The sequence below is a fragment of the Poecilia formosa genome, unplaced genomic scaffold (genome assembly GCF_000485575.1).
Source record: "Poecilia formosa unplaced genomic scaffold, Poecilia_formosa-5.1.2 Scaffold26, whole genome shotgun sequence".
In the NCBI taxonomy this organism is placed as follows: Eukaryota; Metazoa; Chordata; class Actinopteri; order Cyprinodontiformes; family Poeciliidae; genus Poecilia; species Poecilia formosa.
In genome coordinates, this window is record NW_006799965.1 from 305192 (window position 1) to 367571 (window position 62380).

Below are 62380 nucleotides of genomic sequence, written 5' to 3' on the forward strand. Positions count from 1 at the left end.
CACCTACACCTTTAAGTCCATTTAAAGGGTACTTATTGGTCATGTTATAATAAACAGCACTTAATTGCAAAGGGATGTGATGAAGTTCACTAAATAACTTCATCCAAATAACTTCATATAACCAAGAAAAAAAAAATGCACTGCCACGAAACTTTGGGAAACTGTCAAGATTTAACAGTAGATTTTCACAGACGCTCTCTCCATCAAATCTGACTCCACTGGAAGAATTTTGAAAAGGTCAGTGAAAATTTTCAGATATACCACACCGGTAGAAACACTACCCAGAACGTGTGTGGCATTATTTGCTGCATATGACAGAATGTGAAAAGTAAAAGGGTTATTAATACTACAGCCACTGTAAAGGCTGGCACTACATTCAGGTAAGCAAAGCATAACGGCACTGTTCAGTAACTACTCATCCTTACGCTGAGTTCTCCCAAATTCAACTCCTTGTTTTTCAAGTATTGACTTTTTATTTTGTGAGAATTTTATGTTAGAAGCCAACACAAAGCAGTGCATAACTGTAAGTTATTTAACAATATGAATATTTTTTAACATATATCAAGTATTTGTAATCACTTTCCTTCAGTCTGAAGTTTTGAAATAAAATGAAGAGTAATTAATTTGCTTCACTCAAGTGTTGGTAGCTGCAGTTACTTTGTTAATCATTAAAATTAAGAAGTTGATACAGATCAATCATATTTGACTGAATGTGATGCAATTGACAAATGCAATAGATATTGGGCACAATTAGTCTCTAGATCACATGTGTCAAACTCAAGGCCCGTGGGCCACATGTGGCCCGCCATGTCATTTTATGTAGCCCCCCCCCCAGCATTTTATAGGCCAATGATTGAAAATAGGTTTTGAGCACGAATTGACTACATACAAACTACATCTCCCACAATGCATTCCNTTGAGCACGAATTGACTACATACAAACTACATCTCCCACAATGCATTCCAATTGTTACCAGCCAACATTACGGCTTCTCGCCACTGCAGAGCCGCGTCCGCAGTGGTTGAGCAGCGGACTGCGCATGTTACAGTCTAACTAACTTTTGCATTGTCATTTATTTCCTCAAGATAAACTGCTGGCTCCTCAAATGGATTAACACAAAGTTGCATTCTCTTTAGTTTTCTCCCGTCTGTAATGGAGACTTGAATTTAACGCGCCATTTCAACCAAAGGTTTGTAATGCGCTTCCTAACCATTTTTTATTTGTAAGTATTGATTTTATTTTTTAGCCATTTAGCCAAGTCTCTGTAGAACCATTTGTCTCTGCTAATGACATCTTCAATAAAAATTTTTTGATCCCAGGCTTAGTTTATGGACTGTAATGTGAAATTAGGCACAAGTATAAGTTTGACAGATTGTTCACCAAGTTACTGTGCTCTCTGAGAGGATCTGAGGTATAAGTATTTGACATTGTTCCATGCCAATCGTTGACATTAGTCTCTAACAAATTTTGGATCATCTACCAGGAACAGTGGAAAGAGCATGAGTTTGAGCAGGGATGCACTCCTGATTTGTACCGTCAATGTGGCCCCTTGAGGGTGGCCAATATGCTGAAGTGGCCCTGGGTGAAACTGAGTTTGACACCCCTGCTCTAGATGAATAAACACATGCTATGGATGAATCTGATGAACAGGGTGCAGCCTACAGTCAGGAGCTCAGCAGCAAAAACATGACATGAAACTTTAGCTGCAATAGGCTACCAGTGAATTTACAGCATTTATTTTAAAATATTTGCGTTTATACCTGCTTGTAACTGTGAAATTATTCTGCAACAATTCAGGAGGGAATACTAGGGACATTTGCATTTCCACCTGCAGCATCTTTCAAATATGTCAGAGAAAAAGTTGTGGCTCTCTACTATACTGTTTGTGAAGTTGCTTCTTTGATGAAAAAAAAGTAGGAGAGTTCAAAGTCAGGAGTGTGCTGATGAACTGGGAATGCATAAAAGCAAAACAAGATTTCAGAAGCAGCTTAGTGCTTCTTGAGTCCCTTTGCTGCTTTACATTTGTAAAAATGTCAAACACAACATGAAGTAGGAGCAAAAACAAACTGCTCAATTAGTCAGCTCTGGTGGGAGTCCCTTTTCAGCTCAGGCCGATGTTTTCCATATTGCTTTGACAAATATAGCCTCAGGCAGACCAGTAAACAGTTTCTGGCTGTGCAGAGACCCTGCTAACATTACATTCTACTGCAGGCGATTCGCCCGAGGAGGAAGTGAAAGACCTGATGATTGCGTCACCATGGCAACAGGGCAAGGAGTGAGTCACTCCAAGTTGGACCTGACATCACAAGTGCATATCTCATCCTTTGTGCCGTCCTGTTTTGTCCAGGCCCCTCTTGACTGGAAGACGCTGTGGTTCCAGTAAGATGTTGGAGACTGCGTCACGTTTTTAATCACCCGGATGGGCAAAGTAAAACAACTGGTGAGCCTCAATCCAGAAATGAATCAGAAGGTTTCTAATTATTCCCCACTTTATCGACCTTTTTTATCTGCAGAGAAAATCTTCAGAAATAAGCATCAATGCATCCTGAGGGTCTGTGAGTCAGCAGATCCAGAAGAAAAGTTTAAGACTTGCAAAGCCAATGGGGGTTTATTCCTAATCAGACTGTTAGAGATAGTGATGACTGGTCTTACTATTTTTACCAATAATGATGGAACATTATAAAAAAAGGGAGGGTGGGGAATCAAAATGCACATTCCCATACACATGTGAGTTTGGATTGGAGATTTGGGGCTGCAAATATCCATATACAACAAAAATAAATATTCTAACTAAATTCTTCAAAAGAATAAGATAGAAATTGAAGATTTTCTTAATATTTTGGCCAATTTTTTTGACTGAACTCAAATAGCGGTGGTTACATCACATATGCACATTTACATACCATAAAAAAGATCTCTCCAGACTAAGATGTCCTTAATTTCATCTCAAAAGACCTACTTTAGGACTGTTTTCTAATTTTGGTTAAAAATATTACAAAAAAATGTCCATTAAAAAAACATTATGACATGACTAATAACTTTTATGTAGTTATCACATATTTTTTTACAGCTACATAGGTTGTTAGGGTTGGAGTAAGGCTATAATTTAAAACATTGCTTGAGTTGTGTTTGTAAGTTGACAGTTTTCTGTATGAAAACTATGAATAAACATGCGACTTATTAACTTTTGTGGGTTTTGCAATGCAGTTTGCATTGCAATTTGTTTATTTATAGTCCAGCTTGAAGACAACATATTGAAAATGCTTACCAAAAATTAGATTCATTCTGCAAGTCATTTTTTATATTTGTCTGGTCCTCATAAGTAAAACAAATGAAGAAATAGGGAGAAATTTAAAACAGTTCTTCAATTCAGCAAAAAATATTACAAAAGAGGTGATTTCCAAAGAGGTTTAGCGTCACAGAGACTTTTTCAAATCGCAGATGAATCAACAGAATGAGGAATAATCTGAAGTGTTGTGTCAGGGCTTTTATTTTTTTTTTTTAATTTATTTATTTTTTTTTTCAATTTTAAGAAATATGTCTTTCAGATGTTGTTAATTTGCTGTACAACGGGATTTTCAGGGATATTGCGCCTTTCTTAGCATTTCTCTTGCCAAGGTTTCTTGTTTGCTTTTGATAACACGGTGTAACTAATTTTGCTCACTAAATTGCACCGTGTAAAGAAAGTCAGATTTTTTTTTTTTGCATTCTCATGCGCTTTCCTTCCCGCTGAAATTCCCCGATTTACCAATAGGTGGTGCAATGATTCTGCATTGCACCACTTTCTCAAACTTTCACGGTTGCGTCACCTGCCCTACTTCCGGTTTTCTTGACTTCCGACACATCTCGTGACAGCTTTTTATTATTGTTTTTTTTTTTTTTTATTTGCCACCAAACAAAGAGGGATAAACAGCGACTGCTGCCTGTTTATAGCGCTTCGGAAGCGATTCTTTATCATTAAACATGTATTTTCCGTAATAAGCCAGTAGTTAAAGCTGCACCAAAGGACGAACCGGGATGTGGAGAGTTCAAGGTTTAGTCGGAAGAGGTGAGAGAAATGTCATTGATCCTTTAGAAGTGAAAGTTTTTATTTTACACTTTTATCTTGTGCCGTTTTTATTGCTAGCTAGTTACAGGTAAACTCGTACTAATTATGCTTTCTGTGTAGCATTTTTAACGTTGACGTGCACTATTTTGCATTAAAGCAAGTCATAGCTTGCTTTCTATCCTCTTGAAGGTTTATTTTTGTTCAGTGAAGTTAACTTCCTGCCTTCCTGCCTAGCCTAATTTCATCCTAATTTCTATCCAGTACAATAGGCGGAGTGTGAGCAAGAACAAGACAGTGTTTTATATCAAAGAAAAACATAAAAAACTACTGAGCAGGGTAAGCACTAGAGAGTGAGGAACATCGGTTTGAAGGTCTGTTTAAGAAAATCAAAGAAACACCAGAAGTACATTCAGATTAAACAAACACATATTGTAGATTTTAAGGAAAATCCACAAATGGTTCAAAGAAGCATAACAACCAGCTATGGATAGCAAGTTTTGTCTAATAGCCGAAAAATCCTATTGAATTACAAAAAAAAAAAAAAAAAAAACATTTTCACAAAATTGGTCTTAAGCCTATATTTAGAGTAGAAAAAAAATCAAGGGTTAGGGGTTAGGGGTTAGGGTTAGGGTTATTACAATAACCCTAATTATATTGTAAAATATTACAATATTTTGTAATATTGTAACTACAATATTACAAAATATTGTAGTTCAGCCACTACAATATTTTGTAGTGGCTGAACAGGATTTAAAGTGATTCAGGTGCTGAAATGTGTTGTAAATGTTTCTGTTTTACTTTCACAGACATGATTAGGGTTTTACAAATCCTAATTTATGTTTTAAGGAATATTTTGCCAGTGTATGATGATCCTGTCAGGATTTTAGCAGTCTAAGTATTTTTCGCACTCCTCCTGGCTCTGCAACTTTTACCGTGAATGGTATATTTCTGCACATAGCAATGGCAGCTCAGGAAGGAGGAGGAGGAGGAGATCGATCTTTTCACAGAAATACATATTTTTGTAAAAGTTACATAATTGTAGCTTTAATGGCTTCCAGAGCCATGTTTGTAGTTTTATTATTTAGGACTACAAAGTGCATGTTGTAGCTCTGGGGATTTAATAAGCTGTTTATCTATAAAATGAAAACTTGGATATTTGAGTTTAACTGAGTAACTTGCTGTTTTTTTTGTTTTTTTTTTCACCACTCTGCCACCATGCAGCACTCCATCGTTGCCATGGCAGTGGTACCTTACGACTCCCCCAGAACCACCATGTGGAGGACGAGGTCATCAGTGGCTCAGCTGCTCTCTCTACTTCTCGACACTCCTTCGACAACAGGTGCCTTCCCCTTCATTGCTTCTGTTTCAGTTTTTCACTTCGTCCATGCTTTGACGACAAGATTATTGGTTTTAAAATAATAACTCTGCAGTTTAAACATTTCTATTTTTTTTTCCTCCAAAGCTGTTGGTACAGTTATTTAATTCATGAGGTTTGGATGAATTTAAACCTCAGATACAGACTTTTTCTCTCCTTTAGCCACTGTTTGAACCTGTTGCATCGATGCAGACTCATTTTCAGCTGCTTGCATCAGCCAGCATCATCGGCGTGTGTGTTTTAGTATAAGCAGCGTTAACGGGAAGCAGAAATAAACCGAGCCAGCTCCAACTGAAAATTCCCGACATTGTGTACTGTGAGATGGAAAAAAAAAGAGATGTATCTTTTTTTTTTTTCTTCTGTTAATATGCAGATCCCAGGAGGATGATGGGAAGAAGAGGAAGAAAGAAAAGACATTTCAGTTTCATGCTGAACTTCGAAATTACACAGCCCTGGATGCTGTGGGATGGGTAGGTCTTAATCAAAGATTCATATCTCTAGATATCAATAATTACCCAAGGATATGTTTGTGTTTAAAAAATATATGTTCCAATATCGAGTTTGTAGTAATTGGCTTGTGGTAGTTTATCAGAAAGACGTAAAAAGTGTACACACTGAAAGTCTGGCTTTCTGTTTGACAGAAATCAGCAACCAGAGGACTAATTTTAATCGCACTAACGTAAAACCAGGAAGTGAAAGCCCCTGAGCTTAGTGCCACAATGCTGACCACTTCTGGAATACTTTCAGGGTTTCCTAGCACAGAGACAGTGGAGATGTTCTCGTGACAGTGGGTTTCTCCACAGGGAGCGGTGGCAGTGCTGTTTATGCAGATCTGCAGAAGGATCCACTCCAGGTTTTCTTCAGGCAGCGAGCCCAGTCCCAGCGCTGGAACGCTGACAGCTCCCCCGTCCCTTCAGAAATGCGGATACCGCGTTCTGCTGGAAATTTGTGAGTCTTTCTGGCACCATTGTAGTAGTACACCCACACCAACTAAACTCTGATATTATTACATTAAAATCACTGCCAAAATTCATGAGATGTTTAACAGTCTCCATCCCATAACCCCTTTTTCCTATACCCTCGTGTGGTCAGTATTCCAACGCAGAAGTGTTGTTTGTTGTCAGCAGTATCAAGACGTGACGTCCTGCCCAGAGGAAGAAATGTCTTGTGTCTCCAGGCTGTGCCAGAGGGACAGAATCAAGATCAGTCCCCATCTCAAAGCAGCAACAGCAGTGGGACTTCTGACAGTTCCCTCTCCGACCACCAGGAGGAGCTCTTGGGCAAGGATCCACTGACGCCTGGTTTGTTCTGTGCTTTAATGTCAGATTCTGTAGAATGATGCCACTCTTGATGTTTTTGTACAAAATTTGATGAGGATGGAGTTTGATACATTTTATGCCTCTGACACACACAGAGGAACCACATTTGAGTTCTCCCCTGCAGACTGAGATCAACCAAAAACGCACAGATAACAAAGACAAGGTGAAACTTTGGAAAGATCGTCTTTTTCAAGTATTCATTACCAGACCCAATCGAGTTGAAATCTTATTTTTTATTGTTGTATCTTTATCTTTGTCTGTGTTTTTAGGAAGTGTCAGATAACGAGAGGCTGACAGAAGCAGCGCACAACCTCAGAAGTGTGGGAGACACCAGCGTACCCGTAATCCTGAACATCATTGGTAAAGATTTAATTGAGAAATTCAGCTCAGAATATCACCCAGACCTTCATGTGTAGAAACCTTTGTCCATTTGTTTCTCTTTCTCTGTGGATGCAACAGGTCTAGAAAGTGCCAAGAGAGAAAACTATGAGGAAGCTTTCTGCTGCTTTCTAGCTTCAGCTCAGCATGGCTACAACAAGGCGCAGTTTAACACGGGGGTGTGCTATGAGAAGGGAAGAGGAGTCAGAAAGGACAAGGAGAAGGTGAGACCATTGTTCATTTTTATGATACTTGCTAAGTATTGACACAATAAAATTAGCAAAAAAAAAACCCAAAACAACAATTCTTATAATATCAGTTAAATCAGGCCTATATCATAGATGACCATAAGAAAAACCAGAAATGCAGTTCTTAAAATATAAATATACCGGATGTTGTGTGTCAAATCCTAAACTTATTTATTGGAAAGTCAATGTACATGTTATCTATATTATAGAGTCCAGTCAGAGCTGAAGCACATTCTGAAACTGAGTAAAATATTAGTTTTTATCTCTGTTATACATCACATTAGTTGAATTTGTTTTATTAATGTGAAAGATGTTAATGCTCATTCATTCCTCTATTCCTTAAAAACTGTTTTGTTTAAAAAAACAAACAATAAGGTTACTTACACCTGTGCACCTGTTTTGGTTTTATTAACATCCCCCCCATTTTTCAAGCCCTTAGTTTCTCTTTTTAGTTACAGTTGACACTTATCCCAACGCAGGTCATATTTAATTTAATATTTTTAATTACATTTAATCTGAACCTATGTCTGTGTATTAATGTATTTATTTTCATATTAATTTATTCACTTTGAACCTGATTTTAATATTTTAAGTGTTTGTCTTTTCTCTGTAAGGCTCTTCACTACTACAAGCTTGCGGCCATCAGTGGCCATAAACAAGCTCAGTATCGTTATGCAAAGCTGCTGCTGGCCAACAGGGGGCATCAGAGTACAGAGGAGGTGGACACAGCCATTAAGTTACTGGAAGAAGCAGCTACAGCTGGGCTCACAAAGGTACAAATCAAGACAGGGATTCTGTAAAAGTTCAAACTCTCTATGTGATAATCTTTGCAGCTACAGTATTGAAATACTGTTACGTAATTAATGAATAACTTACTTTATTCTCTTGTCTTTTAGATTTACTGAACTTTTTCATTAAAATTATGCCATTTTCAGAGCAGCACAGCTGTAGATAATATAACTAAGACAACTGATTCATTTGATTTTATGTTGATTTAATGTGTGGTCAGTCACACCATTGTGGCAGGTTAGATGATTTTTCTTTTTCTGTTGTGAAAAACAAAAAATAATTAACTTCAAAGCATTCATAAAAGCCCAAATTTCAAGAATATTTTTATTGTTTAAAAATCTTTAGTTATCTAACTTTACTAAGAGAAATTATAAACACCACAATTAAGCATATTATGCTTATGAGGTTGAATAATTAAGAAAAATGTTGGGATCACAGAATATTTTTTTTTTAATTATTATTATGGCAGCTTGTCTGGACTTAATTATTCTATAAATATAATAAGACAAGAACTTCTTAACACAACTTTTTTTTTCCTTTTCTGTTGTTTAGGCCCAGATCTGCCTGGCCTCTTTTTACTCTCAGCATCCTGCCAAAAATGTGCACAAGTCCATTCAGTACCTGAAGATGGCAGCAGAGAGTGGAGTGAGTCCCCTTCTAGATAATTCCACTGTAGTTGTTTGTCAGTCGCTTTTACTGGGACATTGCCCTCCCCGTCCTGGTGCATTAGAAAAGTTTACTACAGACATATGTTACTTCATTAGGATTTTGTACAACTTTCTGTTTCAGCTTTGTTTGTATACTTTAACTGTCTTTTACTTATTATTACTCTTGCAGAATTTCACTGTGTTGGTTCATTTAAAATTGTACCTGCAATGCAAGTAACTCATGAAACCTGTTTGTTAATTTCTGGACCAAAATGAAGCTTATAAAACTTAAACTGATTGTTTTTGTGCTCAGGACAACTCGGCTCTGTTCTTGTTGGGTCAGTGCTACGAAAGCGGCATCGAGGTGCAGCAGAATTTAAAGATGGCAGTGGAGTTTTACAAGCGAGCCGCACAAGCAGGAAACAAGCAAGCAAAGAGACTACTGACGCCTCCTGATAATTCATACGGGGGTAGGTTCAACTGATCAATAGGAAACATGTATTTCTCATTGTTGATGTATAATGGCTGTTTTTATTTATTTTTTTCTCACACTTGATAATGTAGATGTAGCAATGCGCTCCATCCGATCAGCTCCCTGCTTCTCTGTGGCCGACAGCCTGCGCCAGCCGCTTTCTTCTCTGGCCCATCGTGCCCAGTCCAGTCTCCTCTCTCACTCGTGGAGCACCGGCAGCCTGTGTGAACCTCCGTCACTATCCTCCACACGTGTTCACCTCCATCCGCCCGGCACAGAAAGGGGAGTTTGCCAGTGGACAGTAGGGATAGGATAGGAAGAAAACAAAGCCAAGCTACATGCACAAGGAATGTACTTCAGTTTGAATGTGGCATCGTTGAAAGGAAAGGGTCAGTGTTTTGTGTCTATATACTGTGAGGTCTGAATATGTTTGTGTTTTTTTTTTGTTTATGTCTGAAAGATGGTTAGAAAACAATCTGACAGCTTTAGTTTTTTTTAAGGCTATGAATGTCTTTATTTGTCCTCTAATGTGCAAAACCCTTCAGATTACCTTTGGTTGGGTTTCTCTGCTTCCGCACAAGTAGGATTAATCTCTTCAAAAGAACTACAGTTACCAGGAATAATGCTAATCTCCGCTGTGTTGTATCAGTGTCATATTTCTAGCCACAACCTTTGTGTCTTTTATTGTAAAGCAACCATTTCAGAATTTTCCCCTCTGCCAACCATGTTAACCAGCTGTGCCAGTGTTGATTTTGAGGAGGATGTTTACTCTGTGAAACGCACAGTTTTAAGTAAAAAACTTTTTTAAAAATCCAACTGAGTTTCTGACTTTCTGTGAAAGTCTATGATATCTAATTTGATTAAACTTAAATAGCCTCTGTGCATGCATGGGTTCTCTTTGGGTACTTTGGCGCCCACACCAATGTACCCAAAGCATTCAAAAACATGACTTTATTTTTAATTAATGGAAACAATTAATTGGTCTTTCTAATTTTTATTTTGCTATGAGTGAGTACATATGCTTGTTTGTCCTGTGATGGACTAGTGACCTGTCCAGCCTCTCACCCAATGACCACAGGAGATGGGCACCAGAAGACAATGTATGAACAAACTAGGTCTCACAATTTGGCATTAATGTAAACAACCTTTTATTTTATAATACCGTTTCTATAGTGTCCAATCATCCACCTATTCATCTATAAATTAATTTTAAATCTTTTTATCTACGCTGTAAAATGTTTACTGACAATTTTGTAAATTAGGTCTGAAGAAGGGCGGAAATCTTAAAACGAAAATGTGTTGGAGCCTTGGAACAAGAATAGTTTGATTCTTGCCTGGCTCTTTAAGAGCAGCCGTGTGTGTTCAGTGTGCTGCGTGATGTAACAGCCCCGATGATGTGTGATTTCATTACCTGAGTTGCAAACTAACTCCAGTAGATTTATTATTACGGCTGCGTCCCTCCGCTTCGTGCTCCCAGCGTCTTCCGTTCGCGGCTCCTATTGGCCGGCTGCGCTGAGAGAGAGACGGAGAGGGCTCCACAGCGCCACGCCGCGCAGCTCCGGGGATCATCTGGCGCAGAGAGAGAGCGCAAAGCTCGGCCGCCAGCAGCGCAGCGAGCCGCGGGGCTGGTGAGGGCGGAGGGATGATGTGATGCGGGCGGCCCGGCTCAACGCTACGGGCAGGACTGGCACTTAAAAGCAGCGCTTGACACCGGCCCACTACTTTGTGTCTCGTCGTCGTGAGAAGGGAAGGGAGGCGCGGACAGCTGAGCGAAGCGGTGAGTGGATGTAAATAGATGCTCTAACTGGGATGCACTCCCCTCCCAGTGCGGCGGTGGTGATGGGGCTGAAGAGAGAGAAGAGATGCGAAAGATCTGCTGCGTCTGCCCTGAAAATTAGACCCTAGATTTCGCTACAGCACCACCTTTACTTTTAATTCCTGGCATTTTATGTACGCGAGATTAGATCAGGTTGTCCCTGGTTTCTCACGGAGGGAGTTTACGGAGGCTGTAAGAAAAGCAGGCGCAGGAATACTCCACCCATGACATCATCGACTTTTGCAAGTTCAATTTCTCCCCAGCTTGTGCTTTCATCTGTTGCATTTCTTCTTCTTCTTCTTTTTCCTAGAAGCAGAGCAGCTCAGAGTTGAGGGAGGAGACGCGTCATAACTAGCTGGTTTCCTCTAAAATGTGACATGATTAATCCAGGAAGCCTGTTTTTGAAATTAGCTAATAAAATCTTCAGGTAAAAACACTCTTATGAGTGCAAATTGATTAGGAATCAACAGAAGATTCTGATGTTTTTCTCCACAGTTATAGAGACGATGGTAGAATATGTATGTCAAAAATATTGCATTTCGTCTTTTCAAGTACATTTGTGAGAAAGGTCATGACAGGTGGGGGGGATTTCCTTATAAACTCAAATTCGAATATATGTTACAGTTTAAAAGCATTTAAACTCAGACTGAGATGATGTTCAGAGATTCTGCTGGTAACATCTTTCCATCTCCTGAATAACTTCCCCTGGCATGATGCACAGCAGATTTATTGAGGGCGACTTTGCAGGAAACATAACAGCCTCTTTGTGTTGACTGTGTCCCACTGTCCTGCAAACTGCTGTGTCATTCTGCTCCCTTTCTCCCTGTAATAACCCTCCTTTCTCCTCCTCTCCCTGCATCCTGTCTCTGCCCCACTTAGCCCGTAACTACCAGAGACCTGTCTGCATCGCGGAGGGGAGGGTTTCAGGCGGAAAGGTCTGCTGTTTGTGTGTTGACTGATGATGCAGTTTGTCCACATGATCAGTAACGACGTGAAGCTACAATAGTTTTTACTGACATTTTAACCATTTTATTTCATCGGTTTGTAGAATTTACTCTATACAATGTCACTTCACCAAAACTCTTGAGAACTTTTAGAAATTTGTCAAGTTGCCACCAAAAACCTACATATAATTTATTGGGCTTTTAAGTGACCAACCATCACACAATACTGTGTAATTGTGAAGTGGAAAGAAAATTTGATTTTCAAATTTACATTAAAAAATGTTGGCATGCATTTTGTTGTCAGTCCCCCTGAGATATTATGTTATAGAGCCTGCAGTCTCTAATTATAGTGAATACTAATTTTACAAACTTTACACAAATATATTTTTGTTTATTCTTTGTGAAATCACTCATTTTCTGTTGCATCCATTTTCATATCCTGCCACATATTCTGAATCAGATTTATGTCTCCACTTTGAGTAGGCCATTCTCACTGAACAATATGCTTTGATCCAAACCAATCCATACGTCTGGCTTTATGTTTAGGCTTGTTGTTCTGCTAAAATGTGAACCGTCATTCCCAGCTTCAAGTCTTTTGTGCCCTCTAACATGTTTTATTTCAGGATTGACCCATTTTCCCATTAACATTGATCAGTTTCCCTAACCCTGTTAAGGAAAGCTCCTCCACAGCATCATGTCTCTTACTGTGGAGACACTATGTTCAGGGAGAGGCTGGTGTCAGTTTTCCTGCACCCATGCAGGCAGTAACAGTTCAGTTGTATCCTTATCTGACCAGACCAACTGTTCCATGTTTGATGTATCCTGTAAACTGCTGGAAGTAAGCTCCTTCTTATTGCTATCTTTTTTCTTGTCACACTTCTATAAAAGTCAGGTTTGTGAAGAGAAAAACTAATAGTTGTCTTGACAGTAGATCTCTGCAGCTCCTCCACGTTGGCTGTTTTTTTTTTCTTTATTAATGCTCCTCTTATGTGGGTGTCAGATTAGATGGATTGCTATATCATTTTAGGTTTGAAATTTAGCCATACTCTTTCTATTTCAGGTGATGACTTAACGAGGGATCTCCAACCGTAGTCCTCGAGGATCTACTGTCCTGCGGCTTTTCAATGCGTCCCTGTTCTTACACACCTGAATCAAATGAATGGCTCATTAGCAGGCATTTGCCAAGTTTGATGGCATGCTGAAGGGGCAGTTCAATCAATTTATTCTCTGACCTGTGTTAGAGCAGGGATGGGTCTGAAACATGCAACACAGTAAATTTCGAAGACTAGGGGTGGAGACCCCTGACTCCATGGGATGTTGAAAGCTTGGGTGATTTTGTTGTGTCTGAACTTGCTTTAAATCTCTCCCTGACCTGTCCAGGTCCAGATACCAGGTCTGGTCTCTAATAATCTCTAAAAAAAAAAAACTCAGAGTCTTTCACAGAACAGCAGGATTTATAGTGAGCTTAGATTAAAAAGAGATTGGCTCTATTTGTTAATCAGGTGACTTCTGGGGGCAATTGGTGACACGAGGTTGTATTCAGAGGAATCGAAGTAAAGGTAACAGAATACAAGTACTTGACATAATTTACAGGCTTGTATTTTTAACACATTTTGAAAAAACTAAAACAATGAAGTTTGAAGTTGTAAAGTGACAAAATGTGGGAAAAGTTCAAGGGCTATAAATACATTTGCATGGCATTGGAAAGTATGTTTTTCATCTAAAGTCAAGAGCTGATCTGTTGGCTGAATTGGTATTTAATCCAGCATGACAATAAAGGTTTTGTTGTGACAGTGGAAACCTTGGTGCCGGTAGTTTGAACCTGTTGATTGTGTTTGAGACACAAACCCGCAGATGAACACAGATTCAGCACTGACAGGTTGTTGTGTGGCTCACGGGAACAACACGGCCGCCACCCAGGGGGGCGGGTGCAGATAGAGGACCCGCAGCAGCATAATGCACCGTCTACATATTCTGCTCTCGTTTCAATTCTGCCCCGGCTTTTTTCCCATGATAATGACATGCTTTAAAATCTGCTGTGCTCGAGTTTTCCATATCTTTAAGACAAAAGGGCTGTGATGACTGCAGCAATGTTTGAGCCGGGTTTGTTTGTGATTAGGTGGCAGGATGTTTATCCGTTTGGTTTGCGTGTCTAGACATGTTTACCCGACTGCTTTTCCAAAGGGGTTACAGGTGGGTTAGTTAGTGATGTAACCCATATTTTGTATGTGTCACGCCTTTGATTGGAATATTATTCTACCACTCTCTTTGTTGCTATCAAGCCATCTTTAGTCCGCAACGCAGAGCTGATCCACCCAGAGATAAAAGAGACAGCTAGTTAGCAGGACTGCCTGACACCTCTCTTCCCCACAGGCCAGCTTTACTCCTCAGCTTCCCCTTTGAAAGTGAGTCCTGATTTAATGGATCGAGAGTCTGAGTCATTCTGGGCATCATGCGAGTCTATTTCAGCGTTGTGACTTTGATGCTGTATTTCTCAGCTCTTCGTCTCTTTCTACAGGATCTTAGCAGTGTCTTAATGTGTTCTTTTTGAAGCCTGTTTAAGCTGCAGCCAATGAGATGTGATATCAGACACTGAATTAATAATCAGAGATGCTCCAGTAAGAGGTGTTGTGGCCGATTTTCAATCACAATTTGGGACAGCTGTGACCTGCTGTTATGAAATTTAGATTTTTTTTAAAATTTATTTATTAAAACAATCTTAATCTAGTATAAAAGTGTGTGCTTCAGTTTAGTTGACAGCTTTCTTTCTTTCTGTTGCTCTCCATCTCCCAACAGCTCCATCCTTGCGGTGTATTTCTAGTCAGACATGATGTCAGTACAAACTCCGCCCCTCTCCCGTTCTGGCTCCACCCCCTCCACTGGGGGTCTGGCAAATCGCAGTACACCCTCAGCCACCCCTCCCACCTCTCTGAGTCTTCGCTCATCTTACAACCAGCTGCTTGGTCGCGACGTCATCAAGGAGTCGATGGAAACCGGGAGCTCGGCCACTTTGCCCAAGAGCCGTCAGAGGTATGCCATGACCACTGTGCGGAGTGCCATGGGGATAAGTGACAACTTTGCTCTGTCCTCTAAGTACCAACCAGTAACCAGAGGAAGAGGACTCCCAACCAAGTCCTCATCCAGTTCTGCCCTCTACTCTTCCTCTTCTTCATCCTCCTCCTCCTTCAACACAACTAACCCCAAACTAGCCAAGAATGGAGCTAACATGCAGAGGCGAGCTGAGAGCCAGCAGCTACAGCTGAGCAGGGCAAATACTGTGGAGAAAATTCACAATGATCTCTTCAATAATCCGACTTCAGATTGGCTGGAGTTTGGGAAGGACAACTCTCAGCTTCCTCCGTTTCGTAGAAGAACCAAAAGCTTTTTGGAGTACCACGGCAAATGCTGGGATCTGGACCCCAGTTGGGAAAACAAAGAGGGGAAGGAAGAAGAGGAAGAGGAGAAGAAGCAGCTGCCTGCATCCGAAAAAGAACAGGACAGCCCTGCCAAAGAAAGAGACAGTCAGAAGGAGGAGAAGACCAACTGCAAGCAAAACGGTCACGAGGAAAAGGATAACGTGGAGTCTGTCGTGGAGGAAGACGAGGAGGAAGATGAGCCCACCCCAACGCCGAGACAGCCCCTACTGCCGGTAGTGGTTGAGGCGCCTCTTTCCTCCACCTCCTCCTCTTCTGCAAACAGCCCAGAATGGGTGTCAGACAACCTCAACCACCTCCAGAATCAAGCCCCAGCGCCAATTCGAGAAGAGCTGTGTCCCCAAGTGCAAGCTAGTCCACGTAGTCCTGCAAAGCCAACTCGAACCTCCCAGCCCCGGGTGATCAAAGTGGAGTTGCACCCCAACAACGAGAATCAGTTTTTGCAGCAATACCCTCCATTCTCCCCTAAGCAAGCCAGAGCTGCTGAAAAAAGCACCCCTACCAAGAATTGGGTATCTCCGCCCCTGCAGGAACCGGCGCCAGAGACGGGCCTTCCTAAAGTGGGCCTGAAAATGGATTTGACTCCTGACACACCATCAGAGGATGAAGACTCCAGCTGGACCACTCTGTCTCAAGAGTCACCCTCTCCACAGAGCCCAAATGAGACAGGTTTGTTATGTTTATCCTTTCATCCGATTTTTTTATTTAAAGAATTTTAATTTCTTTTTCCTCCTCTAATCATACCCCAATTGCACCATCTTTCCTCTATATCCTTCTACCTCCATTTGACAGATCTGTAATTTTACAAAGACACACTTTAACCAAGCAAGGTACTACAGCAATAATGTTGGAGGCTTAAAGGCCCCCTTGAGCAGCCTTATGGTGCAGAGAGGAAATACGGTGTTATAGAACAGGATGCTGCAGAGAGAAGGGCGTGAAAAAGCAGAGAAGAATTGGAGGGGAGGGGATTTTCTGGCATGTATGTTAAAGTATTATCTCGCTAATATTAGGGTATACAGAGTAACATAAAGCCAACAGAGAGAAAGCAAGACTGATTGGTGACTATTGGGCCTTGCCACGGGTTATGAGCTCAGGCTTTGCCATGACAACAGAAACTGAACACACACAGACTATTAGTGATATTTCAGACTATTAGTGATATTTATCCTCTGTGTTCTTATTTCTATCTGTGGTGTTTTGTATTGACTGAACACTTGCATTACAAGGCCTTATTGAGCTTATCTATGAGCGTAGTTCCTTTGTGTACATTTTGATGATATCCTCATGTGTAATATATGTAACTGCATATCCCTGTCATCCATCAGCAGATGTATGGGCTGAAGGGGATCTGCCCCCAGGCTGGCGGGAGATCTCAGACTCATCCGAAGTCTATTTCTGGCACGTTCCCACCGGCACTACACAGTATGACCGACCCGTTGCCTCTGGAAACCAAGATACCACTTCTAGCAATGCGCCAGACTCTGAGCATGACCCACAAAAAGAAACACAAGACTCCCTTAAGCTACCAAATGAGGTAAGAGGACTGCTAGATGCAAGACATGATAGGGTGAATTTTATGGTGTTTGTGTATTCACAATGCTATAAATAAGTATTTGCTCCCCTATGCATTTCTTCAGTTTTTTTTGTTTTTTTTTGAGACACCTGAACTCTTAAGCATCAAACAAATGTTAATTTTAGACGATTATAACCATAGGAATTACACAATGAAAAGTTTAAACGATGATTTCAATAGTTAAAGGGAGAAAGCTATGTGAAAAACTGCACGCAGTTTTTGGAAAGATCAATTTAATTTCACAATATCTGTAGAATCAAACAGAACCTGTCTGACATTGTAAAGCAGGATAAAATATCTGAAATAGGAAAACATCATGACATCATGTACTAAAGACATTTGCAAATCATGAGTTAAGAAAAATCCGCAGCTCACCAAAACTGGACTAGCAAAACAAAAAGTGTAACATTTTGGGAGGTGCTCATTCTGTAACGTCTGAAGTAAAACTAATATATTAATGGGCGAAAGACAGAATTAAACAGACAAATATGGTGGTATTGGTGATGTTCTGATGGGAACTTAATGAATCGCTTTAACTGATGAAACTGTGAATCCTGCTCCATAGTAAGAAATCCTGAAGAATATTCAGTCATATCTAAAACATAAAGTTGAATAACCTGAGTTTTATCTAATTTGGTACTTTTTGAATTTTATTTTTTTTCTGAAATGTTAATGAAACCCAAACTTATACATGTAGAGGAAAGGACTCAAACATATTTCAAGATTTATGTAGCATATCACAAGGTTCTTTTGGTTGAAGCTACACAATAGTGATGCTGTTTGATAAATGTCAGTTTGTTTCGATGCATTACTTCTTTGTGTTTTGTTGCATCTTTTCTTTCTTGTTTCCAGCGCCCGAGCAGTTTGATATCTGACAGCTCAGTGGAGCCGGTCCCTTCTCCGTCTGGTTCCTCCCCGTCCTCTTCCTCCTCCTCACCCTCCAAAGGCCTCTTCTCTCCCAATCCAGTTCTCAGCACTACCACTCCCACATCAAAAGTATGCCAAATTTTCAATATAATTTTTTTCTTTTTTTTTTTTTTTTTTGCTGGATATATGAACATGGCTTTTAACATATCCAACTAACAGAGAAAATGTGTCTCAAGCTGAATTAAAATAAAATAAAATAAAATAAAATAAATGTTTGCCAGCTGTCACAAAGTAAAGGAAACCAAAACCATTTTTTTAAAAACCTGTCAGAACTCAATCTTTTCCTCCAACAATTCCTGTTTTTTCTCCTTCGTCTTCAGGACTTGAAGGACTATCCAGTTTACCCAGATCCCAGTCTTAAAGCATTTGAAGGAGCTACACTCCGCTACGCCTCTCTTAAACTCAAGTAAGTCATGGACAGATAACCGGCACACTCCAGAAATGTTGGCACTCCTGGACATTTAAGTGTCTTGAGCTAAATTAATCTTTCCTTGTAATAGCACAATCTTACACTGAAAAAAGTGCAACCTTTAATTGAGCACAGTTTTTCAGTGGTAATTTTGTGTTCTTTTTTGCAATCTCGCAAGACACTTACTGCAACTTCAAAGAAGTTTCAAAACAAAAACTACTGAATGAGAAAGAAAAGGAAACATAGCTTAAGCCTGTGACTAAGGGATAAGAAAAGATTCTTTGCTTAAAGAAATTTGCTCATATCAAAAATCAAACCAGTAATTAAAAAAAATTGTCTTGACCCGTCTCAAATAAAGCTGCACAAAAACCCACATTAAACTATGCTAAAGTTTTCAGTGAGCACAGTGACTGGAAAGCTCAATGTAAGACATAAAATGATTTATATTTTAGTTTTAATACATCTGAAGGCATTATATGCACACAACCAACATGTTGAATTTTTTTTAAATTATTTATTTATTTGTGTGTGTGTGCTACACACAGCTTTCACCAGTTTTCTTTGGTAAACTTCTCATGAACATCCCTCATGTCTCATAACTTTCTGCAGCCCTCCAGCTCAGCTTGAGACAGTGGACCTTAACAGCACATTCTCCGATCCAGAGGCAATGGTAAGCTCGCATTATACCAACCAGCAATCTTCTGAAATATATAGGCTTATTATGATGGATTATGCCAGGAATATGTTTCAAAAAGGCATCAAACCTGGTGGGATAATTGCTTATTGTTAACATAAACATTCCAGCTTGAAGGTTTGCCGCCCAATTTAAGAGTTTGGTCATTAACAAGCTTTGTATTGAAGAAGCACCCCAAAAATATTTTGAAAGCAAACATCTGGGGTGGATCAGCACTTTGCTATAAACTGTTGGATAAATTACTTGGAATCTGAGTCAATATAACTGGAAAAAAAGATAACAGAGAAAGCTGGTAACCAGGCACAAAGATGAGCATAATGTGAACAGAAAAATGCTAATGTGCAAAACCTAGTAGTTTGGCACTGTCTCTGGGATGTGGCTTATTTGAATAAGAAATGATGTGACCTTAAAAAACAGTCTGAAGTCTGACATGATGAAAAACAGTGTTGGTTTTTATTTAAAAAATGAATGCGGATTACAACCTTATTATACAGCTTATGGCGATTTGTTGCAGCACATGACCTGAATAACTTCTAGCACATTTGATAATACTTCAAAAATACCAGGTTTGTCCTAATAATGTCACTGACATCAGATAATTAAAAAAAAAAAATAGGTCTTGAACATAACACAAGCAGTTGACATTAACCTTGTTATTTATTAGTTGCTTTCTTGTGGATATCAGGTGTTAATAAATCAACATGAATTACAAGCTTGATTATTAAAGGTTATAAAACTGTTTGGTTTAAAACTGTAAAGCATTGGGTTTCCACTGTAAGTTGCAGCAGTGCAATGCCTGAAAAACAGTGAATTAAGTGAAACTATAAAGACACTATTATTAGCAATCAACACGAGATTTCAAATTCAAATAACTATGATACAGTTTAAATGTTTATTTTTGATAAAATATACATTTCTTATTGCTTAATGAGAGAAACTCACTCACAGGGGTGTGTTTGAAATTACGTAACCCAGATCAGTGTTGGTTCCTTTCTTTCTCTCTATTTTTGTTGCAGCGTCACTTGGTGGTCAGTTTTGAGAAAACAGTTGTTAAGATTTTTAGCGCCCCCTTGTGGAAGAAGTTTAACTAAACCAGCAAAAAGCAATAATGCATATAAGACTATTAAGACTGATTCATGCTATTAGTTTTTTGTATCTTTACCGATTTTATATTTGTCTTATTATTTTTACTAACCTTAATTTTATTACTTAATTCTCATCTTTTTGATGAGATAGATGGAGAGAAAGAGTTCAAAAAGACAGAGGGTGGTTTGTCTACATCAGATTGTGGGCATGTACTGAATCTGATCTGATCCAGCTTGGATCAGATCTGAGTTTATGTGAATTGGGTATCTTTATTTTTTTTTTTTTTGTTTGTTTAATAACATTACTGCCACCTATTCAAATGTGAATATCCTTCTCTAGATACATCTGTAAGTTGCTCATCCAGAGATTGATTAAAAAAAAAAAAAAAAAAAAACATTACACTCGACAAGCCCAGATCAGCTGAACAAAAGTTGTTGTGTTTCTCTTTCAGTCATTTCCGGTGCGTTCTCTGGGCTGGGTGGAGATGGCAGAACAGGACCTCTGTGAGGGGAGGAGCAGCGTGGCTGTCCACCACTGCATCAGACAACTGTCCTACTGCAGAAGGGATATAAGAGACTCAGCTGGAGTCTGGGGAGAGGTCAGTGTGATTGCCAATAACTGTGCGAAACAAGTGTTTTTGATAAAGTCTACAGCGGAAGTGAACGTTTAAAGAAGAGAGTTACAGGTGATGATGGCAACGAATAGGAAGGCAATGGCAAGAACATGAAACCTCTACAAGTTGAAGGTTTAAAACTAGAATCTTCTTGCTGCAAGCTAATGGAGTGAGCCACCGCAACACCTCGCCTTGGTTCTATTCTGATGTGAAGACAGAAAACGTGGAGAGAGTAAACACTGCTGCAGACTTTTCAATCAATGAGAAACCGTAATCAGCTTTGGGCTGCAGGTTGAAAGTGTCCCTGTGTGCATTATTCCAGGGTAAAAGCATGCTGTTGGTGCTTCAAGATCGAATGTTAACTCTGATTGACCCAGATGATCGCAGTTTGCTCCACTCTCAACCAATCAGCAGCATCCGTGTCTGGGGCGTCGGGCGAGATCACGACAGGTAGGATGACATAACAGGTTTTTATTTAATTGGAATCGTTTTCAGGATTCTGTTTGCGTATTTGTGCTCGGTATGGTGTGACACCATGAATTTTATAGAAAAATGGTACGAATAAACGATTTAACCATAATTATCCTCCCTGGACATTGGATTCAGCAGTTTTGCTCGCTTAGAAAAGATACTGTGCCACAGTCAGTTGGTAAAATGGCAGATTTTCAGTGCGATTTGTCAGACTGCAGCTGGAACAACAAGCAGTTGCCTTGCAGTTTAATAACAAAGTCTATATGTTGCAAATAAATAAATTAGTGCATACTTTATGATCAGAAATACTTTTTTGCATATATTGAGCAACCTCTGTGGAACATTTTCCCATTTACAAGCTAAAATCATGTTTCTGCTTTCATGCCCTCATTCAGACAAGGTTATTTATGAACAAAAAAATAATAATTGTCGATACTGGAACAAAATCCATAAGAAAAATAAAGCTAAACTCTACAGTATAGCTTTTGCTGGTAACCCAGATAGCTTTGTGGTTATGTTGGTCCATTAATTCTGCAGCTCTTAATAAATTCCAAGATACCTGCTATGCTTTAAATATCAAGGAGGTGCGAATGGGAACAGACACAAACACACGAGAATCTCCGAACAAACAAAGCTGAAAGTGCATTCTTTAAATTTAATATGTTTGAGTGTGTGTGTGATATTTCTGCTGATGGAAACTGAATCAGGGGTTTTAAAAAGATCACAGGAGAACAGAAATCACCTCATTATTATTCAACCCTTATTTGCACAAACTGCATTTTAAAACACCCATAATTATTCTTATTCGCCAAGCCTTCGGCTCCCCTGTACGAGCCCCGTGGGACTCTCAGTCATTTACAAATGTCCCATGGTTCTAACTTTTTAGTATTGAGTTGACAATGTGCTGAGGCTAGCATCGCTGCAAATGGGAGATGGAGGGTCTTGTTTCTAGGATATTTCTGCATGCAGTACTATGAAAAGTATTTCACAAATAAACAAACAAACAGATTTTGCAAATCTATCATGTTTTTACTGTTTTTGTATCCGACAAATGTTTGCTAAAATTAACACAAAATGAGGATTTTATTCATGGAAGACGTGTGTCCAAATCAACCAGGTCAGTGTGAAAACCCAACTGCTTCCCTTGTTAAATGATGAATGAACTGTAAATAATCACATTCTTTATTTAACATCAACGGACACACCTAAACCTGATTACCACCAGACCTGCACAATCAAGTACTTAAACAAAAGCAGCCTGACAACATATAAGAGGCTACAGGGATGTTTGATCAAACCAAATTTAATGATGGATGACTCGCCTCTTATTGAGGTGACTCATCTAATTTCTAAAGATTTGAGAATTCAACACACCACAGTGAGATCCATTGTCTACAAGGAGCAGTAGCTTACCTTCCCAAGTGTCTAAAAAAAAAGAAGGTTCTGGGTGACATGGAGCAAAGTCTGGACTTAAATCTAATTGAGATTATGTTTTGTAACCTTAAACAGTCCAATAACTGTTTATACAATCGAGGAGGCTTTGTTGACTTTTTTTTTTTCTGTTTAATACATGAAATTAGCATTTGAAAACCCTATGAAGTTACTCAGGCCATAGATGTTAAAATCTACTTATTGATCTGAAAGATGTAAATGTGATGGAACAGCAAAACAGAGGCAATCTGTAAAGAAACAACAGTTTTTCCCAGCACTGCATGTTGTTCTCATCAGAGCAGATGGAAACCACCCTTGTCCTCGTATAGAACTCCATTGAAAATCTTTTAGCTGAAAGTAAAGCCACTTTAAAGATCGCCCACTCAATGGTCTTAGATAAGAGAGAATCTGTCGACGTTGCAGTGTCTGGCCTTGAAGAAATCAGGTGAAGATCGAGTTAAAACGTCATCTGTGTGAAACCCGTACACTCATTTCAATCTGTTTTGTTCATTTTCTCTTTATCTTTAAAGCACTGCTGTGCTCCCCATCTTTCATTTATCCTTCTCCCTCTACTCTCCATTTTCTTATTCTGCCTTTTGAGCACTGTTGCAGCCTCGGCTGCTCATGTGTGAGGGAGATAAAGAGGGAAGAAGAAAGACAGAAAAGTCCCCCCAACCTCTAACATCTCAGAGGACTTAGTAACTTTCAGAAACTCTCTCTCTCAGCGGTAATGGATAAAGCGTGTAGCAGCCGGAGGAGGAGAAGGAGGAGGAGAGGGTCAATCCAACACAGCTCCCTCCTATGCCGTGCTTCCTCACTGCAATCCCTGTCAGCTCTAATAATATTACAATAATGCTCTTTTTATCCTCCCCTTCCCGCCAGGAATTTAAAACCCGCAGTCCCTTTGCTTTGCTCGAGACTTAAAATGCACTACAGGATTTTAGAATAGAATAGAATAGAATAGAATAGAATAGAATAGAATAGAATAGAAGTAACCAGAGGTTTAGATGCATCAGCAGCAAAATCACAACGAATCGAAGCATGTAGTTATACATAAATAAAAATATTAAAACAGAAGGGAGAATGCTATACATACTATATTATAAAGGGAAATTCCCTACATAAAGCTCTCCAGTTGACCAATAGCTCCATGGATGGAGTCAGAGTCATTGTCCGTCTGTGATGCTATTTTAGACAGAGTGCTTCTAAATTATCATGTACATGTTAAAAATCATGTACATGTTAAAAAAATGTTGGCATTTTAGACCCTTCTGTCTAAAATGCTACAGTTGTATTTGTTTTTAAATGGGTTATTGTGGATGATAACAATTGTGCCACAGGTGATTTTGTGAAAACCTATTTTTCCTTAACATATTTCCCCGCTGAGTTAATGTACTTGGATGTACGTTCCAGTGTTATGCTATTCTCATGGAAAGAGACGCTGAATGTGTTTCAAGCCTTCTTCATCATCTTCATCCCCTACCGACAAATTGTTGGTCATCTAGAAACATACGGTACATACTCTTAAAAAAATACATCTGTTGATTTTGATAAATGTCCAATTCCAAAATGGAGACTTTAGTAGTAATTGATAAATGTAATATGCTTGGTTTTCTTTGTTTGTTTGTTTTTGTGAAAAGCTTTGGAAATGTTTTTTGTGTGCTTGTGTTGCAGTACACATGATGTACTAACATGATGATGATCCCATCATCATGTTAGAAAGATGATGGGATGTTTTGTGTCCGGTGCCTGAGTAAAGGTTTCACTTGCTTAGACCTGCCACTAGAGGGCATTGCCATCAAGTTTTGTTCTTCCTGAGAAGCTGACAGTACCTGACAAAAGTATTTATGGTCCAAAAAGTTATTTTTCCACATTTCTTCACCTCAAACCCCAAAACCTTACTGGATTCACCAGGATTGTATGAAATAGAGAATAAACAATGTGACCTGGAGCAGAAATGATGCATGGGTTTCACACTGTTTTTACAAGTAAAAATTTGAAAAGTCTTTGTTTTCTGACCCTTGTGTCAATACATAGCTATCATTTGAGCCTCCACCTGCAAGGCATGTCTCTGCTTTGTACATTTAGAGACAGAAACAGGAGAGGCAGTGGATCAGTGGGAAGAATAGTTGTCTTGAAATCTGAAAGTTGTGGGTTTCATTCCAGCTTCTTCTCCTGAATTGTATTTAAAACTCTTGGGTCGGGCGCAGATCTGCAAGTTGCACACAGGTCTGCATGTTATTGTATGGATGTGTGAATGCATCTGGGTGTATGAGACTCAAGCAAAAGCACTTTAAATAGTAGGCATGACTAGAAAAGCACTTTTAGGATTACTTAGTATTTTACACCATCCATCTTCCCATTAATCTGTCGTCATTTTCTGACCCCAGTAAGCAACGCGACCCCACAGCATGATTCTGCCTCCACCATGGATCAGTGTAGGAACGGTATGTTGCAGGTCATGTACATTGTTATTTTTCAGCCACACACAGATTGGCATAAAGCCTAAAAATGTCATATAATGTGGTTTGAACATAGGTTTAGCTAAGTTGTGTAGCGACAGGCTCAAGTAAATGATTCAGATTTCTGACATCAAGGAGATTTATTAAGGAATACTGATTGCTTTGTCTGTGCATTTAGATAAAAAAACTACAATAGATACATTAATAAAAAATTAATTTAGGATTTTATCAAGCTGCTAATTTTGGGCCTCAACACTTAAAACTGAATTCAACATTTTATGTTGTGTGCTGATATTTCTTGCACATGTTTGGACAGATCAAGACTCATTTGAAGATTTGTGGCAGACCAAACCAAAAATAAATCCTTTTTTGGATTTCCACGAAATCCAAACAAAGAAATTTAGGCTGAAAATATGCAAATGTAATCAACAGATATTGTAGAAACCAAAAAAAAAAAAAAAGTGCTTTAAATCAAGAACAAAGCACGGTCTTCCCTTTTTGCTCTACCCTTCATCTCTCTTGTCATCTTGTCTTCTCCTGTATCCATCCATCTGAAGAATATTCCCAGTGTGGTCCTGAGTGTGTTCCCTCCATTTCTCCTGCATCTCGATTCAATATGAATGAGTCCCACCGCCTCTAGACCAGGGCGGGGCAGTGCCAGGGGGATGAGGAGGAGGAGGGGTTTGCACCTCGATGAAGTCATGAAGCTATATTTGTAGCACTCAGCAAGTCTCACTGGTGCACGCCTGGTTGCATTTGCACGTGTTTGCATATGCACACATGTATGTGTGTGTAGCTGCAAGGGAGTTTGAACTGATGAAGTTATAGGTCTATATTTGGAGCACTCAGTGTGTGTGTGTTTGTGTGTGTGTGTAGGTGTGTGTGTGTGGTATGTCTATGTGTTTTACCCCACTTCACAATCCCATCATTCTGTCTGTAATGCTCTTGTGCTATTTCCACTCTTTGTCTCCAGCGCTCTTGTCAGCATCCCCTCTTTTGCCATTGGCTGTGAAGCGGTGCCTCTTCTCCCATCTGCCTCTCTTTGTTTCTCCCGCTGTTGCACTTTAGCAAGGGAGGCGCATTCTCTCTTCTTTCCTCCTAGTTTCAGTTAAGCTAGAGAGGGAGAGACAGCAAGGATAGAAGAAGAACAGATACTCAAGGCAAACAGAACAGAAAGTGTGCATTGCAGAGAGAGGGGGGGGGGAAGAAGAAGAAGAAGAAGGGAGAGAGAGAGAGGGATTATTCCCTGGTTGCACTGACCTGGACACACCAGGACTTTGCAGGAGACTCTCCGGACCGCAAGAGTCGTGGATCAAGGAGCAGGGAAAGGGGGGAGGAAAGGTGTATCTGAGGGAAGGGGAGGAGAAGTAGCAGGGGGAGGGGAGGAGAACGAAGGAAAGGAACCCCAAAGGACCAAAAAAAAGGGAGGAAAAGGAGGAAAGAAAAAGAGAAGAAGCATAAGGAAGAGATTTACCCTGGGGGAGATACGACAAGGGGGCTGAAGCAGTGTCACAACGCTGGTGGAGCTAACGAGGACAGGAAAGTAGTTGTCGCTATCTGGGCGAGGATGTCCTCCAGTGTGAGTACTCCATGTAGTTCAGTCATCCTTCAATTCTCCTTATCCATCGCTCCTTCTTTCCTCTCTGATGATTCCATCCGCTCTTCCTCATGGATGTCACGGTTTTCAGAAGTGCTTGACATCTTTTTATTTGTTTATTTTTTACTAATTTGCTCCTTAGATGCTCCTGCTGTTGTCTTCTCTATCCCACTCATTCTCTTAGTTCATTCAGCCATCAGGTACAGTGATTTCTGGCTCTCAGCTGCAGCTTTGCAGCCGCTGAGGCAAGACCAAGATACCCAGGGAGTCAGAAATATGGGAGAGAGACCAAGTAAGCAGAGGCAGGATTGGAAAAGACAAGATTAAATAGGCTGGATTTGCTGCGGGGGCTTTTCAAAGTGTTTGTCATGGCTCTTTGGAGCTGTTTGATATTAGACTTGGCTTATTTTTTTTAGTGTGTTGGGGAGTGCTACTATTTTTGGCATTTGCATCTCATTTTGCTGCCTGATAGAGTTTCAGTGAGGATGTGTGAAATTTGTGTGAAAGTGTGCATTTTCCTGCATGCACGGTGTTGCTGTGCTGTTGGACAGGGGACCTCCACCGCGTTTTTTTAATTTATAGGAAAGCTTCTGCATTTTCGAAAGCGAGTCTCTGAAAATGTCTGAGCTGTCTGCAATGTTTCTGTAGTAGATCAATTTCATGTTGTATTCACTTAGCATGTATCCAGATTATCTAGTCTTAGCGCTCCTAGAGGTTGTTGCTTACAGCTCGCCTGTGTAGGTCCAAGACCAGAGTGAACTTCTACCACCTTAGAACAAGTCCTACCTGAAAACCATCATGTGAACACATTTTAACAAACTTCTAACCATCATCGTATTTCTGTTGGGGGTTTATTTACAAAGAGGCTGATGATTATTTACACAGATAACGGAGTCATGCTGACAAAGCATTTACCAACACCACTATAAATTATTTTATTCTTACTTACACATCGAACTGTGTCTCTAATAAGGAACACTGAACATGTTCCGTGTCTGCATTTGGGAATATTTGTGGCACACTACCTGGTCCTGCTTCATTAATAAACAGTTTCTTTGCAATTACCTGCCCATTGTACATCTGACAACAGCTTAAAGATTCATAAAATAGCATTTCCATGATGTCTTTGAGATTGGAGTAACCACCCGACACAAAGATGGCAGCTGAGAGGTTCTTGAAATAGTGTTTGCTGAAATTGATATGAGGGTTTTTTAGTTGTTTTAAGACTTTCAGAGGAGTTGTTAACTTCATCTTCAAGAACTAAAAAAATATGGTAAACGTTATATTTACTGCTAAAAATGTTCATCATAGCATTCTGGTTCAAAGTGCTTGGTCTTCTCTGGTTTAAACCCTATATGTAAACTCAACACTGCCCTAAACCTTTTATGACGATTAACTCGTAACGTCATGGGATGGAAACTAAAATAAATAAAATCATACCATTTTGTTGAAAAAAAAAAAAAAAAAAGAATTGTATACAAGTATAATCTTAGGAGATGCTCATTCTGGCAAATTCTTTGCTGGACGCGCATTCAACTTGGTTGACAGTGCAAAAACATTCCTCCTGGCTCTGATTGGTTGTTTCTGACCGGGAGCGGTGTATTTCTGCAAATAGCAGTAGGACCACTGGGAGCAGCCAGAAGAGCTTTTTTTTTTTTTTTTTTTTTTTTTTTTTTTTTTTCACAAATTATCTGTGATAATTTGTGAAAATGTATATCAGTATGTATAATGTATATCAGTATATCAGTATACCACTGATATACTGATATACCATCAGTATATCAGTGGGATATACTGATGGTTTTAGCAAATTTGTTAAAAATATATTTTTGTAAAAGTTACCTACTGCAGCTTTAACAGAACCGCACTTTATAGGAAAATAATGCAAAGAACAAATAGCTGGTCTGGAGGAATTTACAACACACAACTGCACCTGATACCATTTACATTTAACTCCTATAAAGATGTTAAAAATGTATTAATTCTTTGTTTGCGTTGACTTGATGTTGGCCTGTCTTGCCTTTTAAGCGTTGCCCCTGCCCACTAATGAATCATGTGAGCAAACACATAATACTACACTTCTACAAATACACATTACTTGCACGTTTCATTCATATTCATTAGTGGGCAGCAATGGGACTCTTGCCTATTCCCTTCAGCTCTCACTTATTCCCCACAGCTGCTGACCTTCGGTGGACAGCTGTGGCATATAGAGGAAAAAAGAAGAGAGGAGAGGAGGCAAACACGCCTCCAGTATTATGAATTTTTAAGATCTCAACACATTTCTTGCAATCTCCTCACATTTATGTCTATGGAGTGAGTTTTTGCGAGGGGGTCTGGCTGCTGGCAAATGCTCCACAAGCTTTTATTTGCTGATCTCAAGGCCTTTCTAGCCCTAATTAACATGCAACATGTCCTTCTGATGGTCCCCCAGGGTCAGAGCCTCAACACCTAGACCTATTTGATAGATGTCAGAGTGATTGATGGCCATTGCTCCCCGCTCCTGCTTTGATCTGAGTCGCTCCTTCCCATCAGCTCCTTTCATTTACCCACAATTCATCACTCCAGCTTCCTAGCTGCTTTTATCGAGATAGAAAATGTTCATCAGCGGTCACCAGGTCGGTACAGGTTGTGTCCCCTGCCTCTCTTATCCCTCGCTCAGAGTCAGATGTCATCACATCCTTTCTGAATTTCAAATGCTTACGAAACTCCTTTGTTGTCATGCAGTTTTCCCGTCTCTGCAGCCTTCCTGCTCACTTCCTTACATTAGCATTGTTAGGGGCACACCTGCTGTAATACTTGTCTTCCTGAAAGATTACCCCTCCTGCTCTCCCTACAGATTCCCTCCCTATCCCCGTCCGCCAATAAATCTCTTCCTGATAAAATCCTCTCTGGCTGTGGCACATAGAAATTTGTGAAACTGTTTGCAGATCATTGGTGTCTGAATGCAGGTGGAACAGTAGACAGTCACTGTGTCCCTGTTGCATCCTTTCAAACATTTAGTTACGTAGTACTCTAGTACTGCATTTTCTGGGGAGCTAGTAGAAACCGATCCATTTAGGATATAAATTTGATTTATTTTACAGATTACTAAAAAACATGCAAGTCCATTGCATTTTTAGCAGTAACAAAATGACAGTGCATTTCAACAGTTGAATAATTCACCCAAAAAACTCAAATACACCTAAAGATGCATAGATTATATATATACTTTTTGCTTGGTATCCAGTCAAGAATTTTCTTAAAAATGATATTTACACTGTAAACTTTTGCATCAATGAAAATCTGATATGTGGAAAATCCATCCATCAGTCATTTACAAGACAGATCATAAGTGGCTTTTGTTTTTCCTTTTTTAAATCACAAGATGCATTCGAAATAACAGCGGTTCCCAACTTTTTTATGTGAGAGGAAAAAAACTCCTAAATTGAATGCTATTTGTTATATTTTTAAATTATTCACATATTGTGACTATAAGGGAGCTGTAGACAGCTTTTCTGCTGTGAACAATTGTTAATTATTAACTTTAGAGGGGGAAAGGAGTCAGAGTTGCACAACTCTATGATGTTATACAGAATTTTTCTGTTATGTCAAAAAAGGAACAACAAAAATATCAAGAACAGAGTCGAGATTTTAAACTGCCTTGAAGCATTTTTACACTATCATTAAGCGAGATTGACATGATTAGCATGGTGAATATCACTCCCTGTAAACATCTGTCTATAGAGTTAGCGTACATTTCGCTTAACTGTTTGAAAGCTTTTCAACATTTCTTAATCTGGCACGCTTTGCAAAACACAAAGAGGAAGAAACTTTACTGCTATTTCTTTCTGTTATTTACTGTCCATGTCTGGCTCCAGAGTTTCTTTTCTAGAAGCTTCTTACACATGTTATGCTTCCTAAGATTGAACTTTTTAGACATCTCACTGACCTGATAACAGCCAGTCAAATTCTCATCTCCCTGTCTTTTGTGGTAAACATTTCAGGAATGTTTGCTTTTCCAACAACTTAAAACCGAAAAGAAGACACTGAGCACAAATATCAACAATGATGTTTTTGTGAAATCGCTTTCCCTGTTTAAAATTCAAATGAAGCAGAACTCCCTGTGAATGAATATTTTATCACATGAATAACTTAAGTTAGGAAAGTTTTTTGTACAGTTCAATAGGTCTGTGACCTGTGCAGCTGCTCAGTGGCATCTTTTTGGTGTGAAATTTAGGGAGTTGGTTCTTTTGTTGCTGAGACGAACATCACCAATGAAGGTCAGTTAACCTTGTCTGCCATGCACTGCCCTGATTTTTGTCTGATAATTCACTGGACACTGGCTTACAACACACAAAATGCGTCACTGGCTTGACGGTGAGAAGTAGTGTTTTATATTGCATTTCAAAGTGGGGGCCTGAATGGTGTGTGTTTCTGTTTTACAAATCAGTGATATGTTGGGGGTACGTTGTGTTTTCTGGTGGAGAATGAAGTGTCAGGGGTGTTACTGTTGTTTGCTTGTTCCTCCTCATTAAGTAAAAATTATGAAGCAACTTGGCCCAGTTTGTGCCGTATAAATCAACATTTATTTTAAACGTTTATTGTATGTGTTTCTGCTTTATTTTCAAATAGAATATAAAATAAACGGAGTAGGACTCTTAGTGCAGGCTAATTCTAAAACTTACTTTCATTGTTACAAATATAATGCACATTTTTGGAAAGCTAGCTAAAAAAATATTTTATTGCAACCTTTGCAAAGAAAAAGTTGTAGAGGTTAAAACCTCTACAACTTTTTCTTTATATTATAAGCAGCGTTATTATATTCCCCTCAATTGTGTTCGACAGAGCAACGTTAGGTAGTGCCTAATTATGAACTAGAAAGAAAATGACACAGATTGCAATTTGTACATAAGTAAAGATCCAAAATGTGTTGCTTGCATTTATAATCGTCCTCCTCCTATCAAACATTTTGTGGAAATGCATTTCTTCCTTTGAACTCGGTCAGACTTGAAAGATGGATCTGTGCAAAGAGCAATTTCCAAGACTTGTCACAGTCTCTCAGTCGGTTTCGGTCTGCACAAGCAAAACCACTTTCCATCTCCCGGAGCAACTCTGTCCAGCTTCTCTGTTCCTGTAAAGGAAAGAAAATCCCAACATCATGATCCTGCCACCACTATGTTTCGAAACAGACACTGCTGTGTTTAGGCAGAGTGTATTTTTAAAAATTACACATAACTTTTAACTACTCAGAAGCACATTTGCCATTGAATAAGTTTCATCTCATGGCAGCTTTAGCAAATTAAATATCTGATATATTCTATGAGAAAACTTTCAGTCAGCTGTCTGCTAACCATCCTGGTCATCCTGTTATGTAAATTTTAAAGGAAGATAAGCAAATGCAGACATATTTCTACTCACTGAAAATCTGGGCCAGTGGAATTCATTTGGTTGAGATATTAACATTTAAAACAATATCCCAAAATGCTCTGCAAAGTCTGCAAAACTCTCTGCTGACTGAAAAATGCTCTTGCTTGATACTTCTCTCAATGAGAGAAAACATTTAGAAATTTTCCAGGCATTCTGCCTGTGAACAACACTGCGAGGGATTCAGCGTACCTGGGGACCAGAAAGAGCACGAACACGCCTGCATCTCACATGTGCAGGGAACACGATTTATGGCACACGCAGCTAATTAGGTTACATGCAAACCATGCGATCTAAACCACTCTGTAAGCCAAGCTTGGAAGAACTTGACTCCAGATTTCTGCATGCTTCCATTCTCTGCTGCTGTCACACAGACACACACATCAGTAGGAAACATGAATGGGGGCGTCCATCTGAAATGACATCTCACAGAATCTTTGTGTGAATAGAGAATATTCGAGTTTCTTAACAACGTAAATCACATATTCCAGAGTGGTGTGATGTATAAATGATCAAGAGCAGAGAAAACTGCAGGACATCGTCTTTCTCCTTCTCCCACCTACACAGCGCACCCCTTACCCCTCACCCCCCTGACATCTCTCACTTTAAAACTCCTTTCCCACCCAACCATCCCTGCTATTAAATATGTAATAAAACGCAATGATTGTTGACACATGGCTGCTTCCTCTGCATGCTGCCCCTCCCTTCTTGGTTGCCTTAGTGCCACATTGAATCCCTGGAATTGGGTCACAAAGCTGCATCGATATAAACTGCGTGTGTGTATGTGTGTGTATCCGTGTATGTTTTTTTTTTTTTTCTTCCCCCCACCTTCGATAAAACACTATTTTTTTTTTGTCTTTCCCCCACCAGATTTGTAAATCAAATGATGCAGAGTTATTGAGGATCTGTCACGCTGAGTCAAAGTGGCTGCTGTTGTAAACAACAGCAGCTATTTGCTTAGATCACACAGCCAGAGCAGCGTGCCGTTTAAAATGCCATAAACAGCCGTTTTACTTTTAAGCGTCCATTTCATTTTTGCACTGGTTCCTCTCAGCTCTTGGCAATATCTGCGAATTTGTGTGATTGTGTCGGTCTGCTCGCCTGGAGTGAGAGCAGAGAGAAAGAAAATGTGTGTCACAGGGTAACAGCGGGGGCCTCCTCTGGCCCCCAGGTGCTCAATTTGCCGCTCATCTTGGTGCTGTAAACACGTTTATGGCGTAGAGAGGTAATTACGCACAGACAATATACATTAGAGCTAATGGTTGTGGGTTGTGACTAATTCAGCAGGTCACAGAGGGGTTTGTCGGTCTCAGCTATCACATTATGGACAGTAGGCTGTTGAATGTTGCTTATTAACTGAAAGATTCAGCTTTAACCCCTTGTCACTACGACGTTTTACCATTAAAGGGGTAGTTTGCATTTTAGGAAGTAGGTTATAGTCCAGTACGTATAATGTTGTTTGAACTCGTTTTGCTTTTTCAAATGTATTTGTAGCCTTTGAATTTGCTCTACAACAGCACTAATGTTACAAACAAAATTCAATGTATTTTATTTGGATTTTTATGATTTACTCAATTGTACTTCAGTTGCAATTATAAGTCTTCAAAAGACATTTCGCTGTCAGCTTTGCATATCTAGACCTTGAACATTTTCTTTTTAAATTACCTCCTTCTCAGCCAGATGTTGAAGTGTAGCCAGAGAGTCTCTATTTGATTTGTGTCTGGATTTTAGCTGGATTTTTCTCAAAATGTAATGTCTTTGGCTCTAAACCAAGAGTTTCAAACTATGGCCCTGGAGGGGGACTGCCTTGCAACTTTTATATGCATCACCGGTCCTATACAGCAGAATAAAATAGCTCAATTAGCTCCTCAGCATGTCATCAGATTCTACAGAGTCTTGCTAATTACCTAATAATTTCTTTGGGGTGTTTTCAGCAGAGACACATCTAAACATTTTATGGTACACCAGCCCCAGAAGACTGGAATTTTTTAACACTGCTGTGAATCCATGATCTGTTGTGGCTCTGGTTGTGTCTTTAGGGTTGTTGTAATGTTGGGAGGTGAACCTTTGCTCTAGTCTGATTTTTCTGACCTTAAATTGATTTTCTTATAGGATTAACCCAGCCACTTTCCATGGTGGAGAAAAATACACCCACATTAAGATGTTGTAAACCATACTTTTTACTTTTACGAAAAATTATGGTTATCTCCGACAAGTTATGTTTTGTCTGTCGGTAAAAATGTTCAGTTTGGGTGAGAGGTAAAGTTGCATCACTGGTCTTTATAATGCTGTTTGTTCACTAGTGCTCTTATACAACACCTGGATTTATAAAAGTCCCCTAAATAGTCAGCAGACTAGTTAGGGGACTCCTGAAGGCAACTGGTTGGACTAAATATTGAGAAAAGAGGGCTGATAATGTCCCTGCATTTAAAATACACTCTAAATCTTGTGTTTCAGTTTGACCACAAACATTATTTATATTTAATTTTGATTCAACAGTGTGTCGTTTAACGATTTGTGAAACATTCAGATAATAAAACTCAACTATGTAAATGTGTTGCACTCGTACATCGAGAATACTATCAAATTATTAGTATGGAGTTGTGAATGTCCCGCATGATGAGAGGGAATTTCCTCTGTCCTAGATTATTTATGGAAAACACCCAATGTTTCAGTGTGGCAAGTTCATCACATTCCAGTATTGGATGTGGATTGGATCCATGTTTGGATGTAGGCCAACAAAATCTTAATACTCTCAGTAATAACCACTTTAGCTTCAATCAATAACACACACTCACCTGGTTCTTGTTGCTTTTTCTGTCTACTTTTTCGCTGACTAGAGTACCACAGAGCTTCCTGCTCAGACATTGCAGATCAGCATTTGGCAGCACAGTTAGCATATGTATGTGCATTAGCATAATAACCAAAGCTACCCAGACAAGCTGACAAGTAGCTTGATAATTGAAGTCTGTGTGATGCATTTGTGTGTGCGGCCTTGTATTTGCTGCATTTGTAAGGATCATTTTCCTAACACATGCTGCGCTGTGGGGACCGACAGCTCCTTATGGGGCCCAAAGCCCGGGCACCATAAAAAGTAGTGCTGTTTTTGGCTTATGTGTTAGGACTAAGGAGTTATTAGAGTTTAGGTTAGGTTTAGGGTTAGGTATGTACTGATAATTGTTAGGTTTAGGGTAAGGATCATAGTGAGGATATAGAAATGAATGAAAAATGAGTGGAAGTCGATGCAAAGTCCTTGTGAAGATAGAAAGATATACTGTGTGTGTGCGTGTGTGTGCGAGTGTGTGCGTGTGTGTAAGTGACAGATGGTTTGGAAGAGACATCAGTCTCTTCTGAGTGATTCTGGAAGCTGCAGAGCAGACGGAAGATGTCGGAGCAGGTGGGGAATAAAGGGAATAATTACATGTAACTATTCCCCCCCAGTAAAAACCAAAGCATCCCAGTGCTGTTGCAGTGAAAACAACAAAAATCAATTTGTGTTGTTTTCACTATGATTTGGTTTTTACCACATTATTTCAGCACCAGATATTTAAAGCCATGCCTCTGAAAAAGTTTTACAAATAGTGACACAAAAATCTTTTCTGCTGCCTGTAAAAATAGTTCATCCAAATTATTGAGCACATTTTGGGCTGACATGAAAGACCAGGTAATATGATTTAGAGGCAGAGATGGTTTAAAATTTTCCTGGAGTGAAGCAGAGAGTTATTTCTCCAAGTCTTTCACCTCTCGTCGAAGTTAAGTCTCTAATGACTGAAATTAACATTCTCACATGCTGCATGGACGCATAACGTCTACTCTGGCTAAACCAAAGAAGTCCTGAAGGCTATGACTTGGAATCATTAACAAGTTAATTTGGAAAACAGTAAAACCGCCATTAACCGGGGTAAAGCAAGTGTAAAAACCTCAGAAAACCTACTGCTGCTGACGCTGCTCAAAAGTTTAACGTCATAAGAGTTCATCTTAACTCTAAACCACATCAAATGTTAATTTACATTCAAGCATCAACCTTACAATATTAAATACTGACCATTAGGGCTGGGCAACATGTCTTGAATATAAATTCTTATATTTATTTTTTATATGAAGTCCAATTTCTAATTAATCAGTTTTTTGTTTTTTTGTTTTTTTGTTTTTTACTTTTTTCCTTTAAAAGAAATTACAAATTAAAGAAAATATTTATTTAAAAAAATACTTTTATCACAGCCTTTCCTGCTGGCAACAAAACGGCAACTAAAAAATATGCTTGACAAACAAGATGGTGGTTACTGGATGGGCTGACATCATTTTGAACCATGGAAACCAAATAAACTGCATCAGCGGGGGGAAAAAATGCAGATTTTCTGAAAGTCAAATCTTCAAAAACAGAAAATTTGATTAATCAATAAAATTGATTTAATTCTAACATATATGTTTACTAATTTTCCCAAGCCATTTCTACATTTTAAAAGTCATTTTAATAGCAAAGCAAGTGCCAAAGTGATCAGGGTTTTTTCTTTTTCTTTTTTCTCTTCACCGGATGGCACACAGGATAACATGGTGGTTTCAAGTATTGCTGAGCACTGCTGGTCAGCTGTCTGAAAACAAGCTAAATCCTCACAAAGAAGAAAGCATCTGGTTCTTTGGAAATATTTTCAGATACAAAATATAAACAGTTATGGTGGGTAGTCAAAAACAGCACCACCTATTACTCTTATTACCGATACATTAATTTAGTTGAGAACGCTCAGAGAAATATTCCTCATACAACATTTTGTTTCAGTTTATGTATCAGAATAACAGTTTGAAACATGCTACTCAAAATGTCTGTGTTTATGCTGTGAAATTGTAAATATGCATTATTATTTTCTCTTAAGTGCATCATACCTTGAGAATCCTATTTCTGCTGATTGAATCAGTGCGAATGTTCAAAACCAAATAAATCTGTCTGAATCTACGCCAACTGAAACGACTGAAGCGTTGACGACTCAGTGTTTCAGTAAGCAGTGGCGAGCTTCTCCTTTCGCTGTTCAGTTTTACTACACACAGTGCTGTCAGTGCTATCATGGTGGGTGACTGATGTCAGAGCTGTATGCGCTGACAGCCCTGTGCGACTTTCACAAGCCCGGTTCAACCCGCGTATCTGCAGCCGTGACCTCATTTAATCATCGACTCGTGCACGTCCTCTCTGGGCGAGCCTGCCCCACAGCCTTCAGGATCAAAGAGAGATTGGTAGTAGTGAGTCAAGTCAACCTTTATTGAGCTCTGGAAACATGTGGAGCACAGAGAGGAAAAAAAAAAAAAGACACATGCGTGTAGAGAGTGTTGCTTTAACTCATCCCCCTGCTTTGGTGCTTTCATACCTTTCATCTCAGGCCTCGTGTTTTTCTCTCTCCACCTTCTTCTACACCATCCAGGCCTCAGAGGGTCTCGCATCTCGTTTTCATTTCTCTCTCCTCCACTCCCACCTTTTCATTTTAGCTCTCTGGCCTCCTGCCTTTATCGCTCTCCTGTCTTGAGATTTTATGTTTCGGCTCCCTAGACTTTCCCAACCGAAATCTCCTTTGACATCTATGATGTCTGTGTGTCATTCATTCTGAGGCTGAGGTGTGGCTGAACTGTGTTTCTAAAACCCACACAGTGCCAAATTAAATTCTCTTCCTTTTGGGTACGGATAGATCGGTAACTCATAGATATAAGGATGTGCAATTCCTCGGAGTGATCATTGAAAAGATGGACATGGCTTTATAGGAAGCTTCATCATATCCAAGAATATTTAAAGCAAATCACAATCAATCAAGTCCTCAGGAGAATCACAAAAGTTTTGGCATTTGTCATATGTATATATTGAATGTTATTTACTCATTTTAACTTTTTTTTTCAGTATTCCTAAAGTTTTTCCCATTTGCCACCTATATTATATACCACAAGACTCTTCCTTTTACGTTTATTAAAGAAACAAATCAGCCATCAATCCATTGCCTATATCCACTTATCATTACAGGGCCATGGGGAGAAACTTTTTAGCTTTATATTACATACCTTACTTACAAAATAGCAGGTATTTTTCTTGATTCTGCTGTCAGTAGAGTTCCTCCTAAATGTTCACATATGCTCCTGGCATGCACTGGGCCTTAGTCAGAAGGTCATGTTTTCAGAACCACATCTACTTTTCAACATATTGTTCTAATAATTTAAAGTAACTTTCATAAAATGCCAGAGAAAGTTCTGGAATGAGGAGAGTTCCCTCCCGCTATAGCATTGCTCTAAGCCTTTTATTTTATTTTATTTTATTTTATTTTATTTTATTTTATTTTATTTGCCATACAATATATATGCCCATGAATTAATTCTTCCAACTAAAACAGGATATTTTTCCTTTCCACAATCATTATTTTATCTATGGTGAGCATAACTTTTCCAATTGAAATTGGAGATTTTGAGCCATTCACATTTCATATAACTACAACTACAGTTCTATTTCCAGATATCTTGAAATTAAAATGGGAAATTTATGTAGAGGAGTGTTTCTAAAAAAAACAGCTTGCAATTATTAGTTAACTATAGTAAATACTAAATTTAGTTACCATTAGTTAATTAGTTTATTTCATGTAAAATGTGCATGGGTCCATAGCAGAAAATAAAACACAATTTTTAGACTCCCAGTTTACAAAACTCCAAACTGGGATGAAATTCTGCTCAATAAGGATGTTTAACTAAAAACCTCTATTAAATTCAGCAACAGTTTATTCAACATATTATAGTATTTCAGCAGCAGCAGTAATTTAATATTTCTTTGCTTTAATGTTTTAAAGGTAATTACATCATGTTACACGTTTACCACTTTTGTGTTATTGGTGTGAAACTGGGATTCCGCTTTTTTTCCTCTTGCTTATTGAAATGTTCTGGGGAATAATTATGCAGACAGCACAAACAAGCAATTAAGGGAGGAAAGCAGACCAAGCTTCATGATTCCTTTAAGTGTTCCCAAAGACTGCATACTTGGGGGAAACAGTGAGGAGCATACAAATCATTGCTTGAGGGATTTTTATTATGGGCAAAATTATTCACTATTAGACAGACAGACAGATAGTCTGACAATCCCTTCATTCATTCCCAGAGGGGAAATACACAAACTTCAGGAATATTCATTAACTTAAGATAACTTGTAATAAATATATATCATGCATAGTTAAAAACACAATAGAAAACTTTAAAAGGTATAATGAAATCAACTGTGATTTTAAAATTAGACCCCAAATAGACTGTAGATTGAAATGTCAAGTTTAAAGAGAGTGTTGCAGTGTGTACTCCTGTGGGTTCCTCAATCTGTCTTAATGTTTCCATGATCTTTACCAGGTTCTAGAAAATTATTCAAATCTAATATATCAGATTAGTTGTTTGTTTTTTTTCACCTTTGAGGATACTTTTGACATCATGTACAATTTTACCTTCCTGGGCTTTGAATTTCCACACAGTTACCTTGTAAATGTCAGTACTGTTTCCTGCTGCTGCTCTTCATCATCACCTCACTGTGCTGGATTACTCTGGCTGACTGTAGTGGCATTTTCAATGAGCGATCACAGGCCTGAGGCCACAGAATGATGGCTTAGTAACTTGGACGTAAAAATAAGCCTGACCAGGGTAAGTGAGTGCACTTCTAGCCGAGTGTTGGCAAAATCATACAAAAAGATTTATGTTGAGGTGCGTTTAACGTTGCCTCAGTCTTGCTGCAAAAGTCAAATAAGGTTGAGTTCTGGTTGTTTGAAAGGCAGAGAGCTGCTCTGAATTTGATCTGGTTCTTTTTCTCAGGAACAAGAAATTTCAAACGTATTGGAGAGGGAGAAATGTGGATGTCTTAAGGGAAATGGGGAAATAGGATTTAAAGTATTCAGAGTTGTATTTGATTTAACCAAAAGTACCAGGGAGTGAATAAGACATGGACTCAGAACGTAAAACCGAACGGAGTGTCACAGTCCCTGATTCAAACTTTAATCACAGAGAGAAACTTGTGTGGACGTTTTGAGCTGTAAATGCCGATGTAGCCTCCATAGGTTTTTCTCGTGTGTGTGGATACAGCGGATGCAGGGGACTCCCTGTTGAAGCAGCACTTTTGACACTCTAAAGATTGGATTCTTGCTATAAAGAATGTGCCTGCTGTTTCTGCTTAGTGGATCATCAAAGGCAGGAATGTGTCAGAATTAGGCCTGCTTTCTCTACGCAACATGGGCTTTCTGTTTAGCACTGCAAATCTACGGTGTTTACATCAATTACATCTGCTTATGGTGCAGTAAATTACTTCAGGTGAGTTGCTGCTCTAGTGTCAATTACTAGGGAATGCAGATTGATGTAAATCTCAACAGCAGAGTCCAGAATGTGAAATGAAATGAATGCAGCGTTCACCTCGGGTTGTTTTAATGGCAGTCATGAGGAAAAAGTTGATTAAAGTCCCTTAAAACTGTGACAGTGTGTATCCAGAACAGATTTCAAATTAACTTCCCAAATCTTAACTCCAAAGCGTGTGAGTCAGAAAATTAGTTCTGGTCGCAACGATAATTTCCGGCCATAAAACAACCCAATGATTATGTCACAGCAGTTAGACTTTATAACTTCTGTATCGTCACTCCACACCATGTGGAACTGTGTAACCAGAACTGCCTATGAATTATATATGCCAGCATTTACTTCTGTGTTTACTCACCTTTGAACTGAGCGGGAAGGAGAACGCATCAGAACGAGGATTACAAATTCACTAAGCGCAATTTGTGATTATTTCAAAGCAGCTACGATCTGAAGCTGAAAGAAATTCACTTTGGTGTCTGAGAAACCTTGTAAACATCTACATATTTTTGCGTCTACTTCATTTACAGATAAATATGTAAATAATCCCTAATCCTGTGGAGTTGTGAGGAAAAGTTGGTTTCTCTGAACATAGATGTAAACTATCATGAACGTCCTGGTATAAATCCCCAAATATGGCTTTTTTTTTTTTTTTTTTTTTTTTTTTTCCAATAAAGCTGCACAGATCATATCAATGCATCTGATACATTGATATGATCTGTGCAGCCTTCAATGTATTTGATGTGATCTGATACACTAATATTTGGTTTACATGATGTATTTGCGCACAACAAACACCCATTAACTTTTGTGATATGATTTAAAATTAACAAATAATTTGAACAATATAGGAGTTGAAACCGGGGGTGTGTCTGAAACAAAATGCTTGGATTGTTCCACCATCTAAAACTGATCAGCCCTCCAATCTCAAAGCTCCAATTATATTTCAAGATCCCTTCCAAAATGTAGTTTCTCCTTGCCGGTGCTGTTTTCTGAAAAAGAAAATCCCCAGAAAACCTACATGGTTCCTGGAAAAGGTTTCTGCCGCACCTTTTGCTGTGTTTCCGATAATAGACTATCACAGACTAGAAGACGTGGTGCACTGTGGCGCATTATGCCATTAATATCAATCATCTCGTGTTGGATCTCCTTTCTGTCTGGAGCTTCTCCTGCTCTGAAAAGAAAAAAAAAAGTGTGCAGAGGATTGAGAGACGCAGGGGGAGGATGAAAGCAGAGGGACGATTAGAGACTGAAAGCAGAGTGGATGAAAGAGATGAAGCCAAGTTGAAACAAGCCGATCTTGTGCGCATTTGTGTAGCGGTGTGGTGTGACGGCACATCGCACAGGAAAGGTGTTCTGTGTAATAATACCGATCCACTGAAATAAAAAGTATGTAGAGCTGAGTGATACTGACAGGATGATTTCTGACTCAGGATGTTGCATTAATGTTTCTCTAACCCTTTACCTTCTCTTTCCTTGCCCCAAATCTCCGCCTCTTCCCCACGCTTCCTGGGACACAGAGAAAGGTAACATCTTTCATTGGCTTACTAAAGACGTGATCTACGTATCTCCTCTTACATTCTTTATATGAGTGCTGCCGCCCAGCTGTGGAACCATTGCTTGTCACTTTGGGAGTTAAATCAGTGTCTTTACTTTTGCCCCAAGTTATGTGGACTGCAGCAGCTACCGTAGGCGGTAAATCACCTGCAAGTCACACCGACTGAAGGCTGCCGCCTATTAAGAGTTGCATGCTGTTTCGTTGCTTTGCGATCCCTCAGAAAGGGCGCAGGAGTCATAAAAGAATCATTTGTGGCATCAGAGGCAAGGCTGTTCATACTGCTTTCGACAACGCACCCCTCAAACGTCCCTGAAGGAGGGACGCGTCCTATCGCTTTCCTCCCAGGCCACAGGCGGAGAGCATTATCGACCCAAAGTGTGTGAGCACACAATTAAGCAGCGGAGACAGGCTGGGTAATGGACTCATAAACACAAAGAGCCCGCTGTGATAAATGCCAGCTGTAGATGCCATATTTCTGTTTGTGTCCGTGGTTTCATTGGCGCGCGAGCGGAGATGTTTGTGTGCATCTGGAGACCCACAGCCATCCAGTTGGCCTCCTTTCATGTCCTCACGCCCTCCTGCTTAATTACTCATTGTCATTTCCGTCCGAAGCTGGCAGCACATCCACCTACTTGTCTTTTTTGTTTCTTTGTTTTGTTTTGCAGCTTGTCTCACCTGTTAATGAGAAAGAAATGTGTGTATCTTTCATCTTCTGCCTGTCTGCGTGTGTGTGTGTGTGTGTGTCCTACCTCCCAGGTGTTGCTGTTTTTCATCTGCCACCCACTCTCAGCATAAAGTTTCTTTCTCAGAGGAGTTTCTTCCCTGAAGTCTCATCTCATCACTTTTTTTTATTATTATTATTTCCTAAGCCATGTGGCACTGCTGCGATGCTCCTGGCATGCAGTCTCCTTTGGCTCATTCATACACACCTTTGTACACGCATGCATGTGGGCTTGGATTGTCAGAATGATGGAAACTGTGATTTTTGGTTTAGAAAAACAGACTAAAAATCATGCTTGTCTTAAATCAAGCAAGTTTGACTTCTTCGAAAGCCCCCATGAGACGACACAAACAAAAAAAATATTTCCCCATGAACAACGGTGTCAATTGCAGCAAACCTTAACCAAGAAATGTCTAGAAGAGACGTAAACTCACCATGATGCAAAGTGCAGCAGCTTGTTTTTGTTTTTTTAAAGTCAATGGGTGAAACTATTGCTAAAGCATTTATGAGTCAAACACATGCAGGAGGAATAGTTGGGGAGGTCCTCGTATCAAAACAGAAGACAGATCCAAGGACAAACTCTTTTGATGTTTTCGAATAAGTCGCCTACTTTCACTGTCAAACCAAATGTCACCGCGCAGCGTGGAACCGCTGGTGAGAAAAGTAAAATGTGCCAGCGTTCTGACAGCACGTAGATGGGAACAGTACACGTATAATCACGGGGATACGAGTTTATCGAGAAATCCACGGAAGAATAATTGATGAACAAGTGGTTTGTAAACCAGAAGCCTACATCAAGAGACATGGATTCTTTTATAATTGGTTTTTAAAAAAACCTTATTTTTAGTTGGTTTAGGCTTAAATTCAAGGAAATAAAAAAAAACTACTTCAAAGGGCTAAAACAAGCTTTTAAGGGATTGTGTAATGAAAATAGCAAATATCTTACAACAAAAGTTGCACAATTGAATGAAACGATAATATGCAGTATCCTTATTTTTCCCCCCTGGTAGAGATGTGGCTCAAAGTCCCTTTGTTATAAAGACTTTGACTCTTCCCCAAGTGTGAGCTATGGAGATTTTTTTTGACATCTCCTGCCATCCCCCTCACTTGGAAAACAAAAAACATCTTTCTTTTAGCAACATTTTCAGTTTTATTTTAAAATTATCACCTTGACCATTGATAAAGGTGCTTGAAGCCAGTTAATTATTTTCTTGACACCATTTCTTGATCAGTTTAAAATATATCTATGGCCCTTGAATGGCACGTTCTCTTTTCTTCCCCATTTTGCAGAGTGACGAGGAGCATCGGTGTTAGATCATATCTCTACCTCGGGGAAACAGAAAGATAAAATACTGAATAAAAAGTTGCTAGACAATCCAATCCATTTTTAAAAAGTAAAGTAAAACAAAGTCAAGGTGACATAATAGAAAAGTATATATTTTTTCAGTACGAGATTATCCTCCAGCCATCTGATATTTATTTGCTTATTTATACAATGACTTGTCTACACATTTTTTTCAGAGGTGCCAAAAACTCTGGAGGGTGCTGTATATAAATAAATTCATAAGAAAACGTGAAAATGTGCTTCCTCCTTAATAACTACCCTTAAAGATTAAATAAACAAGAAGTAATTAAATGTATGTTTGGTTGATTTATTTTTTTGTAACAATCATTTTTGACAGTATTATATTATTAAAAAGCTGTGTCCCTAAATGATGCCACATTTGCAAGAAAAATGCATTTGTTGGTTGAGCAGCAAGGTTGCTGGTTTGACTTGTGCCCGTTGAAAAACAAATCTTTTCTACCAATGTCACGCAGCTTTTGGTGAAACCAATGGGACGGTGTGGGGAAGCAACACTGAAGGCAATCTCAGTGCAGAGCAATGTTGAGATGAGATTCAGTGGATAGTGGTAATACCTGTAGATATAGTTTAGGAATAAATAGTCAAAGACACACACACTTCATATTTTTTTTTGTGCCAGATATAACTAACAGCAGAAAAGCGTTAAAGTTTTTATCAAAACATACATAAACTCAACACATATTTGTGATAACTTGAACACCCCTTTAGAAAATACTTTATTTAAGAAGCAATGAATGCTGCGTTTCATTTAACCCGCACAATTCTTCTCCTTATTATATAACAATATATGTTTTAGGTGATTGTTCTTTTCAATAGAATATTAAATAATAACTCAAAACTGTTGAGGGTGCTTGGAGAATGTAAAGTAACTCAAAATAAATGTTTATAGACGATTAATCAAAGTGTGATTAAATGTCATTTACTAAGCAAGGCCAGCTTATTGATATTAATCACTGAACAACCTTTATTAAAGAGATTTTTCTTCTTGGCCTTTTGTTGAAGAAATGTGTTTGGTTGGCCCACTGTGTAGGTGCATTTGGAAAATTGATCCTGATAATGATTTTCTGTCACATCTGCGTTAAAAATTCACCCGTGATCGTTCTTGTGTCTTCCAACCATGCTTCAGGGATTTTGCCTATGTGGCCAGAGACAAAAACACACGGGTGTTGAAGTGCCACGTGTTTCGATGTGATACTCCTGCCGCAGCCATCGCCACAAGTCTCCACGAAATCTGCTCCAAGGTAATGATCTTTACCGCTACTGCATTCACAGAGATTAGCTCATCTCACACACTGAAGTGAGTAATCCGTTTTTGAATCGGTGCATTTTATCCTGAGAGGAGAACAGTTTTTCATGGTGGTGGTTTTTATAACTGCTGTAGCCTTACACATTTACATAATGGTAAATGTGTAAGAACAAAAGCTAAAAGAGTTAAACAAGCTTTCCCTTGTGTGAGCGGCACAAAGAGATCTTTGATCGTCCACCGTCTTCATTTTCATGAAGATAACTTGTCTCTGTTCACTTACTGTGTTTACTTACTTTGATTACTGTGTTGTGCTTAAGGTTTGTTTCTAGTATGTAACCCTTTATCTACTGTGTGCAGTCTAGTTTATTCTCCTAAAACCGCTTTGTGAATAATGTGCATGTTGGTTTTGCAGTTTCTCAAAGAAAGATAGAAATGCTGCAGAAAGTAAATGTGGCTTTCTTATTAGAGATACTTTGATGTGTGACTCTGCAGCAGATATCGGCGCCATTTAACGAAACAAGAATGACATTTTACCTTTACATTGGGCTGAAAAACAAGAAGGTCTTAAACCATTTAGAATGCGCAATCAAACCATGATGATATCACAACCTTTCCAGCTGTTGCGTAGCACCTACAGATATGCGCAACCATTAAAAAGCCGTCTGCCAGTATGAGCGATCTCGCGTGAACGAAGGCCAATTTCTCATCTCACAAACAGAAAGCTGTGAATGCTACCTTAATCCTAATGCCTGTTATTAAAATCTTCTCCGAGTCATTGCTTCAGTCTGTGAAGCAATGATGATCCTTTTTACATGAGCAAACTCCGAAATGGGATTCTGTAAGACCTGCACATAAATATTATGTGAAAACAGCCAGCAATGGGTCTACAAATCATCCCAGCCCAAGACAACATTTCACCCAGGAAAACATTGTAGCTCATATGGGCGAAAGTGTGTGGTTTCATACGAGCATCTATGAAAACTAGCCCGTCCTCTGGTCAGTGCTGCCCTTGTAAAGGATGAATTTGTGGAATGACAGATGTTCCTCCTAAGAGAAATGATGACCCATTTAGAGAAAAAAATAAGTTTTTCATTCTTTTACACGCTTTTAGATTTCCAATCCCAAAGCAAAGAAAGTGTCTTTATCTCTGTGCATTACACGGTACCACAAGTCATACCCTCAAACTACCTATTTTAAACACACTGGTGGTTTTCTCTTTACTGCAGGGGACAAACTTGGTGACCTGAGTTTCGCGGCTGAGCAGCACATTGAACTGCACTCCGTTTTGTGCCTTAGAGTGAATGTGTGTCTTTTAGGCTCCCCTGTTAGCAGAGTTGCAGACAGACTGTCGACTTTGATTAATGACGCCTGCAATTTATCAAGGGTCTGTAGAGAGCGCACTGGCCCGGTGCAGAGGCCTTGCAGAATATTCAACTCTCTTTAAAGAGCGCACATCTCCAAGAAAGGGAGATGTGGCCCCAAAACCGGAAAGAGGGCAGTATCCATTTTATCTGTACGAATGAAGGAGATATATTTACGTATTTTCTTGTAGTCAGCATGAAAATAACTCAAACCATTTATATTCAGCAAGCACCAAATTACCATACTTACACTTTGAACCAACATTTCTGATTAATAAAACACAATTCAGAGAGGCACATAATTTGTATAAAACTCTAAATTTATAGGAAACTCTGCTCAAATTTGTTGAATTTGTTGCACTTTTGCACAATTGAACAAACAATCTAAGTACCCTTATGTAAATTTCTGTTCTATTTTTGTGTTTCAGCTATGATAAAAGGTTTTAAACCACCTTTAGCATTTTATATTAGCGAATAGTGATGATGGTGGCTAACATTACTAAAATCTGAATTTCCCCCTTTGTGGGAAATTAAGGCCGTTTCTTTTCTAAAACCAAAATGTTTATTTTTAGAGAATGTCTTCTTAGATTTCTGAAAAACTGAAAACCTTTTTCCAAATCTGGCATGTTCTATGCCAGATTTTTCTTAAAAAAATAATAACTTTGGCTTGGTGAGTTTTGTGACTGAAAGCTTGTATAAAACATTTTGCAGATATAAGATTGTGTCCAAGTTTTGTCTTTTGGTTTCCTGGTAGATCTTAGGGATAAAACAGAGCAACTTTGCGGTTCAACATTAGCCTTCTTGTTATCTGCTGAAAGTTTTGCCCGTCCCTACTCTCTTGGAATTCATATTCTGGTCATCATATTCTTCCATTTTTAATTTTTAATAATTTCCCCCAGGCCTTTCTTTCTTTTGTTTACTTCTGTTTTGGTTTGCTGTTTCTTACTTCATGTCCTTTTTCACATATAAATTTCTTTTCAGATTATGGCTGAAAGAAAAAGTGCTAAAGCTGCGGCTGGCAGCTCCTCTCAGAATGGCTCTGATGTGCCCCTACAAGGTAAACACACACACACACACACACACACATTTCCATTACTTCAGAGGATACTTTGATAACATTTCCAGAATAATTAGTTTCCTTAGCATTTATTTATCTGCCCTTGCTTATTTTAATCCAAAAGGCTTTAAATTATAATCATCAATCCTGAAGAAAGAGAAAATCCTAAATGTGAATGTTTGAAAAGATTTATACCCCCACAACATAAGGAATTCAACATATCACGCGCAGACTAATTTTCTTTTCATTTTCTTTGTAGTTTCCTCGTGTAAAAATATCATTTGTCAGCCATGGAAAATCTCCACATTGTAGTCTTTTGTTTTCCCATTACAGAGTTTTTCCAACATGTCTAGGCTCTTATTTTTTTGGGAAAGGATGCTCCTGTTGTCTCAGGAGCAGCAAAGAAGAATTGTGTAAACAAAGGACAGTTGTCTATAGATAGTTCTGTTCATAACCTTGTTTGCTTATTCCCACTGCTTGCTTGTCTCAGTCCTAAGTAATTATTGGAGAAAAAGAGGAAAAGGTCCAGCACAACCAATCCTCTGCGATAACCTCAGCTGGTGTGCATGTAAGCAGAGTGTTGAGGGCAAGCCACAGAGGGAATCAGAATATAAAAGAACCATAACAGCAGCTCACTTATGGAGACAGTCAACCTCATTAAAATCCAATAACAGTTCCTTTAGGGAAATGCCTGGTGCTCCACAGCTTCCACCTCGACCCCAAGATCAAATATAACCCAATGATCCCCTGCGTCTGCAAAGCTTCACATCTCTGAACTCAAAGATTTGTCATTTGTTAAAATTCAGTGAACAATATTGAGCTCATAATGGATGAACCATATCATTGCTTCTGAAGCACTGGTTCTTATAAAGCCCAACAAATAACACCTCAGTAAATACCAAACTTTACGAGATCCATCCTCTTGACAGAATGGCATTGTAGAATAGAAAACTATGCCATTAAACAATGTAGTAAACCCAGACGATGATGTCAAAAAGAAGCCTGAAGGTCTGTACACTGTCCTAACGTACAACATCAGGGTGAGGGGACTAAAATAGATGTCATCATGAAAAAATAAGTTTCTGCAAAAATACTGAAGCTCAAGACATCAGCCAGGAAATAAAACCCTGGACACAAATGGGTTTTCCAATGGACAGTGGTAAGAAGCATGCCATCAAATTAATTACAAAATGGGTTAAGAACAGCAGCAAAGTCTGCGGCCATAACAAAGACCCCATGTCAATAGAAAGGTCACCCACAAACTGTAAGCTGTAAAACCAGGATTATACAGCTAACAATGGTTAGTCTAGCAATAAAACATATTAATTATCAAATCCCAGAAATTACCTCACTCTCCTGATCTCCATTTTGCATATTCCTTAAAACGGAGTCCATCTTCCAAGCTAGTTTACGCTAAGTTTTTATTTTTTTTGAGCAACAGTTTAAATATCTGTTTTCTACAGATAATAACTTTGCCATTTATGATTCTAAAATCCTTTATTTATTGATTTTATTTATTTTTACACACCCTTTTGTTAGTTTTTGATTATTTCGGTGCTCGTATTGTTTGTCATTTTGCCGTGTCAGAAATCAACCCAGCCCTGTTGAGCGAACACTCTATTGTGTCAACGATTTGCTTCCTGGGAGTCGAAGATCTTTAACGTGGTACGCTGATTGAAGTGCAAATGGTTGCTTTGATCACTTATTTTGTGATGCAGTCATCTCTGCCCACAGGCCAAAGTATAAACAGGTGCCAGCAGAGCTTTCACACAGTCAGTCCTCCAAAATCCAGTATGCGCCTCCATCTTTTTTTATGCTCTAATCATGTCAACAGCAGAGCAAAAATATTAAAATATTCAGTGTTTGTTTATTTCTCAGCTTTAAGCCAATTATCGTGTGTGCACTCCTCTTTTGAAAAATCAGATCTTGTCCTCTGATTAGGCTTGCTGTGGATGTCTGAATGTGTGTTTTCTCTCTGTAGAGTTCCCCATGCCAAAGACTGAACTGGTGCAGAAGTTCCATGTGTTTTATCTTGGTGTGACATATGTGTCTCGCCCAATAGGTAAAGCTGGAATCACACTGAATTCCTCTCTCATCAAAAAAAAAAACAAAAAAAATAAAAAATACTTTTTAGTAGATGTGTAGTGTTTTGAGGATACCGTGTGTTTCGTCCCCAGGTATGGACATTATTAACGGGGCCATAGAAAACCTCCTGTCATCCACAGGCAAAGAAGAATGGACCCCTGTCATACTAAGCATTGCGGACACCACCGTGGCTGTCATCAAAGAGAAGGCAGGGGGGGGGTTTGTGACTAACCAGGGGTTTTAAAATAAATAAAAGATGAGAATAGGCTTATCAATTAAAAAGAGAGGCAGATTAGAGCTTTGACTCTCCTCTTTGATGGCTGCACAGGAGGAAGAGGAGGAGGTGATGGTGGAGTGCCGTGTGCGGTTTTTGTCCTTCATGGGCGTGGGACGGGACGTGCATACATTTGCCTTCATCATGGACACTGGGAACCAGCACTTCCAGTGTCACGTCTTCTGGTGTGACCCGAATGCAGGCAGCGTGTCGGAGGCGGTGCAGGCGGCTTGTGTGGTAAGTCCTGAAACTAAACGTGTTGAACTGCAGCCTTCTTCTGTGTCGTCTGTCAGAGTTCCTGACCCTTTTCCAGACTCCAATTTTGAAATATTGTATTTCATTTTGAATTTTTGACAAAAAAGGATAAATGTTGAATTTTAATTTACATGCATATTTAGAATGCTTGTAGAATCAGTGTGTTCTTAGCATTTAAAGCAATGAAGCTCCCACTTTATCACCTGAACCACAGACAACCATAATAGAAACGAAACTGCTTAAGAAAATGTCAAACAAGATTTCGATCAAGACCTCCAGCTTGTTTTATTATAAATACGATTTTGTCATCCTTGTATATCAAGATAACTGAACCTTGCACTGGCTTTGTTATAATAATATTAATAAGATCTGATTTTTTTTACTTTCTTTTATCATGATAAGAAAGCCTTAAATTTCCTTTGTACTCATTACACAGTATCTTGTACCTCAGGTTTGTTTTGTCATGATATCAGTTCTAGTCTAGTGAGATAACATAACTTTGAACTAAATTGGACTTCACAAGTTTAATTACCTCACCCTATCGAGACAATGTGAGCTTGTTTGTTTTTTGTTTGTTTTAAGTTTCCTTGTCTCATTATTATGAGATTCTTAACAGCTTCATTATCCAGTCATCTGGAAATAAGTAAAATTCTCATATCTGTTTTGTTGTGACCACATGAATCATCTCATTATCTTGAGAAATATTTTATATATATATATATTTTTTTATAATTAGTGCTGTTTCTTAAAATACTAAGGTGGTGAATCAGGTACCACTGTTCTCAGCCTCAGTATATATAAACATGATCAGTCTGAAACTTCCTCCGCTTTTTTTAAACACCTTATTTCTAGAAAATCTGATCCTTATAGTAAAAAAAAAAAAAATTGAACATGAGGAAAACTGAGCCTTTTCCCTTAAACAAACTGAATGTGGGGGCAAAAATGTTCTTCTTTACTGATAATAGACCACATGAGAAATAATTAAAAGAAAGTAAATAAGGTCTTCAGCTGAATTCTCATTAACCGCTCTTACTCACTCACACCCTCCCTCTTCCTCTTCCTCTTCCTCAGCTCCGGTACCAGAAGTGTCTGGTGGCACGGCCGCCCTCTCAGCGTGCTGGCTCTTCCTCATCTCCCTCTTCAGACTCAGTAACGCGCCGAGTGACCACCAGTGTTAAACGCAGCGTCCAGTCTCTCATAGACACTCTGAAACCCAAGAAACAGCCGTCAGAACTGCCCCAGCAATGACCGTCGCTACTCACCGCATTGCACCCCACCTCAGCCTGGATGCCACTCTCACAGCCACCACAAAAACACTTAATCAGTACCAGACATTGGAAGAGATGATGTACATACAGTATACTTACTACGACGGCGGATGCAGGAAAGAGCGCCTGATAATATAAAAAAAAAAAAAAAAAACACAACAAAAACAACAAACAAAAAAAAACTAGCCCTGTTTATGTGTGAAGGGACCGGAGAGGCCACAGAACTGTTTGAGCTTTGACGGTCAAGCGGAGCTTTGTCCGAGTGAAAACGCCTCCTGGATGTGGATATCTTCTGCTGATGGATTGCATAAACTTTCACTTGACACAGAGGATGACCCAGGTGGGAGAAAAAAATAAATAAATATCACATTTCTACTCTCAGACTGCTTATGGAGGAACTCATTGGTATTAATTATTTTCTTTTCATCTGTACTAGTCTAAACTTGTTGACTTGGATGAGCAACAGTAGCCTTCAAGGACAAGAAAAGGGCGTAGTCTTGCTGTTGTCACAAAAGATTTACATAAGAACAACAAAATGAACCAAGATCAAACAGTCGAAACCCTTCATTAGCCCTCAACTGCCCACCAAATGGTATAAAACGTGCCCCACAGACCAAAAAAGCAAAAACCATTTCATGTAGAATGAAGAGATTGTATTAATGATGTGTATGTAAATGAAAGAAAGAAATGCGAGCACAAAGTTTGTAGATAAATACTAATGGGAGATGAGAGATTGGTGAAAGAAGATGGGATTAAAGATTGGTTTGTTTTTTGCATGTTTTCTTGAAGGGGAATGATAAATATGAGTTTGGTGAGAGTATTGACGAGAAGACTTGTGAACACATACACACAAAAAAGAGAAAAGATAAAATAGAAATGCTTTCTGCATAACTCATCCTTAATTGTCCATGAATAAATTCACACTGGCACCAGAGCGTCCAGCCCCCAACCGAAAGTCTATAGCCCTGTGTGTAAGAAAAATACAAATTAAAGATTGTATTTCTTTTCTTTAGCTTGTTCAATGGATGAGTTAGGAAAACAAAGTAGTTTTTAGTGCATTTAAAGGCTTAAGATTGTACATTTTTTATATTACAGAAAAATGGTTTTAAGATTTCAAGAATGTTGAATCGCTTCTGTTTAAACTTGACAAACTGCTCAGGAAATTGTACGATTCCAAATCCAGGCTTTTATTTGGTAGATGTGAAGAATTTGTGGCCAAAATAAAAAAAAAAACAAACACCACAGCACAAAAAGTGTTTGCCGTTCTTTATATGGCACAAAAACAAATCAAATATGTGCCATACATGAAAAAATTACCTTCATTCTCCTAAACCTAAAGAAAAAGGTTCCTCTACTGTATGCCCACCATGAAAATGCACATGCAAATCCACAAGACCACAAACGTATGCAGAGAAAAAAATAAATAAATGAATTTATATGGTGCTCCTGTGGCTAGGGGCCATCACCTGCACCCAGTGTGTGCTCTGTGAATGCAGTTTTATTTAAGTAAAAAAAAAAAAAAAAAAAGACACAAAACACAATAGAGATGTGAACCCTTTCATTTCTGTTTGTCACCCATCTCTACACCATGTAAATGTAATCTGTTGTGACAATAAATGCATTACCAAAAAGAGAACAGCAAGCAGCGTCTTGACTGGCCAGTGGAGTAATTTGTTTCTGCTCTTCACCTTGTTTGTATTATAAAATCCATTATATCCCACTTAGTAAATATAAGCAGTCTGACTAGATTCTGACTGTGGCACACAAAGAAATTGAAACAGCGATTGACATTATTAGATCCAGAAACCCATTTTTGAGGGCAAACATTTGATGCCAGGTGGGATTTTGATTCAGCTTCATAATTTCCAATTTGATCTTGATGTCAGAGTTTAAACATCTGTCAAAACGGATGAGTTTACCTAAATATTTGGTGTCGTGTTTTGTCCTAGTTTTGCGTAAGTTGTTACCAGCAAACAATGTTGGTGCCTTCAACTGCTCCTGCAACATCTACGCATACCTTGCTGCATCTATATTTGAAGGATTGGTATTTAAATATATCAGGTTTTTGTCGTGCCTGTACAAATTCTTGTCCGCTGTGGAGCTGCTAAACCCAAACTAGAGACTGATTTATAATTAAGGGCAAAAGGGTTTTAAAAAGCTTTACCAAGATGACAGACAAATTGCTGGTGTTCTTGTATTAAAGTCTGCAGCTACATGGAGTAAAGAGTGACAGAGTGCTGCCCATTCCCCAAATGTTGCCTCATATTGCCAGTCAGTTTGATGGAAGACGACTTAAATTTAGCCGAGTGCTGACTGGCTACCTGACAAGACAACCCAGCTAATTAAGCAGCTAATATCAGCTGGGCTTCAATACATAAGGGTAGGCTGAAAAAAGGGAACTATTGCAAATTATGTTGATTTAGTGATTTATGATTTAGTGAGGAGAAAAACATTGTAAAAAAAACAACAAAAGTCTTCAAAGTTTCCATATCCACCATTAGATCCCTCGGTAAGAGTATACTCTTACTTAGTTAGCCTTTTTGCTGTAAATGGTTACCCCCCCTGCTCTACATCGCAGTGAGGGTATGAGAAAGTTGAGAGAAATAATACTACTAAATTTAGTCAAAGTCAAGAATCCATGACATATATATTTTTTTAACCTTCCTGTGGTCCTAACGCGAAGCTCAGGAGGACCGCTGCAAATGTCCCGATCAGACAGCGGGGAGCTTAGGGGGAGGGAAGGGTTTGTCCAGTCACACCGTCAGTCTCCACATACAAACTACATGGGAACGTCCAGTGAAATCAGAGTCACGGCATTTTAGTGGAATAATTGTCAGCAGGCTAAAATTTCATCAAATTATTGTGAAATGTTAGCGAGAGGAAACCCAAAATGATTGACTTAAATTATGAGATCAAATTTACAAATGGAAATTAAATGCTTTTAAGTATCGATCATACAAAGGAGTGCTTATGTCCACAGGACGCTTCAAGATGATACAAGCTGAGTAGGTGTTTTTATCATTTTTTGAACAGTGGGTGAAGCCCATCCAACTTTGCTCGAGAAGAAAGGAGCTGGGGAAATGAACAGGAGGCAGGACAACACCTCGTGATGAGCTCTATGACAACAGACAGCTTGGATTTAAAAGGGGTGACATGGAAGGTGCAGAGCTCCATATTAGATTGTGTTTTAGTAGATGTGCAATTTTGTGTTTAGGGGGAAGCAAGGAGCATGTTTTTGGTTGGAGGCCTACAAATGCAGTTATTTACATTTCTATGAAAAAAATTAAGTCAAACATTTTTTTTCCTGGAATGCTTAGGGCTCTGTGTAATTTACAGGACAAAACCAAGTCAAAATTAAATAGTGGCACCTAAAGAATGTAAAAAGAGAAAAAAAAAAACAAAGTCTATTCACCTATGTTAATCCGATTTATGTTACTGTTAGTGAGACAAACACTGCACTCCCAGCAGAAGATCACAGCAGCTTTTCTCCCTGTCTGCCAACAAAGACAGTCATGTCTGTAACGCAGGCAACTGCAGAATTTACTCAGGGAGGAAATTTGACTAATTAACCAGCTGATATAACCTTGTTATATTCCCAGTGTAACTCTTTAATGAGCATTGCTGAAAGAAATAATATCCTGCACTGTAAGCATGTTTACCTTTCATTAACCTGATTATTTTTTCAAACATCAACTGTGTTTCCTTTAAAAGATAATACATTCTTGACTAGATTAGTAAATACAAAAACAAGAATCTAAAATAAAAAAAAAACGTACCTAAGTAAATTTAAAAGGGATGAGTTGATGTCAGAAGTGCTGATAAGTTACTTTTTGATTTTGAAAATGTATTATGTTTTGTGTTCATACCAATAACAATTGAGATTATACTTCTCTACGTTTTTAATCAGTGTTTAAAACAGATGCTCAGGGGTTGGGAGTGACCCATGGGAGGCCAGTCTGTTTAACAAGATTTTTTTTCTTCCCAACAAAAAGATGTATCTGAGACCAATCACGTCAAAGAAACAGTCACCCAAAATAAACAAACTGGGAAAGAAAATAACATTTACATCAATAACTTTTCTCTAAACTGGTTCATATGTCTGAATCACTTTAGGCACTTTTTTGCCTGAAATTCTTGGTTATTAAGGTAACTCTGGAGCGTATGCATTCACTCACCACTGTCCTCCTGAGACGTCCAGGACTTGGCCTTGTCCACCAATCCATTTCTATTCAACCTCAAGCAGGTGTTTTAAAACTAAATTATTCTAGTGTCCAGTTTTCCCCCCCAGGTCTTCTATATTTTCCAGCAAATATAACCTCTGGGTCAGCTTTCCAGGTTGACTTACGGTGCATCTTAGAAGAGCCGGAAGCTGTTAGAGCAGTGTTTCTCAACCCTGGTCCTCACCGCCCCCCTTGCTCTGCATGTTTTAGATGCGCCTCTTTTCCAGAACAGCTGATTCAAATGACTGCATGACCATCAAGTACTGCAGAAGCTTGTTAATCACACAGAGATATAATTCAGGTGTGTAGCAGAAGGGAAAAACGTAAAACATGCAGGATAGGGGGGGTGCAGTGAGGACCAGGGTTGAGAAACACTGTGTTAGAGAATAATAAGATGGATTTTTTTGTTTGTTTGTTTTTTTTGGCACTGTCCAAATATTTAACAAAACGGAATAAAGAATTTCAACACTAGGCAGGAGAGTTAAGGGTCTCTACTAAAATATGTCCTATGTGCATGAGTAGTACTTCCAGTATTGATTTTGAGGTGAAGAATATTCCTGTCTCTAAAGATCTCAGAACATCCTCATGTGGAAAATCCTGAGACCCTTTCGGAGCCAAGATGGCCAAAGGAAGAGGGATTTATTACTCAAGGTAAGATTCAAACGGAAAATAAAAATAAGCTGCACCCTTTGAGACCCGTTGGATATGAATAGTATGAAACTCACTCCCCAAGGTGACCACAGGGAGCATTTCCCACCATTTGAGATCAGACCCATAGTATATTCAGGAAAACCAGAAACCAGACTCTAGAATCTAGAAGATTCTAGAGTCCAAAAATAAGCAACATTGTTCTGGACATTATAAAACCAGTTGGTATGTGAAGGCTTTAAATGTTTATATAGGAGAGCAGACAGTCACTATGTCCTTGTTGCTGGATGCAGGGTCACCTGCTGTCTCAGCAGCAGCTTACACTGCAAGCCACTGCTCTCTTCACTGCCTGAATTATTCACAAGCACAGTGTACACTTTGGGGACATGAAGCCTGAGTTAGTTCTGCGTGTATTTTGCTCTTTGAGTCCTTGTTTGAACTTTCCAATGCTAATTTCTTTCTAGCATTTACAGAAATATATAGGAGAAGTTGTGTACACAGGTGTGTGGGTGACTGTCCGAAGCACAAAGTGCATCCATGTATTCCCACAGATATGTTGCGGTGCACCGAGTTAGACTTGGTTTCAGAGGTGGCTCTATTATGCAGTCGTCAGTGGGGAAGCTCTGAGTTTCATTGATGCTAACTTGTACAGACAGGGGGCGCTGAATTATTCAGCAGACACTCAGCTTTGCCTCCCGTTCATCCTCCTCGCCCCAGTAAATCTCACTTCCTCTCCATCTCCACTAACTAACAACGCCATTCCCTTTAAATTTCCTATTTCCGTCCACAGTCATCCAAACCTGGCTGCCGCTGCACTTCCCTCAGCTGAGCCCCACGCCTTGTACCTACTGCGTCAAGAAGGGTTGGGTTCAAACTTGTGCCACACTGGCTTTTATCTTGCTATGTATATTTTTCAATATATAAAATGTGTTTTCCATGGAGCCAAACATAAAGCTAATGTTGTGCAACGTGAGGTGCTGTTTAATTTGCGGGCCGATTATGATGTGCCCCAGTTTTCTATAATATGAATATATTGGGATAAAAGGTAAAATCCATACTCTATTGCTGCACCAGGACAGGAACGTTACTGATTTCATTTTTATGTTTTTTTTTTTTGTTGTTGTTGTTGTTAGTTAATAGTTGACCATTGGAAAGTGAATGCTCAATACACTATGAACAACGTTTGAGTGTTCCCAAGAGCGGCATTGTTTATTAATTAATCATAAAATAAGTCTGATTAATTAATAATCAGGGTATTAGGATGCTGATCAGAATTTAGGATGCTGAAGTGACTAAACCTTCATCAATGCAGACAGAGCATCTGCGTAGTGCGGCATGAGATTAACACGCAGAACATTATTATCATTTCTACAGTATCCCAGTACGAGCAATTCCCTCAATTATTTTATAGTGGCAAATTCTGTATGAATGTTATCTTTAAGTTGTGATGCTCATGTGCCACAATTTTTTGAAAATGTTCAACAGACCCTGAGGCAACCTGGCACAGCTATGTCAAATTAGGCTACAACATCCCTGAGACTATATATTTACTGATATAAGTATATTGTTGCTTCTCAGAGTTTAAACATTTGAAAAACTTGAATTCATATCAGGTTAGTATGAATCTAGTTTTACTGCAAATCACTAAGGCAGTCTACATTTTCTCAAGCAGAAAAACAAAACAGTATAAAAATAAAGACTTTTTTTCCTCTGCCCTGTCTACAATCCTTTACATTTTTACTGTAGACATGAACCATGAGAATGCTACGTGCATCACAAGCACCAACAAAAAGGCCATCAGGACAGCTGAGGATACAGGGTCACTCTATTGAGAGTAAAAATCCAACGCAGGAAGCTTTTTTTTTTTTTTTTAATTTTCCAAACAGCAGTTCTTGTCTAACAAGGCCAAATGCTTGTCCCTGCCAGGGCCTGACTTTAACAGAGGAGGTGATAAAAGGCCCTGGTGGTGACAGACTTCTCCAAACTGAGTAACCCACACAAAGGCCAGAGGAACAGCAACAGCCTCCCAATGACCCCTGGATGAGATGACCAAGTCTTGTCCCAAGCTGAACCGCCCATCCAGCGTACTTTGACAGGAAGTAATTTTGGGAGAACTAAAAGGCACCACAGGAAAAAATGAATTTATAAACACAGAGAGCCTTTCAACAATATGTATTATTCTTGATCCATTACAACGATATTATCAATATGCTGGAATAATGCAAATTATACAACAAAAAAAAATCTATGGTTTTCCTTTTTTTCTTCTTGTGGTTGGTTCCATATGCATTTGGGTTTATTTCTCTCAGAACATTGTTAGTCCTTTTCCCTTGGTTTGTAATTTCTTTGTGTCTTATTCATCTCCCCATAGTCTGCTTGTTTGCTCTCCTAATCCCCTGATTAACACATCTGCATTCAATGTCATTCTGTTCCTCCCTCATTATAAGAGCATAAAGTCACCGCTTTTCATTGTTCATTACTAGTTCATCCGCCCGTTCTGCTCTATGCTCTGCTCTATGTGGAACTTGGTTACCAGAAAACTCGATCATCTCTTAGCAACAGATTAGCAGATTAGCAACAAAAAATCTTTTTGTAAAAAAAAACCATAAGATTTCTTCTGCTCTTTTGAAATACTACTTATTTTACACTAACAAGAATTGTGCAGTTGGTAAATTTTGAAGAAAAGTTAATTTTTTTGTCATTAGTGGTAAATAATGGGGGTAAAATAATAATGTTTTACACAAAAGTAAAAATCTTGATTTATACTTCGTTGCAGTTTGTTACCAGTAGAAAACGTTTATCTCTTAAAACCAAATTAATGACAAATTAGATAGTTTATAAAACATAAACTCTTTCAAAATAATGCTTACCTAATTAGATACAAGACATTTACCGTTGGCAAATTTAGCAAAAGTTAAAATCTGATGTTCACTTCATGACACTTGGTTACCAGTAAACACATTCATCTCTTAGCAACAGATTAGCAACAAAAATTGTTATTGTTCAAAAACATAAAATTCGTTCTGTTTTTTTGAAATACTACTTATCTGACACTATTTAACAAGAATTGTGCAGCTGATGAATTTTGTAGAAAAGTGATAAATATATTGCAAAACAAGCATTCAACACAAAAGTAAAAATCTTGATTTGTACTTCGTGGCAGTTCGTTACCAGTAGAAAACGCTCATCTCTTAAAGCCAAATTAATAACAAGTTATATAGTTTATAAAACGTAAGCTCTTTCGAAATAATGCTTACCTTATTAGACACAAGACATTTACCGTTGGCAAATTTTGCTAAACTAAAACTCTGATGTTCACTTTGTGGAACTTGGTTACCAGAAAACGCGATCATCTCTTAGCAACAGATTAGCAGATTAGCAACAAAAATTCTTTCTGTTAAAAAAAACATAAGATTTCTTCTGTTTTGAAATACTACTTATTTTACACTAACAAGAATTGTGCTGTTGGTAAATTTTGCAGAAAAGTTTTTTTTTTTTTTTTTTTGATTGTCATTAGTGGTAAATATATTAAACACACATTCAACACAAAAGTAAAAATCTCGATTTATACTTCGTTGCAGTTCGTTACCAGAAGAAAACGCTTATCTCTTAAAACCAAATTAATAACAAGTTATACAGTTTATAAAACATAAGCTCTTTCGAAATAATGCTTACCTAATTAGAGACAAGACATTTACCGTTGGCAAATTTTGCAAAACTAAAAATTTGAAGTTTATTTTGTGGAACTTGGTTACCAGAAAACACGATCATCTCTTAGCAACAGATTAGCAGATTAGCAACAAAAATTATTTCTGTTAAAAAAAACATAAGATTTCTTCTGCTCTTTTGAAATACTACTTATTATACACTAACAAGAATTGTGCAGTTGGTAAATTTTGCAGAAAAGTTTTCTTTTTTTTTTCTTTTTTTTGACAGTGGTAAATATATTAAACACACATTCAACACAAAAGTAAAAATCTCGATTTATACTTCGTTGCAGTTCGTTACCAGTAGAAAACGTTTATCTCGTAAAACCAAATTAATAACAAGTTATATAGTTTATAAAACATAAACTCTTTCGAAATAATGCTTACCTAATCAGATACAAGACATTTACAGTTGGCAAATTTTGCAAAAGTAAAACTCTGATGTTCACTTCGTGGCACTTGGTTACCAGTAAACACATTCATCTCTTAGCAACAGATTATCAACAAAAATTGTTATTGTTCAAAAACATAAAATTCCTTCTGCTTTTTTGAAATACTACTTATCTTACACTATTTAACAAGAATTGTGCAGCTGATGAATTTTCCAGGAAAGTGTTGATTTTTTGATTGTCATTAGTGGTAAATATATTAAACACACATTCAACACAAAAGTAAAAGCCTCGATTTATACTTCGTTGCAGTTTGTTACCAGTAGAAAACGTTTATCTCTTAAAACCAAATTAATGACAAATTAGATAGTTTATAAAACATAAACTCTTTCAAAATAATGCTTACCTAATTAGATACAAGACATTTACCGTCGGCAAATTTAGCAAAAGTTAAAATCTGATGTTCACTTCATGACACTTGGTTACCAGTAAACACATTCATCTCTTAGCAACAGATTAGCAACAAAAATTGTTATTGTTCAAAAACATAAAATTCGTTCTGTTTTTTTGAAATACTACTTATCTGACACTATTTAACAAGAATTGTGCAGCTGATGAATTTTGTAGAAAAGTGATAAATATATTGCAAAACAAGCATTCAACACAAAAGTAAAAATCTTGATTTGTACTTCGTGGCAGTTCGTTACCAGTAGAAAACGCTCATCTCTTAAAGCCAAATTAATAACAAGTTATATAGTTTATAAAACGTAAGCTCTTTCGAAATAATGCTTACCTTATTAGACACAAGACATTTACCGTTGGCAAATTTTGCTAAACTAAAACTCTGATGTTCACTTTGTGGAACTTGGTTACCAGAAAACGCGATCATCTCTTAGCAACAGATTAGCAGATTAGCAACAAAAATTCTTTCTGTTAAAAAAAACATAAGATTTCTTCTGTTTTGAAATACTACTTATTTTACACTAACAAGAATTGTGCTGTTGGTAAATTTTGCAGAAAAGTTTTTTTTTTTTTTTTTTTGATTGTCATTAGTGGTAAATATATTAAACACACATTCAACACAAAAGTAAAAATCTCGATTTATACTTCGTTGCAGTTCGTTACCAGAAGAAAACGCTTATCTCTTAAAACCAAATTAATAACAAGTTATACAGTTTATAAAACATAAGCTCTGTCGAAATAATGCTTACCTAATTAGAGACAAGACATTTACCGTTGGCAAATTTTGCAAAACTAAAAATTTGAAGTTTATTTTGTGGAACTTGGTTACCAGAAAACACATTCATCTCTTAGCAACAGATTAGCAACAAAAATTCTTTCTGTTAAAAAAACCATAAGATTTCTTCTGCTCTTTTGAAATACTACTTATTATACACTAACAAGAATTGTGCAGTTGGTAAATTTTGCAGAAAAGTTTTCTTTTTTTTTTCTTTTCTTTTTTGACAGTGGTAAATATATTAAACACACATTCAACACAAAAGTAAAAATCTCGATTTATACTTCGTTGCAGTTCGTTACCAGTAGAAAACGTTTATCTCGTAAAACCAAATTAATAACAAGTTATATAGTTTATAAAACATAAACTCTTTCGAAATAATGCTTACCTAATCAGATACAAGACATTTACAGTTGGCAAATTTTGCAAAAGTAAAACTCTGATGTTCACTTCGTGGCACTTGGTTACCAGTAAACACATTCATCTCTTAGCAACAGATTATCAACAAAAATTGTTA

At 38.5% G+C, this 62380-nt stretch overlaps 2 protein-coding genes across 7 annotated transcripts; both read left to right on the forward strand.

Moving 5' to 3' along the window:
- The first annotated feature begins 3879 nt into the window (after positions 1-3879).
- Positions 3880-10088, forward strand: dele1 (DAP3 binding cell death enhancer 1). Of its 2 annotated transcripts, none has more exons than XM_016669567.1 (12): positions 3880-4049; positions 5271-5388; positions 5798-5894; positions 6228-6372; positions 6552-6725; positions 6839-6906; positions 7013-7103; positions 7203-7345; positions 7984-8142; positions 8711-8803; positions 9149-9275; positions 9370-10088. In XM_016669567.1, the coding sequence occupies exons 1-12, from the start codon at positions 4019-4021 to the stop codon at positions 9591-9593; spliced, it is 1470 nt and encodes a 489-aa protein (XP_016525053.1). In that variant the 5' UTR covers positions 3880-4018; the 3' UTR covers positions 9594-10088. The 2 variants fall into 2 exon arrangements, with proteins under 2 accessions (XP_016525053.1, XP_007548287.1); XM_007548225.2 differs by having other exon boundaries at positions 3883-4049; positions 9119-9275.
- Positions 10089-10674: 586 nt separating this feature from the next.
- apbb2a (amyloid beta (A4) precursor protein-binding, family B, member 2a) lies at positions 10675-53189 on the forward strand. 5 transcript variants are annotated; one of them, XM_007548230.2, is made up of 17 exons: positions 10676-11054; positions 11404-11520; positions 11973-12028; positions 14834-16140; positions 16797-17005; positions 17897-18040; positions 18292-18377; positions 18990-19050; positions 20612-20758; positions 21096-21223; positions 41995-42000; positions 45243-45357; positions 47705-47780; positions 49762-49842; positions 49958-50073; positions 50194-50376; positions 51466-53189. In XM_007548230.2, exons 4-17 carry the CDS (start codon positions 14865-14867, stop codon positions 51640-51642), a joined length of 2805 nt encoding a protein of 934 aa, XP_007548292.1. In that variant the 5' UTR covers positions 10676-11054; positions 11404-11520; positions 11973-12028; positions 14834-14864; the 3' UTR covers positions 51643-53189. The 5 variants fall into 5 exon arrangements, with proteins under 5 accessions (XP_016525054.1, XP_007548292.1, XP_007548289.1 ...); XM_016669568.1 differs by lacking the exons at positions 11404-11520; positions 11973-12028 and having other exon boundaries at positions 10675-11054; positions 16800-17005; XM_007548227.2 differs by lacking the exons at positions 11404-11520; positions 11973-12028.
- The last annotated feature ends 9191 nt before the right edge of the window (positions 53190-62380 follow it).

What these genes read in the sequence shown, in the direction of transcription:
- dele1 (XM_007548225.2), top strand. Translation starts at nt 4,019, where the DNA reads ATGTGGAGAGTTCAAGGTTTAGTCGGAAGAG. An exon ending in CAAGGATCCACTGACGCCTG is followed by an intron (nt 6,726 to 6,838) that starts GTTTGTTCTGTG and finishes TGACACACACAG; the next exon opens with AGGAACCACATTTGAGTTCT. An exon ending in CGTAATCCTGAACATCATTG is followed by an intron (nt 7,104 to 7,202) that starts GTAAAGATTTAA and finishes TGGATGCAACAG; the next exon opens with GTCTAGAAAGTGCCAAGAGA.
- apbb2a (XM_007548230.2), top strand. Translation starts at nt 14,865, where the DNA reads ATGATGTCAGTACAAACTCCGCCCCTCTCCCGTTCTGGCTCCACCCCC. An exon ending in TCCACGAAATCTGCTCCAAG is followed by an intron (nt 45,358 to 47,704) that starts GTAATGATCTTT and finishes ATTTCTTTTCAG; the next exon opens with ATTATGGCTGAAAGAAAAAG. An exon ending in TGGCTGTCATCAAAGAGAAG is followed by an intron (nt 50,074 to 50,193) that starts GCAGGGGGGGGG and finishes ATGGCTGCACAG; the next exon opens with GAGGAAGAGGAGGAGGTGAT.